Raw genomic sequence first — 55,666 nt, 5'->3', positions numbered from 1 at the left:
CTCGCCTATTGCCGCGGTGAAAGTGAATTATTGGAGAGAGCACGGCCCCTGACGAGAGACGTTCGGCGCGGTTTTATTCGTTTACCGTGTGCACGATCTCGCCTATTGCCGCGGTGAAAGCAAATTATTGGAGAGAGCACGGCCCCTGACGAGAGACGTTCGGCGCGGTTTTATTCGTTTACCGTGACCACGATCTCGCCTATTGCCGCGGTGAAAGTGAATTATTGGAGAGAGCACGGCCCCTGACGAGAGACGTTCGGCGCGGTTTTATTCGTTTACCGTGACCACGATCTCGCCTATTGCCGCGGTGAAAGTGAATTATTGGAGAGAGCACGGCCCCTGACGAGAGACGTTCGGCGCGGTTTTATTCGTTTACCGTGTGCACGATCTCGCCTATTGCCGCGGTGAAAGCGAATTATTGGAGAGAGCACGGCCCCTGACGAGACACGTTCGGCGCTGTTTTATTCGTTTACCGTGTGCACGATCTCGCCTATTGCCGCGGTGAAAGTGAATTATTGGAGAGAGCACGGCCCCTGACGAGAGACGTTCGGCGCGGTTTTATTCGTTTACCGTGTGCACGATCTTGCCTATTGCCGCGGTGAAAGCGAATTATTGGAGAGAGCACGGCCCCTGACGAGAGACGTTCGGCGCGGTTTTATTCGTTTACCGTGTGCACGATCTCGCCTATTGCCGCGGTGAAAGCGAATTATTGGAGAGAGCACGGCCCCTGACGAGAGACGTTCGGCGCGGTTTTATTCGTTTACCGTGTGCACGATCTCGCCTATTGCCGCGGTGAAAGTGAATTATTGGAGAGAGCACGGGCCCCTGACGAGAGACGTTCGGTGCGGTTTTATTCGTTTACCGTGTGCACGATCTCGCCTATTGCCGCGGTGGAAAGTGAATTATTGGAGAGAGCACGGCCCCTGACGAGAGACGTTCGGCGCGGTTTTATTCGTTTACCATGTGCACGATCTCGCCTATTGCCGCGGTGAAAGCGAATTATTGGAGGAGAGCACGGCCCCTGACGAGAGACGTTCGGCGCGGTTTTATTCGTTTACCGTGTGCACGATCTCGCCTATTGCCGCGGTGAAAGCGAATTATTGGAGAGAGCACGGCCCCTGACGAGAGACGTTCGGCGCGGTTTTATTCGTTTACCGTGTGCACGATCTCGCCTATTGCCGCGGTGAAAGTGAATTATTGGAGAGAGCACGGCCCCTGACGAGAGACGTTCGGCGCGGTTTTATTCGTTTACCGTGTGCACGATCTCGCCTATTGCCGCGGTGAAAGCGAATTATTGGAGAGAGCACGGCCCCTGACGAGAGACGTTCGGCGCGGTTTTATTCGTTTACCGTGTGCACGATCTCGCCTATTGCTGCGGTGAAAGTGAATTATTGGAGAGAGCACGGCCCCTGACGAGAGACGTTCGGCGCGGTTTTATTCGTTTACCGTGTGCACGATCTCGCCAATTGCCGCGGTGAAAGCGAATTATTGGAGAGAGCACGGCCTCTGACGAGAGACGTTCGGCGCGGTTTTATTCGTTTACCGTGTGCACGATCTCGCCTATTGCCGCGGTGAAAGTGAATTATTGGAGAGAGCACGGCCCCTGACGAGAGACGTTCGGCGCGGTTTTATTCGTTTACCTTGTGCACGATCTCGCCTATTGCCGCGGTGAAAGCGAATTATTGGAGAGAGCACGGCCCCTGACGAGAGACGTTCGGCGCGGTTATATTCGTTTACCGTGTGCACGATCTCGCCTATTGCCGCGGTGAAAGTGAATTATTGGAGAGAGCACGGCCCCTGACGAGAGACGTTCGGCGCGGTTTTATTCGTTTACCGTGTGCACGATCTCGCCTATTGCCGCGGTGAAAGTGAATTATTGGAGAGAGCACGGCCCCTGACGAGAGACGTTCGGCGCGGTTTTATTCGTTTACCGTGTGCACGATCTCGCCTATTGCCGCGGTGAAAGCGAATTATTGGAGAGAGCACGGCCCCTGACGAGAGACGTTCGGCGCGGTTTTATTCGTTTACCGTGTGCACGATCTCGCCTATTGCCGCGGTGAAAGCAAATTATTGGAGAGAGCAAGGCCCCTGACGAGAGACGTTCGGCGCGGTTTTATTCGTTCACCGTGACCACGATCTCGCCTATTGCCGCGGTGAAAGTGAATTATTGGAGAGAGCACGGCCCCTGACGAGAGACGTTCGGCGCGGTTTTATTCGTTTACCGTGTGCACGATCTCGCCTATTGCCGCGGTGAAAGCAAATTATTGGAGAGAGCAAGGCCCCTGACGAGAGACGTTCGGCGCGGTTTTATTCGTTTACCGTGTGCACGATCTCGCCTATTGCCGCGGTGAAAGCGAATTATTGGAGAGAGCACGGCCCCTGACGAGAGACGTTCGGCGCGGTTTTATTCGTTTACCGTGTGCACGATCTCGCCTATTGCCGCGGTGAAAGCAAATTATTGGAGAGAGCAAGGCCCCTGACGAGAGACGTTCGGCGCGGTTTTATTCGTTCACCGTGACCACGATCTCGCCTATTGCCGCGGTGAAAGTGAATTATTGGAGAGAGCACGGCCCCTGACGAGAGACGTTCGGCGCGGTTTTATTCGTTTACCATGTGCACGATCTCGCCTATTGCCGCGGTGAAAGCGAATTATTGGAGAGAGCACGGCCCCTGACGAGAGACGTTCGGCGCGGTTTTATTCGTTTACCGTGTGCACGATCTCGCTATTGCCGCGGTGAAAGTGAATTATTGGAGAGAGCACGGCCCCTGACGTGAGACGTTCGGCGCGGTTTTATTCGTTTACCGTGTGCACGATCTCGCCTATTGCCGCGGTGAAAGCGAATTATTGGAGAGAGCACGGCCCCTGACGAGAGACGTTCGGCGCGGTTTTATTCGTTTACCGTGTGCACGATCTCGCCTATTGCCGCGGTGAAAGTGAATTATTGGAGAGAGCACGGGCCCCTGGCGAGAGACGTTCGGCGCGGTTTTATTCGTTTACCGTGTGCACGATCTCGCCTATTGCCGCGGTGAAAGTGAATTATTGGAGAGAGCACGGCCCCTGACGAGAGACGTTCGGCGCGGTTTTATTCGTTTACCGTGTGCACGATCTCGCCTATTGCCGCGGTGAAAGCGAATTATTGGAGAGAGCACGGCCCCTGACTAGAGACATTCGGCGCGGTTTTATTCGTTTACCGTGTGCACGATCTCGCCTATTGCCGCGGTGAAAGCGAATTATTGGAGAGAGCACGGCCCCTGACGAGAGACGTTCGGCGCGGTTTTATTCGTTTACCGTGTGCACGATCTCGCCTATTGCCGCGGTGAAAGTGAATTATTGGAGAGAGCACGGCCCCTGACGAGAGACGTTCGGCGCGGTTTTATTCGTTTACCGTGTGCACGATCTCGCCTATTGCCGCGGTGAAAGCGAATTATTGGAGAGAGCACGGCCCCTGACGAGAGACGTTCGGCGCGGTTTTATTCGTTTACCGTGTGCACGATCTCGCCTATTGCCGCGGTGAAAGTGAATTATTGGAGAGAGCACGGCCCCTGACGAGAGACGTTCGGCGCGGTTTTATTCGTTTACCGTGTGCACGATCTCGCCTATTGCCGCGGTGAAAGTGAATTATTGGAGAGAGCACGGCCCTTGACGAGAGACGTTCGGCGCGGTATTATTCGTTTACCGTGTGCACGATCTCGCCTATTGCCGCGGTGAAAGCGAATTATTGGAGAGAGCACGGCCCCTGACGAGAGACGTTCGGCGCGGTTTTATTCGTTTACCGTGTGCACAATCTCGCCTATTGCCGCGGTGGAAGCGAATTATAGGAGAGAGCACGGCCCCTGACGAGAGACGTTCGGCGCGGTTTTATTCGTTTACCGTGTGCACGATCTCGCCTATTGCCGCGGTGAAAGCAAATTATTGGAGAGAGCACGGCCCCTGACGAGAGACGTTCGGCGCGGTTTTATTCGTTCACCGTGACCACAATCTCGCCTATTGCCGCGGTGAAAGCGAATTATTGGAGAGAGCACGGCCCCTGACGAGAGACGTTCGGCGCGGTTTTATTCGTTTACCATGTGCACGATCTCGCCTATTGCCGCGGTGAAAGCGAATTATTGGAGAGAGCACGGCCCCTGACGAGAGACGTTCGGCGCGGTTTTATTCGTTTACCGTGTGCACGATCTCGCCTATTGCCGCGGTGAAAGTGAATTATTGGAGAGAGCACGGCCCCTGACGTGAGACGTTCGGCGCGGTTTTATTCGTTTACCGTGTGCACGATCTCGCCTATTGCCGCGGTGAAAGTGAATTATTGGAGAGAGCACGGCCCCTGACGAGAGACGTTCGGCACGGTTTTATTCGTTTACCGTGTGCACGATCTCGCCTATTCCCGCGGTGAAAGCGAATTATTGGAGAGAGCACGGCCCCTGACGTGAGACGTTCGGCGCGGTTTTATTCGTTTACCGTGTGCACGATCTCGCCTATTGCCGCGGTGAAAGTGAATTATTGGAGAGAGCACGGCCCTGACGAGAGTCGTTCGGCGCGGTTTTATTCGTTTACCGTGTGCACGATCTCGCCTATTGCCGCGGTGAAAGTGAATTATTGGAGAGAGCACGGCCCCTGACGAGAGACGTTCGGCGCGGTTTTATTCGTTTATTGTGTGCACGATCTCGCCTTTTGCCGCGGTGAAAGCGAATTATTGGAGAGAGCACGGCCCCTGACGAGAGACGTTCGGCGCGGTTTTATTCGTTTACCGTGTGCACGATCTCGCCTATTGCCGCGGTGAAAGTGAATTATTGGAGAGAGCACGGCGCCTGACGAGAGAGTTGTATATAAAACCGTCAGTTGTGAGTTAGCGCCTGTCCTGTCCACTTCTTCGTCTGTCCTCGTCCTAGCGCTATTTGTAATTTAATTTAGTTACTGCGGAATACCAAAAGTCTGCCTTTTGTCTCCGAGGGACGTCCACTTTGCACAGCCAGGATAACGCTGTCCGCAGTCGTGCTGGGACGTCCTTGCTACGGCTTGGCCGACACATTTGTTTTCTCGGCTTCCGTACTTTCCCACGTCGGCTTGTTTCAAGTCCAGCTACAGCATTCTTGTCGAATGGTACCTGTGAATTCTGAAGGCTTGATGTCGACCTGTATTCTCTGCACAGCCCCCTACGGGGTTCTGCAGAAACCCCCGTCTTAGTAAATCACGTAGGTTTTCAATGAAGTGTGTCTCCACATCTTACGGGGGTGGGCAAGCAACACCGAGGACACAGTCTTCTTGTCTGCAGTGCCTCTTTATTCTCAGACACTACAAAACCCCACGCCACTGTTCAAAGGCTCGAAAAATCAGGACTACCTTCAGCTTTTGCGTTCGTACATAAACTTTGACACCAGCTGTGTTAACCAACCTGGGCTCGTTCATTACAGGAGGAAAACAAAGCACTCGTATCAAAAATGAATCGTCGCTCTAGCACTCTTAGTTTCCTAGACATGAGCAGTACATAAAAAACAGCCGACTCTCTTATTAGGCCAACATTAATGTGCTTTTCTGGTTCAATTATGAAATAATCGCAATAGAACCATTTGTATTTACTGTGCAGGCCGTTTCTTTAATGCAACTTCTCAATTACCTAAAAGAAATGGTAATCTGAAGAGTCATCTTTTTTCACTAAAAAAAAACAACAAAAAAAAACAGAAAAAACACCAGAAATGAGCCGAGTTCTCCGAGCGGTTTTATTAGGTCGATAAAACAACTTTTGCGTTTGCTATCTCGAAGAAATTTGACACACAAACACTCCTACCTGGTGCGACACCCTTTCCCGACAATCGGATAGCTTAATGGTTTTCTAATTCCGAGCGAGCGGCAGCTCTTTGAAGTATATCCATCCACTTGTGCTCGGGACACCCTCCCTGTTGATCGATGAGTCTCGATTGAGATGAGCTGACACGGTTTCACTGCACACACATGTTCCTATGATGTTGTTTTCACGACCACAATCGATGAATGCACTCCAGCGGTCTTGAATATCCACAGGCGAACGATTGAACTTGGTCGGGCTTGTTAATTTCCGAGCAGAGTCCCAAAACCTGTTTTCGCGAATATAACAAGTTCTAGACTAGCTGGAGCGATGAAATTTTAACCGTGCGTCTAAATTTAAAGCGCGATCATTCGCTGCAAATTAGAACCTTCTAGCTATTGTAGTTTCTTTTATACGAGCATATGTGAAATCAAAACATCGTACAGTGAAAGCCTTACTTACACGTAAACTTCTGTTGATAACTTTCTTTTTAGAATACCTACATCAATGAGACGCGCCTCGAATGTTCCTCGGAACATAATCTTACTCCCTGGTTAAAATAAATGTCCTAGCTAGCCTACTTTCCGAGCTTCGTGCGATTGAATCACTTCCGGTTGCGAGCAAAACACGCGGCAGCCATTTGCTTTTTTTGCAAAAACCAAACCAGAACCACGAATGGGCGGTAAATTTCTAAATACTTCACCTAAATAATTTAAACTTGTTGTGGAACACGGGTCTCGACGACGTCGTTTTGGAAAATAAGACGATTCCCGTAATTCTAAGTTTGGTTTTATTAAACCAGGGCTGTGTTTCAAATCTCACCCTAATAAACCCGAGTTACTCGGGCGGATCGTGTCACGTGACAGCAGAAATGAAAGAACGCTGGACGCAGGCAGGTTTCAAAACGCCAGGTGTACAGAAGCTTTACCTCGCAGTATGATTTCGTTAATTTTAAAACACGGCCAGGAATTACATTTTTTATGAATGAATAGATAGATGACCCGTTTCGAATGAATGGATCCATGAGTGCGGCTGAGCAATTCCGACCGGTCGGTAAATCCCGCCACCTGGTGCCTTTTGTTTTACCATTGAAAATATTGAATTTCTGAAATCTATATTACGACCTTGAATTTACGATATCAAATGGGGGACACTTGTTCCCAGCCGCCCCTGGACTGGACAGAGACCGATTTCTTTTCTTGTGTGATGCGAGTTTCGCGAAATAAACGGTGTTTGAAAGTTTTCACATCGAAGCCAGCCATTTGCTTTCCTCACTTTAGGCACCGATCCTTTCTTCGATCTCGCTTCATTAATACTGGTCGTATCTCGTCACCGCTAGCACCGAAGTGTTCCTTGGTCTTTCTAGACTCTACGGACACCACTTTGAACGTGTGTAATAAAAGGTTTCGCGATGCTACGACGCTTTTACCGTGGGCATGGTCATGGCGGCCAATTGTACTTTCCGAGCCTGTGTTCGGACCTCCGAGGCTGAATTTTCGTTTCCGAGCCGCGATGTTGGTGTCAAACGCGAGCACGCGTTCCGTAGAAGACCCGACGACTGTAGTTTACCTCGGATCGAGTCGATGGTTTACTCTACGAGCACTGATGCGACTTCCCGCACGAAAGCAGTCATTTTCAGGTTCGATATTGCTCACCGCTTCATCATTTGCTACCACAATTTGCTTTTTTGTTCTGAAGCGCTCCCTCGGGTAAAAGGAACGTTCGCTATGCGCGCGAGATTATTTTAATTCATTCATCTCGTGCGGCGCGCGCTCGGCGGAGCGGCTAGTCGTTTGAAGGCTCACCAGAGCCCGAGCAAGACTTCAAAGAGCTGCCGCTCGCTCGTAATTAGAAAACCATTATAGGTACGTACAACTATCAAATTGTTGGGGAAGGGTCTCGCACCAGGTAGGACTGTTTGTGTGTCAAAAGGGTACTAATAAGGAAGTGTGTTTTTACATTGAGACAGCTCGTCTGAAAAATTGTATTCTTGGCCTAATAAAGTCTGAGGTCTCAAAAAGAAATGAGCTGATTCTTGTTTTTCTGGCGCAGTGAAGAGTCGTTAAATGAGCCACTTCTTTTTTATTTATGTCTTCAGGCCCCTGCTGTCCACCACGGGAAAAGGTTTGTTCCTGCAGAGCTTTTTGTATACATGCCCCTAGAGTACAACTGGCCCCACACTCTTTATTTTCCCCCCTTGTGCTTTTTCTGGTGCAAGATGAGCTCGACTGAAGCATGAGTAACCTTCTAGCTTGCTATCTGTTCAGTTTGAACCCTCAAGCTAAGTCCGTTTTCACTTGACGGCCAACATCTGAACGCAGGCGCTGTTTCTGCGCCAAACCAAAAGTGTGCCTTTCGTCTCCGAGGGACGTTCATTCTGAGTGATGGTCGTCTTTTCCAGAGACGGTGAGGACAAATGCACATCTGTGCTGCAAGAGGGCCTCCACGCAACCCTACAGAGCTTTTTGTAGACATGCCCCTACAGTACAACTGGCCCGACACTTTCTATTTTGTCCCCTTGTGCACTTTCTGGCGCAAGATGAGCTAAACTGAAGCACGAGTAACCTTCTAGGTTGCTATCTGTTCAGTTTGAACCCTCAAGCTACGTCCCTTTTCCCTTGACGGCCAAAATTTGAACGCAGGCATGGTTACTGCGGAATACAAAAAGTCTGCCTTTTGTCTCCGAGGGACGTTCATTCTGTGTTATGGTCGTCTTTTCCAGAGACGGTGAGGACAAATACACATATGTGCTGCAAGAGGGCCTCCACACAACCCTACAGAGCTTTTTGTAGACATGCCCCTACAGTACAACTGGCCCGGCACTTTCTATTTTGTCCCCTTCTGCACTTTCTGGCGCAAGATGAGCTAAACTGAAGCACGACTAACCTTCTAGGTTGCTATCTGTTCAGTTTGAACCCTCAAGCTACGTCCCTTTTCCCTTGACGGCCAAAATTTGAACGCAGGCATGGTTACTGCGGAATACAAAAAGTCTGCCTTCCCATTGGACCACAGATGTTCGGTGGACATCCGCTGGACATCCGCCAACAGACATTTGGACGTCCGTAGGAGATCCACGAACATCCCGGGGACGTACTAGGGACATCCGTAGGATGGTCCCGTGCAAAGAAATCGATGTACCAACAAAAATCCCACGGACGTCGAAACCGGATTTTCGGACGTCCTTCGGACATCCGATTTTTCTGTTCAGATGTCCAGGGGATGCCTGTGGGACATCCTGTTTATTTTCAGGGGAGCTGACCTGGGCTACTGGTCAGGCTGCTGATCAATGCATTCCAGTGATCAAAGCGACCGAGATGCTGCTACTAAGAATTTGGAGTGTGCATTCTATTCTGGAAATGCACCAATTCATGTGTCTCTTCACTCGGATATTGCGTAGTGTGTTTGCATTCAAGTATCGTTTCTTCAGTAGGCTAGGCTGCACCTTTGGATTTCTATACATCACTATAGCAGCAATATATGCCAGACTTCTACGACACCACTTTACGGTGGTAGGGTGCCTGTCGTCGGTAACTAATTTTCAGTGATATCACAGCCCTAATGTATTAACATCAAAGCAGCTGGCAGTTCGCTGCAATGTCAATATATTAAGATTGTGAACCTGTCGTGGGTAACTAATTTTCAGTGATATCACAGCCCTAATGTATTAACATCAAAGCAGCTGGCAGTTCGCTTCAATGTCAATATATTAAGATGGTGATATCACACTGAAAAAGAAGTAATCCAAAACAGCCTGCCACCACAGTGTAGTGTCGTTAAAACCTGGAATATATTAGTGTCACCGTGATGTTCAGAAATTCAATCTGCAGCCTCCAACCAACAATGAAAGAAGGAAACATGAGTACAAACACAATGCACAATTCCACAGTAAAGTGCCATACATGAATAAATACATTTCTAGAATAGAATTCCCAGCCCAAATGTTTAGTGGCATACAGTCACTTTGATTACTGGAAAGCATTAGCACAGGAAATATATAATGCATTTTTGGTGAAGAGCTCTTCCTGAAAGATAAAAATGTGGCCTTATCAAAGCCTCAGATACATATGAAAAGAAAGTCTTTGGGTGATGCAAGGAATAACATTTTATTCAGACTAGCAGGGGAACATCATATCATAGATACTTCTTGTACCTGACGGAACCCTGGTAAAAATAAGGTAAGCAGGTATCCACGCAAGTTGACACAAAACAATTGAAATGCAGCCCGTGCAGATATCACAGTTTAAAATGAATCACAAGAGTAGGAACAATAACGCTTCACCGTTGTGCCACATTCTCAAGCAGTGTCACTAGTTTTCAACCTTTAATTTTATAACACTAAAGTATATGCGAATTCCGTCATAAAAAGCAGAAAAAAAGTTTCACAACACTCAGAATCGCATGTAGGCAAGTACAAAACGGTATAAACATAGCAGAACACAAAACATGGGTTCACAAAGAGCATGGAGGAAATAACTCGCAAACCACGGGGCAAAGTCTAACACACTAAACAAAATGTTCTCAATAAATTGTAAAGAAAGGTAGTAAATTTGATTAAAAAAAAAGCTTCATTCAGATGAAAGCAGTAAACTTCCCATAGACTTATCTCGTTAAGCTTCCTTCACCTAGGAGAAATAAATGTTGCTTGGTGTCATTTATATACTATTCAGAAAACAGAAGTGAAATGAAATGAAAAGCACATTTTCCCCGCCCTTCCCTAGAAGACTAGAATGCTCAACACTGTCAGAGTTCAAACACTTTGTCACATCCTAAAATGAACAGAGGCGGGCGCTACAAGCCGCCGAAGACAATCTAGCTTGGAGAAATTGACACAAAAGGCCCGGTCACACTTTTGCAACCAAGTACGACCGAGAGAGACAAGACCGGTTTTTAAGCCTCTTACGACGTCTTAGGACCAGCTCCGCAGCAGCGCATCCGGTCCTAAAACGTTGTAAGAGGCTTAAAAATCGGTCTTGTCTTTCTTGGACTTACTCGGTCGCAAGAGTGTGAACGGGCCTTTACAAGCGCCACATAATCTGGCGTTCAACTGCAAGTTTATATGTCACGCCTCTGCAACTAGATTGGTGCGATGGCTTAAAGCGTCTGCTGCGGTCCACTTTAGATGGAGACAAACTATGGGCCACCTGGCAGTGTTGGACGCTGTTATGCTCAGCCTCCTTTGCTGGCATATCGGGAGGTAAAAGGTCCAAGAAAATTAGACAACCAAACTACAAACAAGCTGTGAATGACTAAAAGGTGCACTTAGATAACAAAGAAGTGGCCTCTCCAATGAATAAAACAACAAAAACCATTGTCACTACTTCAAAATAAAAATAAAAAGACAAGTAAATGCCTTGGTGCGGCTTGCTGCAGTCGTCGGACGGTGTTGCAGATCCGGTTGCTGGCTCCGTTTACTCGGAATCTGGAAATTCAAAGAAAAAAGTCACTAGAGTTTATTTTGGTGTTTCTTGCATACTAGCCCTTCTAACTGAGGTTAAGTGAGTATAAATAACTATGGTGTGCTCCATAAAAGTGAGAAAATGACCAGTCAACAGAAGAACTTCAGCTGCTATGCATTGAACTAAAAGGCTGAAGAGGCCATGCTAAACAAGCACGATGGTGGCTTATAGATGGCGATCTGAGGAATGACAAGTGTCTTAACCAGGCGACACACAAAAAGGTTTGCACAAACAAGAATGTGCTCAAAAAATTCAATGTGGTGTTTTAGGTCCTATATGACAGTCATACAAGTCCCTTCTTACTCTTCCACTACCAACTTATTTCTGAAAAACACACATCAAAATTTCTATATAATTTTCGATACAAACATTTTTGAAATTTTTATTTTGATCCGAACAATGTATTGCTTGCACGTTTGGCTCATGAATACAAACAGAATAGTATAGTATTATAGAAAAAGTTGTGTTTGAGAGAAGCGTTCCCTGAACACGAGGACAGATTGTGAATATAGAAAGTTTGAAATAACATATTAATAACCAAATGCACTGAGATCAAATTCCAAGCACACAGGCATCATTTGGTCCTAGCATGGACTTGTTTACTATCCACCGACTTCCATGAACTAGATTGCGAACTATGTGTATGAAGAGAAGTGCTGGACCCCATTGAACAAGATAGGATCGTTGGAAACCAAAACATAGGCTGGCACCTTGCAACAGGGCCAATAAGACAACTACTAACCGTGAGTAGTACAAGTGCGCACCTTGTAATAGGACTGCCTTTATTCTACATTTCCATGTGTATGCAATTTTCTAACTGTAAGGCTACTCTGCCAAAAAGTGGACTAGCAATAAATGGTTTATTGCAAGTGTATTATACATCAAGATGAAAAATTAAATATGATCATGACTCGGCACAGCTATGAGGTATAGGAAATGTCACGGTGGCACGCTCTAGATATTCCTAGGCATCTGAGGATCTCCCCTCATGAAAATGCAGTTGCCTTGGCAGGGAATTCAGCACACAATCTCCAGCCATTCTGAAACGGCGTAGCTACTGCCCCAACTGGGGGATGCCCAACATTCTACTGTATTAAAGAAATACTGTGGCAGTTATATGAATGATTAATTACAATAATTTATTGAAGGAAGCACTGCCCATGAAATAATGACGACCTCGCATGCTGTAGCCCATAGGCATCTATAGCGACAAAGCTTTGGAAGCCTTACACTACAGACTGGCAGGAAGCATACCGTCAGCTTGGTCGACTTCTCTTCGGTTTTCTTTTTTTCCGGCCATGCGCTCAGGTGCGTGACGGAGCCACGACTTGATGGCTTCTTCTATGGCATCCTTTCCTCCCGGCAGCTGCCTTCCAGCAGCTGAAATTAATAAGTGTGTATGAATAACATAATACCTGTGATGCCTCACACAATGAATGTGAGTGTTCCCATTGAATACTGCGTCGTCAATAGATCAACCCAATGTCTGGACTTTCGACAGCCAGTTTGATAACAATTGGAGAAATAGATGCATTTTTGCTTATTATTATAAACACAATTTTTGTAAAGAAGGTCCACCAACAGATAAAAAAGACCGTTGGAGTCTTGAGGTTAAACCCCAGCACAGAACAAATGTTTAGTTTTTCTAAGCATTCGGGCCAGATGGGTCACATGCACTTCCCTCCCTATTGATTGCCTTAGATGACACAGCTGTAGAACATCCACTGACCATCTGCATCCTTTTCAGATAAAGGGTGGACAAATTTATTTCGAAGCAGTGAAAGCTATGTTGGGATAAAGCTGACAAAGACCATAACAAGCATAAAACTTAATGAATATAATTATTAGGGATGCTGAACAGAAATACTGATATCACAAAACTAGGTGGGACGCTACAAACCATTATTCGTGAATCATACAGCAAATGGGTGGCTAAATTCATGTAGCAATTAGGCGTGCGACGATGCATTCCTTGCTTCTTTTTTTTTTTTTTTTGGAAGGGGGGGGGGGGGGGGGCTTTACCTCCCTGCTGCACAAGCGAGCCTGCTTCCTATCCTCCAAACTTTTTTAGCTAGAAATGTGACGTCACGCGCCCCTAAAAAATACGGCCATTCGCTTGAGATATTGCTGCACAAGTAATGTTTCGGGGGGTTCGCAGTGTCCTGTCTGACGGTTTTACTGCCCTGGTTTCTAAAATACAAATTTCAGTCCAGCACCCCTTTAACCTCGCAAGCCTAATTATGGACAGGCCCAGATTACAGACAACCTTTCTGGGGGGGCTGATATCAAAAAGATGCTGGGCCAGGCTCGGATTAATTGGAGGGGCATGCATGTTTCGCCACTGGCCTGAGTAATAGAAAAGAAAGTGTAGATATATTAACTTACCCACAATTGCAGTGGCAGTCCTCAAGGACGAGAAGTTCTGTTTGCCTTTCCGGCCCACCCACGAAAACTGTGCAGCTAGTTGGTCGCCGAGCAGGTGCGCTAGCATGCTCTTTGTCGCCTTGCTGGCCGTTTTCCCTCCGAGTTCCCTGAATTCTTGGACCTGCATAAAATGCATGACAGTGTTTATGTTTGGACTGAATAATCTTAGTTAGGTGGGGTAGAACAGAGATAACATCACAGCACGCTAGCAAATAGCCACGTGAGATTTTTTAAGAATCTCGTGCGCCTTCATTAGAGCTTAATATAATTAGACACACAAAGGCCATCCTCATGGAAACAACCTGATTAGGAGTATCTCAGCATGCTCTACAATGTTTATATTGGGGGTTTGCACCCAAATATATATTTAAAAAGTTATTTATGAACCGCGGTGTCTAGCAAAATATTTTCTTTAAATCCCCGACTTTTCCAGGTTTTCCCTGACTATTTCGATCAAATTCCCCGACCGTTACAGAAGTGTTGAAATATTACAACTGCTATTAAACACATAATATATGAATAAGCTCACAATTTAAAATAATGTAATGAAATTTGTCCTTATGTTGCTATAAAAAAGGTCATGTTTAACAAAGTTCCTGGCAATGTTATTTAGCGCAGCCACGTCAATGCACGACTCTTGGGCTTCATTGCACACCACCGCATCACTCGCACTGGCCTTTTTCTCTGATTTGGCCAGAGTCTTGACGATTTCCCTGACAATTCTTACTTTCCCAGATGATCCAAAATTCCTTGACAATTCCAGGTTTTCCGGTCGCATCGCAAAAAATATTATGACTCGGCCTGTAGGACCGTGAACAATACTGTGCTGGTTCAACAGGCTTAGCATGCACCAGCGTTTTTGTTTTGTTTTTTTTACTCTTGGCACAAGTTAGCTGAAACACCTTGTATAAGACATGAAGATATTGCTGAAAAGCAATATGTTGCATAGTTCCTTTTATGGTGGAACCATGCAGCAAAAAGATGCATGACAGAGTTGCCATGCATTCAGATATTACAGCCATATGCAACTGTTGCATCACAATGCCATGCAGATGTAGAACCCAAAGCACAGCCAGACTTTTAAAAGGCAATTTACGAAGTTGCCAAATTTTGGCACTTCTACTCGGGTTCATTTAGAGAGAATCTCATCACGTGTAGGTAGACATTCATTGAACTGCCCTGCAGTGTATAGCACCTTCTTTTAGAAAATGCAGCATTGTTGACTCTGTGTAGCTGTATTAAAGTGCTCACAAGCATCGCCGCCTTTTCGTTCACCAACGTCTTGTCAAAGGCAAAGAGGTCGTCTAGCTTGTTGAACGGTTGTTCGACGAGACGGGGGCGTACGACGACTGCATGGCTTGGAAGGACCTCACAGAGCTTGTTCAGCATTTCCCCATGTTGCTGGACCGTGAAACGGACAATGTTGAGGAGCCTCAAGACGTGCTGCTTGAACCCTTGTTCTATAAAGGAAACAATTAATTAAAACATAATTTACATGATCATTCATATTAGGCATTGCATGATTCACCAATGAACATAAAAATATATAGAGGCTGAATTCAAAATTGAACGACGACAAACTACAAAATATTTTGTCACATGCTAAGAATTCATTATGTTAATATGTAGCAAGGGCCAAGGGAATCTAACCCACATTAAAAAAGTTGTCATAATCACACTGAGGCGTGACATGAATCACTGTGAGAACAGCGGAAATGCAATAGAACGTTTAGGAATGTTATGCAATTACCTCGTATATGCGTCGTGCATCATTGAGAAGACCGCCACGCAATGCAACACAATGGAAGTTAGAATGAGCATGCAACATACCCAGGCAAACCGGAAAACTAGCGAGGAAGGGGGCGCTGCCATTGTATGCTGGAACTAGAGTGTAGAGTGATGGAACCCGTAATGCAATCTAGAAGACGGCTGCAGAACTGCACTTGTTTTTTGCGTAGATCCAGCGGGACCATAGCACCATCTAGGAGGCCATCACAGAACCACGATTGTTTTGCGATAGGCGTAGGGAGGATTTTATTGGAAGGCTCCCAATAACTGCTATCGCAGTAAAATATAAAAATCAGTCTCTCATCCTGTGATAGTCTAATTTACTACAAGGGTCCACCTAGGTAATACATTTTTTTTACGCAGTGTCTAGCGTTACGTCTGACATAACTTTACGTCATGGTTTTGAGTTACGTCTGACGTAACCCAATATGAAGATTAAAGTTACGTCCGACGGAACTCCAAATAAAAATTAAAGTTACGTCCGACGTAACTTTACCCTAAGGTTTCGAGTTACGTCCGACGGAAATAAGTTACGGCCTGTGTAACCTACGGAACCTTATTGAAGGTTACGCTTTGTGGCCGAAACACGACGTAAACATAAAAATATATATAATTACTTCTACATGACGTCCAATGCAGCGTTGATAAATTGGTCAAAATCGCGGCTCTATTTGTATCTCCAGATTTGTCGAGGGGGTTGGAGTGTGTTCCTCGTATGTAGAGGCTGCGTAGGCCCGACGGGTTCGATACCCGTTACATACACTTTTTTTTTCTCGTTTTTTCATTTCCTTTCTGCGAATTTTGTCTCCTTTAAAGGACACATGAAAAGAAAAAAAAATTTTTTTAAACGGCTTAGATGGAAAAAGGATGTCATAAAACGATTTTACAACGAAGAAAAAAAATTTTTAGAGCTATATTTACGGCGTATTACGAATTTGTAGTTGGCGCCCGCGGGCCCCGCGGAAAAGTTGCCCATATTTATCACGTGACTGGCCCTTATTTATCACGTGGTGCTTCAGCTCTTTCGAAAGCTTTCTATGGTCTTTGAAAGTTATTTATTTTCTTTATTTTTTTGTTGCACTTATTTTGTAACAAAATATTTTGACTTTTGAGAAACTTTAAGTATAAGAAAATCATCACTTCCGTTTTGACGCTTACGAAACTAAACAAAGACCGCCATTTTTTCTCCGAAGGGGCGCGGAGCACGGTCGGCGCGGTGTTGTTTTTGACATGCCGGTTCAACGAAAGCGACGCCGCTGCTCGACGAAAGGCTGCAGTTCTCGTGATCGTGACCAGGAGGATTTCAGTAAACATGCGGTACCGGCAGACGAGCATTTGCGTGTCTTCGAGTCTACTCGAAGACTCGGGCGGGAGCCGCGACCCGCCGGCAACGCTGTCCGCAGGCGTATCGCTGGCCTCCAAACTTTCCGCAGGGGGGTTCCCTGGTCTGCGAGGCGTGTTCTCGTAGGGGCGAAGCCCTAGCTGCCCGAGCCGGTCGAGGAGTCTGCGCTTCAACTCGGGATCCATCGTAAAAGACGCGGAGCAGACTACCACCGCTTCCACCACCAGCACACAAACCCAACAACACAGTGCGCGCCGAAGTTGAAAGGAAGTGGCACGTTTTCTAGCCGAGCAGCCAAGCCAATCCAAGCGGCTTACCTCGCCTCCCCGCGGACACACAGGCGCGAGAGAGAAAAGTGGAAAGGAGGAGCGTTACACCGCGCTTGACAAAAAATCATCTCGCGCCGTAAATATAGCTCTAAAATTTTTTTTTCTTCGTTGTAAAATCGTTTTATGAGATCCTTTTTCCATCTAAGCCGTTTAAAAAAAAATTTTTTTCTTTTCATGTGCCCTTTAAGAGGAATTTTCTTTTTTTTCGATTTGCTTTTAGATATGAACCCACTTCCTCCTAGGTGCGACACGCAAAAGAAAAGAAAAACATTAAAAATGGAAACCGCAGCACGCGTGCTGCGAGCCTGAGAAGCTGTAGATGAGAAAGTTGCAGTACAACCGCTAACCAGTGGTAATTACATGAAGGCGTGCCGGTACCACGACCGCCACGACCTACGCCAGTACGAAACTCATCCAGGTCGAAACGGGCAGAGGGTGGGGGTAACTTTATTTTTTATTTCGAGTTCCGTCGGAAGTAACTTTAATTTTCACATTGGGTTCCGTCGGACGTAACTCGAAACCTTGAGGTAAAGTTGCGTCGGACGTAACTTTATTATCTATTTGGAGTTCCGTCGGACGTAGCTTTAATTTACATATTGGGTTACGTCGGACGTAACTCGAATCCTTACGTAAAGTTACGTCGGACGTAACTTTAATTTTTATTTCGGGTTCCGTCGGACGTAACGCTAGACACTGCGTTTTTTTTTATTGTGGAAAAAAAACTGTTATCAGTAAAAAGTTATTAATAAAAACTACATTTTTTTATGGACATACATGGGTTTAGGCCTATTCCGGATCGGAACTTGAAAACGTTGTTGCAGGCCATTGGGGCGTTTTAGGAAGCTAACACAGGTAGTGTAGGAAAGGAGACCATTGTCACTTTGCTTTCGTCACCCAGTTCATCTGATAAATGCCCCACAACAATGTTTTTAAGCTCCGGTCTGGAATAGGCTTAACTCCATGCTAGACGATAGGATATTTATTATTTTTATTTGCAACTTACTGAGGAAAGCTTTTTCTTCAAAATGTTTATAAAACAAATTCACTGCCTAGCTGAACACATGTTGTAAATTACAGTGTCTATAAATGTGAAACTGATTTTTGTGATTTTCTTAAAGTGGGTTAGATTTCTTTGGCCCTCTTTGTATAGTTAAAGAAGAAACAAATAGTGTGAAAGGTACAAAGGACGCAAGAGTTATATACCAATGAAAAATTTCAGCCTTATTTGCTTAACTATCCGATCATGACAAAATTTATATCGGACTTTCTCTCTATCAACTGGCCTAGGTGTGTAGAAAGAATGCCTTGTGCCAAGCTTTCACTGTCTGATACATTTATATGAACTTAGGATCTAATGCAGAAAAGGTCCACTGGATGCAACTGTTTCAGTATAAATGCTAAAAGCAGTTACCCTGGTCTTGTGGATCCTCTCTCCCTCTTGCCTGATGCCCTAGAAATTCACAAGTATCAATAACACTCAGGATATTTGTGTATCATTGCTATACGCATATAGGTCAATATTGTTTCGTTGGCACCACAATATAAAATTATGAGGCAACCTATAATGAATTGTATCCAATGAAATTAAACCTATAATAGCAAAATTTCCGCGGGACCATGAAACAGAGGTGTTCAACCGCGTCGGCCACTTCTCAGGGTATGCCTGTTCAAGACAGTGAAAGTTCACCCTACAACATTGGTGCAAAGCAGTGAAGCTTGACATAAGTGCCAGAGCTTAAAATATGGATGCCAACCTATCTTTGAATATTTCAATTATTCTCGGAGAGCTTTCTCATATGTAGCATTTAGAAAAGCCTATGTATATTTTTGACACATTGTCAGTAAGACACCAATTTTTACAAAAATTGTCAACTGCAGAGTGTGATGAAGTTTGAACGGGACAATTGCCAGTAGATCAACCTGCTCAACTGACATTAAATTCAAGTTAACGATTAATCACTTGAGACTTAGTGAGCCATTAATGTATTAAATTAATTTCCCAGCCCCAACGTTAACTACTCAGAGAGGGCTTGAAGATTTAACAATACCTTCATTAAAAGAGACTGATTCTTGTGAGCCCCCAATGTCTGTAACTGAAAAAAAAACAAAAAAAAAACTGTTACTTGCCTGAAACTTGCTTATAAGTTGCAGATAGTATAGGATGAAAAATGAAATAAACTGTATTGTTGAATACAAGAGCAAAACACTCGCTTGATTTCATATCTTGTGCCACCTTTATATATGTTTTACACTGCATACAGTAAATATAATTTAATTACTTTTAAATTAATTTCTTACAAGCAAAGCAGGCTTTGCTAGTAGCAGTGGGTTTTTGCAAAAGAATGGACATAAATTTAGAAACCTGGGAACATAGGTATATGCTCATGTTCTCAGATAGTCCGCACAGTGTAAAATATGAGCTTTCTAGGCATGTATAGTCCACAGACTACGGTCCGGAAAAAGTGGCATGCTATTTTAAATGCTTACCTATGTCTGTAAGGTTGGAGTCATCGAAGGCTTCAAAAGAGGATGCTCGTGATTGTTTGTCACCTGTAGAGCGCACAAACGCAGTGGGAATTAATGCTCTGCTGAAAGCTGTCCATATCTGCACTAAGAACTTGATAGTGAATATTTCTCCTTGGATTAGAAACAGGCGAGAGGGAACCTTTAATTGCAACCTAAGTGATAAGGATTTTTATTTTTGAAAAATTCAAAACTAGACAGTACAAAAGGCTCTTACCGTGCACACAGGGGTCATCAGAACTGCTCCCTGGGTGATCAGGCAGGTTGCCTGCATCTAAAGCGTAACGAAAACAAAGAAAAAAAGAAAAGACTTGGCTATTGATGGCCATCAGATTATGCAAACATTGCATGATCTGGAGTACAGCACCAAATTAACAAGAGAAAATTATATATAAAATTTAGGGACACAAACTTTGCTAATACTGTCATAACACAGAGATAAAAATAGAGCAGCCTATCTCCTCCCCGAGGGTAGGTATGAGCATGAAATGCTTTGCATGGAAGCCGACGCTAGGCCATCTGTGGCACTAGCGTCGGCTAGTGACATCTGCATTGCCCTAGGTACATACCTAGCTTTGTCAGGACCTCATATACACAAAACCACAGTCAAGCTTCTATCAAATATCACAAATTTGAATAGGAAAGCATAGCATTAATGGCACGAGAGACGCTATGAAAGACACACTAAAGTTGAGGTGTGCTTACTTTCACTCCCCGTAGAGCTGCTACTCTGCATTTGAACAGAAGAGACCATGGCTGGAAAATAAGTGTCTTGGGTTGCACCTCGGTTGCAGCAGACTATGCTTATTTATGACATTGTCATTCAACAGCATCAGACAGGAGTCAGATCCTGGTCAAATTACCTTGGGGAAAATCACTTGGAACTGTGGGAACTCTCCGTTGAACTTTCTTAGTCGGCCTTGCTGGTGCTGGGTCAGCATCAGACTCTGACCATTGGGGAGGCGGCCTTCTCACTCTCTTGCCTGGGGGCATTTCGTTGTCGCTGCTCAGGTCTGAGGTGTACTGGCTGCGTTCAAGTTTTTTTCGTGCTTGTTCGTATGTTGCTAAAAGTAAGAGTTGGTTGTGTCAGCTTTCTTATATCATATCAGGTTCCAAGGAAGGCTCCCATGCTCCTTGAAATAGTACATACCAAACAGCCCTTTGACGGACACATCAAACTGCTGCCACAATGCATCTGGCGGTGCTGCCTTCCTCACCATTGCTGTCACTTTATCTCCTTTGATATGCTTCGGCCATGCACAGCGGTCATCGTCGACCCACAAGGCTGGTACGACCTCAACCTGCTCAAGGCCCAAGAACTCAACAATGGCATATCGCATCTGTAAAAAAAAAAAAAAAAGAAACTTTTGGTTACTGACAATTGGAGAATAGCACATAGAAAATGTCAGATATTTTCATTAGGAAGCAGGCGGTCTACATACGATGGAAACAAGTCATCTAAATTTAAACATTGAACGGAAAGTTTCAGAAAGTTTAGCTCTTGCATTAACACTAACCTAAATGCACGAAACAGATGTTGTTTGCACTTGCTGTCTAGGCCAGGCCGCAAAGTCCGCATGATGTAACAAATTCAGGGACGTTAACCAGTGTGCAGTTCTGGCAAAGTAACAAACTTGCTGTCCCAAGGCAACTTCACCATTTTTTGGATGTTACGCAAAGGCCATGGCTTTAGCTCAGACAGGTGTGAAACAACAGAAATGCCAAGCCTTGAGGATTCAAAGGGTGCAGAGTACAGTTCTTCTTTGACAAGAAACTCCTGGCCAATTATGCATGGCTCGTTTGAGCCTTTCATGTGGGCTATGTTCCTGGCAATGACTACATGGCCATCTTGCAAGAAACAATTGTCCCGTTCACTTAGAGAAATTCTAAAGTTCCCACATGTTAGCATCCGGTACTCAGGAGGGCAACATTCCGACAACAGCAGCCCTCCGCAGTGAGGATGACTGAGGTCCACAAGTTTCCCACCATCAGAGGACTTTCTGCACGTCTTTGTCCGTGCCTCTGCAATTCGATTGCACAGCTGCTCCAAAGGTTTCCCATGCTTGCGAAGCTGCTTCTTCAACACTTGCATGTTGCTTTCGAAGGGAAATGCACTGAAGGAATCAAGCTCCCCCATCCTTTGAACATCAGAGGCAAGGTGTATGAGGCAATGTACGTTGAAAGATACATGGTGATCTCCGTACAACTCAGCAAAATCAAAAACGAAACACCTCAGGAGTTCACCAGCATAGTTGGCATGCTGTTGACAAAGCTGTCGGTTGGCAAGTATTGAGAGAGAAGCATGGAGGAGCAAAAAATGCTGATAGAGGCGATCTGTCAGGCACAGCTTCAGAAGCAAAGGTCCAGTGTAGAAAAGAACAAGCCTAAATTCAACTGCCTTCCAGCGGTCTATTTCATCTCGTCCTCGAGACTTTCGCGGGAATTCGCTTGGAATGTGAGGACGCAGCTGCTTGCTTTTCTCGTTAAAAGCATGCCGCTCTAGCGGCCCCCAGCGAACAGCGAGTGGTCCTGAAGTCCACAATGAAAGCAGTTTTTTCATGACCCCAAGCAGCACAAGATGCATATAGTCCAAGGGCAAATCGTGCACACTGTTGATAGGCAGGTTCAACAGGATGGACTCTCCTTTGTGATGTTCTGCATCATGCTGCTGCCTGAAACTTAAGTCTGTGCGTAATGGGCAGTCCATGTCAAGGAACACTACTCTTCCATCCAAGTACAAGCCCTCGACCGTGCACGTTGGGCAACCACTGTAGCCTCCATGACCCTTCGTCATTGTTATGAAGGCTCGTGCAGGAGCATCACAAATGATGGACCTCACCTTGACTTGCACGAGACTGCCATTGACAGTGACACCTTGTGAAAGCAGTGCCTGCAGCTCTTCAACGAAAGTAACTAAGAAATCGTTTGAAGACATTGGCTTCGAGTGCCCTGCAAATGCACCAACAAGGAATGGTGCTACATCATCAATCCCACCAACCAAGCACTGAATAGGCCAGAGTTGCATTTTGGAGCTCTTGGACAAGGGCAAGCCGTCTATGTTAAAAGTGAGGGAAAGTACAGCTGGCAACTTCTCCACATGACACAATGCATGTTGCAACCCAGCAGCGAGTCCAAAATGGCAGTATTTCCCTGGTTCCACAGTTCTGATGGGGAATTGCTCATGTGGTCTGCGAGGTGTCTGTAACAACGTGCGTCCATCATTCGGTAGGTCGGGCATTCCACCCCGACTTCTTAAAAGCTTGAGGAGAGCTGTCAGTGGCCTTCTCTTAATTCCATGATCTATTGCCCACTCTCGCAACGAGTCTTGGAACCCGGCCGGCGTGCCTGTACCTTCTTCAGCCTCGCTGCACTCGGAAGCACCCAGACCTGGCAGGCCGCCTTCAACAAACTCACCGAACGAACAAGCCTTATCGCAATCTTCTTCGCGCCTGGACTCTTGGCGGCAGTGCTCGCTGGTATCTTCAACGGCGGCGGATCTCGGAGGTAGCTCGGGAGAATTTTGAACACCCTCATGTTCTGTCTCCTGTGCGTCGTCGTCGCCAGCGTACCCAAGAAGTTCAAGAGTTCTTCTTGTTTCTCGAGCAGCTTTTTCACAAGCGTATGCGCCTAGCGAGCGCGGCATGATACATGAAACCAGCAGATCCAATACGGACAAGAACCACACTTCGCCACACTTACATACAAAATGGCGGTATATCCGAATTCGTACATAAACAGTACATCAACCGGCTAAAATGAACACAACTTGGCATACTCACTTTGCCGCGGACGACGACGTGGTGGTAAACGATAACTGTAAAAAAAAAAGCGCGCGAACCTGGGAGCGCCGACTGTACGAGGCGAGTGAGCGAGAACAAAGGAGTCGTGACGACGATGGCGATCTTGCGGCTACTACTTCAATAGGGAGTTTTAGAATAGCGCACGCTAAACTTTGCGTACGCAAAGGATAGCGTCGTCGGCACTGCGCATGCGTCGAACGCAAACCACGTTTTGCGCTTTGCGTGCGCTATTTTAGCGCACGCTATTTCTCAGAAATTTCGTGCGTACGCAAAGGGTCTTTGTGCTCCTCCAAGGAGGATTTGTGATGAGAAGTCGGCTGAAGCCAAGACGAGCACAGTTAAAAAAAATGGCGGCCCCCAGGATCGTGGCTGGGGCCGCTTTGGCGGCGTCGTGAGTGCGACCTCGGCGGCATCCTCGCGACTGCGATTTTCAATACGGGACGACATTGCACTCGGTTCGGAAAACCCATCAAGGTGGGCAACGATCACCGACAACTTGATGCTTGCGACGAGCGAACATTTATCGGCGAAGGTCAGTGCACTCTTGCCGAGGTGACGCATGCGGACACGACCGGTCGACAGCTCGCGTCGGATTCTCACGTTTAAACAAATGTAAAATTGTTACTCCGGACCAAAAAGCTTGTTTTTTCTCAAGTTACAGCTTTTAGTGTGTGAAATAAAAATCGTGACTGTATCTTGGTGGCGTTGCAAGCGCGAGATGCTTGGGCTTTTGCGTCGCGACGGAGAAACGCTATTCTAAAACTCTCTTGCGTCGCGTGAGCTAACGCAAGCGCTAAATTTAGCTCTAGCGTGCGCTAAAGTTACGAACGTTATTCTAAAAAAAAAACAAGACAATCGCTGAATGGAGTAAACAAAAACAAACGGAAAAAACAACAAGCACACTTATAAAGTAATAGAAAAAATATAAACTATTATTTTCAACACTTTGTGACTCGCGTCGGGTGCTCGGGGGTCAGGGCGGACGCCGGGGCTCGGGACAGCTCCAGCCTCTGTAGGACAGCTGCGGCGAGGAGGATATGGCTGGGCCCAGGGACTCCGGAACCCGGGGGTATGGGGGGCGGTAGGAGCAGTCGCCCTCACAGGTTCTATACCAGTGGGAACATGCCTGGCATGCCTCCACATGCAAAACAGTACCGACCGGCTGCCCTCTGCCCCCCTCCCCCCCCCCCTCTCCTTCCGTCCCACTACCATGAGGCTGTTGCATGTTAAAGTTGCACTCCATAGGCGACAAGGCGTCACAGGCTAATCCGACGCGAAAGACAAACCATGTGCGGAAAGTGCCAACAGCAGGCTATACCGCGTTGGAGCCTCCGCTCGTTGGAGCCTCCGATATCAGACTACAGCCTTCATTTCTCTGCACAGCACTTCGTCAGTGGTCCATATACATATATATATATAACTGAGAGAAAAAAAACCTTAGTGAAAACAGCAACAACGGACGATTTATTCCTCGACGTTTCGGCCAGAGTCCGGCCTTCATCAGGAAGGCCAGACTCCGGCCGAAACGTTGAAAAATAAATCGTCCGTTGTTGCTGTTTTCACTAAGGTTTTTTTTTCTCTCAGTTATATACCCACGCCTACGGCCTCCCGCCACCATGCCCGTTATATATATATATCAGGCACGTAGCCAGGGGGGAGGCCCATGGGGCCCGGGCCCCCCCCCCCCCCCCCGAAATCTTTCATTTTGCTGGGACCTCCTCTCCCCCCTCCCCCTCATACAGCATTTTGTCATGGCCTGAACCAAAATCCTGGCTACGTGCCTGATATATATATATATATATATATATATATACACCCTCACTGCGGGGCCGGCAACTTCAACAGCCTCTCTCGCTGTGTGTGTGTGTGTGTGTGTGCGTGTGTGTGTGTGTGTACACACACACACACACACACAGCGAGAGAGAGGTGAACTACATGATGTGACATGAGCCCCCAGACGTCGCTCCCACACATCAGATATACCTCTGGAGCCCCTGGCTGGGCCATATAATATCCATCTTGTAGACGTGCAATGCCGAAATAATGCATTGGTAAAACGGGCGTCCCAAAAATATCACGCACGGGACCTATCCGACAAATCCATGAGTGGACATTTGCAGGACGTCCAACGGAGTAGAGAAATTGGACTTCGGTGATAGCCAAAAAAAGGCATCTTATGTTTGTCCCTCGGACATCCAGTTTGGGACCCGGACGTTGGGATCTAAACAGGATGTCCGTGGGACATTTGTGGTCCAATGGGTTTTGTCTCCGAGGGACGTTCATACTGTGTTATGGTCGTCTTTTCCAGAGACGGTGAGGACAAATACACATATGTGCTGCAAGAGGGCCTCCACACAACCCTACAGAGCTTTTTGTAGACATGCCCCTACAGTACAACTGGCCCGACACTTTCTATTTTGTCCCCTTGTGCACTTTCTGGCGCAAGATGAGCTAAACTGAAGCTAGGTTGCTATCTGTTCAGTTTGAACCCTCAAGCTACGTCCCTTTTCTCTTGACGGCCAAAATTTGAACGCAGGCATGGTTACTGCGGAATACCAAAAGTCTGCCATTCGTCTCCGAGGGACGTCCATTCTGAGTTATGGTCCTCTTTTCCAGAGACGGTGAGGACAAATGCACATCTGTGCTGCAAGAGGGCCTCCACACAACCCTACAGAGCTTTTTGTAGACATGCCCCTACAGTACAACTGGCCCGACACTTTCTATTTTGTCCCCTTGTGCACTTTCTGGCGCAAGATGAGCTAAACTGAAGCACGAGTAACCTTCTAGGTTGCTATCTGTTCAGTTTGAACCCTCAAGCTACGTCCCTTTTCCCTTGACGGCCAAAATTTGAACGCAGGCATGGTTACTGCGGAATACAAAAAGTCTGCCTTTTGTCTCCGAGGGACGTTCATTCTGTGTTATGGTCGTCTTCTCCAGAGACGGTGAGGACAAATACACATATGTGCTGCAAGAGGGCCTCCACACAACCCTACAGAGCTTTTTGTAGACATGCCCCTACAGTACAACTGGCCCGACACTTTCTATTTTGTCCCCTTGTGCACTTTCTGGCGCAAGATGAGCTAAACTGAAGCACGACTAACCTTCTAGGTTGCTATCTGTTCAGTTTGAACCCTCAAGCTACGTCCCTTTTCCCTTGACGGCCAAAATTTGAACGCAGGCATGGTTACTGCGGAATACAAAAAGTCTGCCTTTTGTCTCCGAGGGACGTTCATTCTGTGTTATGGTCGTCTTTTCCAGAGACGGTGAGGACAAATACACATATGTGCTGCAAGAGGGCCTCCACACAACCCTACAGAGCTTTTTGTAGACATGCCCCTACAGTACAACTGGCCCGGCACTTTCTATTTTGTCCCCTTCTGCACTTTCTGGCGCAAGATGAGCTAAACTGAAGCACGACTAACCTTCTAGGTTGCTATCTGTTCAGTTTGAACCCTCAAGCTACGTCCCTTTTCCCTTGACGGCCAAAATTTGAACGCAGCCCACGTAGCACGAAAACGTTCTGAGAACATTGCGGGAATGTTCAAAATAACATAGACAACATTCTTGGAATGTTGAAGATTTACGTAAGAACATTCTATCAACGTTGTCAGAATGTGGCGCAGGCACTTATCGCTACATTCGGGGAATGTCTTCAAAGGGATATTCTTAGAACGTTCTGAGAACGACATAGAACATTACCAGGTCATTCAATCAACATTGAAACATCCTAACAAGGTTCTAAGAACATTCTCAGAACATCCAAAGAACTTCTGCAACATTCTCTGAATGTTGCAAATTTACGTAAGAACATTCTATCGAAGTTGTCAGAATGTGGCGCAGGCACTTATCGCTACATTCGGGGAATGTTTTCTAGGTGATATTTTTAGAACATTCTAAGCACGAAAAAACCTAACAAGGTTTTCAGAACGTTCCCAAAACATCCAAAGGACGTCCGCAACATTCTCTGAAAAATGTTTAGAAAGATTCCACAATTATAGCTTGCTTACCTTACAGCCCCACTGAGCCGTACTACATATATTGATATATTAAATCTCGAAAAGCGATCGATATTTTTTAATCGAAATATACTTTTTCTAGGCCTAGCACAACCTAGACGGCTTTACCAGCGCATTAGCCACAGCCTGTACTATAACGGCAGTTTACTCCTACTTATCAAAACGTGCGGCATACATAACCGATTACTCACGCGGAGCATAAGAACAGATACCTACGGCATTTAGAATAGTTTATTGACAATCAGTTCCTCGATTCAGCAGGTGCTACGGGACTGATACAACCACAAGGTTCAGGTCAATTGGAATCCACCAATATACATAAAATGGTTCATCAAAACGACAACCGCCCCTGGAGTTGCCACCAAAATTATACAATCCTACTGGCCACTCCCAGACCTCCGTGACCCTGTGCACTCTTGATAGCCTTGTGTGACTCGCGCTCTATCATATTTCTCGCCTTGCCAATAACCAGATCTCCCGGAAACCTCAATTTATTTTCCCTGGTCTTTCTGAGCCCATGGCGTTGGTTGTCTTGGCAGCGTGTCTTTCGACTTCATTCGATCTATACCCATTCTAACGGCGGGAAGAGACAATGTAATCGATCATCGACCACCCGCACCAGGCGACTGCACCACCTTCTTTCAAAAATCTCGCGATTTTGGACTGCGAATTCCTCTTCCAGAAATGAGCGGAGTTTCCACCTCATGCGTAATAAAATGGGCCACATTGCTCTCTGCCGTCTTTGTTGTACCGACGCCTGGCATCTGTTCTTCCACAGTGCCCATTCTCCAACCGTGACTACGAGTCTTGCCCACGGCTTCTTGGGGGGGCTATTTTGAGTTACATATTTGCGTATGTCCAGCCCAAATCCTCGTGTTAGCCGCGCCCACAATTGCTGGGCGACCACGCACTCTGCAACGACATGTGTTGTTGTTTCCATTTGACCGCAGTTTATGCACAATGGGCTGGGCGATCCGCGTGCGCCCCATCTGTATGTTTGGGTGTTGGTCCGAAGAACATTCCATCCCCTTTTCCATTCAAACTCACGGACATCGACCGGTATTGTGGCGGCTGTGAGTGCTGTCCAGTGGAACGCGTTGATGCTTGCCTGTCGGTTTGGTGCTATTTCCTGGCACGTGAGGATTTCTGCGACACGGGTCGGCGGGACGTTCCGAACCTCGACCTCCGGGGCTTGTTCTGATATAAGCCGGTGCATCGTGATTATATCTTTGTAGAATTTAGTCGGCTTGGTCGCGCTTGGACTACAGTTGTCCCGATCGTTCCTGCAAAGAGACCGTCGGGCCGTCCCCAAGAAGTATCGGGCTAGAGGGCGTGCTGGGCTTTCCTCGTCGTCTAATATTTGCAGTACGCCCTTTACTGCCAGCACTCTTGCTTGGGTGCGTATACGTGGGTAGCTAACTCCTCCTTGGTCTCGTGCGAGGCTCAGGACAGGCGCCGCAACCAGCGCGGTCTTGTGGTTCCAGAAGAACTCCGTTAAGAGACGTTGCAACCTCAAGGCCGTCTTACGTGGCGGGGGGATTGTTCGGGCAACATACCATGCGGGTCCGCACAACACACTGTGGGCGAAGTGGCGTCGCTCAAATAGCGGTACCTGGAACCGTTCTAGCTTTTCGACTTCCGCTTCCATAGCATGATATATGTTTGACCACGTTTTCCGGGACGCACCGTTTGCATTGAACCATACGCCGAGAATCTTGACTGTGGGTTTTCGTGTGATCTCCGAGGGCCACAATGCGAGCTGTCCCAGCGATATGCCATGACACTTGTTAAAATTCAGGGCTGCACCCGAGATCGCGGCGTAAGCGTCGAAAATCCTCCACACTCTTCGAAGGCTGTCACAGTCCTGCACGTAGACGGTGATATCGTCGGCGTATGCGTTCACAACTGCTGACGCCGATCCCGGCAGAGGGAGGCCACGGATTAGCGTATCCCGCCTAACCTGCTGCAAGAAAGGTTCCAAGGAGAGTACAAAAAGCACCGGGGAAAGCGGGCATCCCTGTCTGACGCCCTGGGAAATCTCTGTTCTAGTTACTATTTTACCGTTGACGACTAACTCGCTCTCTATATTTGTGTATAAGCCCTTTACGAGATTGATCACCTGCAGAGGAAAACCAAAAGCTTCTAGGGCTGCGAATATATATGAGTGCCGCACTCGATCATAAGCTTTTTCCTGGTCGAGGGACACGATGATCCCCGCTGCCTTGCGGTGATTCGTATATTCTATAATGTCCCGTGTAAAAGCTGTAATTGTGTGGGTTGTCCGTCCCGGTATAGCACAGGTTTGTCCCGGTTGGATGATTTCTGGTAACACTGTTTGGAAGCGGCGGCTTAAGGTGGCAGTGATTATCTTGTAGGATGTGTTTAGCAGTGTTATGGGACGCCATGCACTAGGATTTTCAGGGTCTCCTTGTTCCTTAGGCAACAAGATAATTCGGCCGGTGGTAATCGACTCTGGAAGTACGCCCTCACGAAAGGCGTCCTGGACTGCCTTAGTCACAAAAGGACCAACTGCTGGCCAAAAAGCCTGAAAGAACTCCGCGGGGAGGCCATCCGGTCCAGGCGCTTTGCCTTTACTCATGTTTTCTAATACCCATCGAATTTCCTCACTGTTGGGCAGCTTGTAAAGATCCATTCCCATTCCGGTATGCACTTGTGGAAGTCCGACAAAAAAAGTGTGTTGTGCTGTGACATCGTGCGTGTCTTCGTGTGGTGGGTTGTACAGACTGGTGAAATGGTTCGCAAATCGTGTTAGACGCGTTGCCTCATTTTCTGTGTTCCCGGCCGCACTGGGACTCCCTTCGGAGACATTAGGTGGTGCTCGATCCGTTACCCATGTTTGGTGAGCCCATCTAACCATTTCCGGTGTCACTGGACCTCCATAGCGAGCACGGTGTGCGGTTGAGGCCGCTGACTCATCAAGCAACAGGCGATGGTAGCGCGTCTGAAGACTGGCGAGGCATTCACGCATTAGCTGGGTGGTTATTCCCCCTCGTAGTACTATCCGTATTTGCAAGAGAGTCTCCCACAGCTGTGTGTTCCGAGCATGTCTTCGGCGCAGGCCGGCTTCTCTACACAGGTTCTGCCAGAGCGCCAGTATTTCGTCCCAGGTAACAGCATCAGGGGGCATGCGTCGTGCGAGGTCGTGCAGTTGTTTCGAGAGCCATTCTTTTGTTTCTTTGTCGTATAGCACACGGGTGTCAAATTTCCACGAAGGACGGGATACAGGCTCGTTGCAAAGAATCTTCAATACAATTTCCAATGGGTGGTGATCGGAGATATAAACTGGCGTCGCTATCATATGCCTTGTACCGCAGCTCTGAACGGCTGGCTTGAGGTGGGGCGAAACATAGATACGATCTATGCGCGACCCGCGGCTATCAGTGCCCCACGTAGGCTGGAACCTATCGTTGTGAAGTAACAGCCATGCGTCCGATAAGCTAAAGGTGCTTGTCATCCTGGCGCATTCCGCCGCATACGCAACTGACTGGCCCTGTGACCTCCCGCGGATATCTCGCTGCGAATCTAACACGCAGTTAAAATCCCCAAGCACTATTAAGGGTTGCGTTGTTAAAAGAAAGCCATCCAGCCTACGAAAGAAGTCCGGCAGTAATTTATGTCGGGCAGGGGCGTAGATATTTACGAGCCTATGCCTGCGCCCTGCATACCTAAAGTCAAACGAAATCACTCTGCCCTCAGTGTCATATGAGCTGAAGCTGCCGTTCAACAATGTCTGATTTAAAACTATAATTCCCACTCCCCCTCCGCAAACTGTAGTGGCAAGGGCGAAGCGACCGTGCACACCGAAACGGGTCAGGAAGGTCTGAACGTCACGTTGTGTAGAAAAATTAGTTTCCTGGAGGCATGCAATGTCGTATCTGTTTTGTCGCAAAAACTGCATCACTTCAATTTGCTTGTTGACATTCTTAAAGCCTTGTACATTAAATGAGGCTATACGTAAAAGTGTAGCCATCAAATAGACTACAAAAATTTGACACATACCGTGTTTCAGTTGTTCGAACTTTCCACCGAGCTAGTACCAGTGTCCTTCGTGTCTCCCGGAATCACTTTTCTGGGCTTTTTGGTAGGTAGGCGACTCACCGCACGGCCACTGCTGTCACCGCTGTCAGGTCTCCCTCTTTTAGTGTCCTGGGCGGCAGGCTTTTTCGTCGTCTCGGAAGTTTCAGGCATTTCTTCATCCGTGTGGGAGTCGGAGCTAACCGTCGAGGAGAAACTAGAAGATTCCAGAAAAGTCTTCCGGTCCTCCGGCTCCCCCTCGTCGATCACCAGCGCCTCACTGTCTGTTGAAACTCCGTCTTTTTCTTCGCCAGCAGTGCTCCATGGTCCGTACCCTAGTCCTTCGAGGGTGGCCCGTGAGGGGGTGACTGCTTGTGTCGGTGCTTGGTCCGGCTCGCTCGCTGAGGTAGTCGCCGATGATGCCTTCTCGGTGGGTGGCGGCCTCGGTGCGCCTGATGAGTCGCCTTCATGTCCTTCCTGACACATGCTGCTTGAAGACGGCCTCGTTGCTAGTGGTGGAAAGTCCATTATTGTTTCTTGGGTCACGGATGCATAGCTTCGACGACTCGTACAGTCAACCGTGGCGTGTCCCGCACCACAACGCCGACAGGATTCGGTGCAGGTTGAGCCGTTGTGTCCGAAGATGGCGCACCGTGAGCAGAATTCCGCCGTACATTGTGCTTTAAAATGTCCTTCCTTTTTGCACCGCCGGCACACCCGAACCAGGCCTCTGTAGTCAAAAGTGACACGGTAACCGGCTATGCGGGCGAAATTGGGGACTGGGTTGTCTTCTTTCATCTTCATCTTCAGGTAGCGGGTTCCGGTCTTGACGCTGGGATTGTCTTTGTACACACCATGGGTAATTTCGAGGACCTGCCCATAGGGTTCTAGGCTCTTCTTCAAGGTTTCGTCCGAGACGAACAATGGGAGGAACATGCATGTTATCGATGTAATCACCGGGCCGACTGGGGTCAACGGGATTGCTTGGTCAGCAATATAACTTCTCTGGCTGCGCCGAGTGAGGCAGCAGCTTGACGTGAGTTCACTACCACTTGGAAGGTGGGGCCTCCCAGGTGTTGGACCGCATAAACTTCAGGCAAGCTTACGATGGCCGCAGCTGCGGCGATGATGGCGTCCACGGGTGTTCCAGCAGGAACCGTGACGTCGAAGGCGTGCGACTTCGGCGGGGCCATCGTGTTGCCACGGGGACCCGCCGCTGCTGCTGCTGCTGACGCTGGACGGACTTCTACGACGACGGGCAGAAAGTTCCCACACTCAAGCGGGACATACCTTCTTCAAGGCATTAAATCCGAGATGCTAAAAATCGGGTCTATTCAAAACTGCCCCTCTACATACGCAGTGAGTGCCAAACTCATTATCAAATTTTGAAGACCACTGCTTTTCTCCTACACCTTATCTCACATTCCTCGGTACACTCGTACAAGATAAAACTGATCCCTTATGCTAAGTTTCCAAAACCTCCACTTAATTTGCATATTTTTGGCACAAAGTGGCATATAGTGGATGGTGTTTCGAAACACAGGTTGCTTGAAAGCTCCGTAAAGTTGGCTTCACCTGCGAAAATTCGAGAAATGTTCGGAAGCGAACGTTATAAGAATGTTGCGCATATGAATGTTCAAAGGGGAACGTTCCGAGAACATTGTGCATACGAATGTTCGCCAACAAACGTTTTTAGAATGTTGAGCAGCATACCTTGTAAGGAATGTTCACATACGAACGTTCCTAGAACGTTCCGAGTGGTGTTTAACGTTCCTTCAACATTCAGAACACCCAGGGAATGTTCGCACGACATTGGATGCTACGTGGGAGGCATGGTTACTGCGGAATACAAAAAGTCTGCCTTTTGTCTCCGAGGGACGTTCATTCTGTGTTATGGTCGTCTTTTCCAGAGACGGTGAGGACAAATACACATATGTGCTGCAAGAGGGCCTCCACACAACCCTACAGAGCTTTTTGTAGACATGCCCCTACAGTACAACTGGCCCGACACTTTCTATTTTGTCCCCTTGTGCACTTTCTGGCGCAAGATGAGCTAAACTGAAGCACGAGTAACCTTCTAGGTTGCTATCTGTTCAGTTTGAACCCTCAAGCTACGTCCCTTTTCCCTTGACGGCCAAAATTTGAACGCAGGCATGGTTACTGCGGAATACCGAAAGTCTGCCATTCGTCTCCGAGGGACGTCCATTCTGAGTTATGGTCGTCTTTTCCAGAGATGGTGAGGACAAATGCACATCTGTGCTGCAAGAGGGACTCCACACAACCCTACAGAGCCCACACCCCGTAACATGTGGAGACACACTTTAATCAAAACAAACGTGATTTACTAAGACAGGCCTGCATTCAAATTTTGGCCGTCAGAGGAAAACGTATGCATCCAGAGGGTTGAAACTTCACAGGTAGCAAGGTACCAGAGGCCTCAAATTTCAGTAGGCATACCTTTACGAAAGGAGGTTCCAAAGCTTAGAAAAAAATCTTTCGGCTACAGGACGCAGGTGTGTCTTTATTTAAAATCCAGAGCAGATAAAGTTTTCTAATAACTTTCGAAAGGTGCACTGGCCGTTGCTAAACAAGAAACAAAAACAGTTTTCTCAAGAAAACGTACGACAGAGGAGCGCCGAGCAATATCGAACCCGAAAATTAGTGCTTTCCTGTGGAAAGTCGCATCAGTGCTCCTACAGTAAAATATCCACTCGATCAGAGGTAAAGTACAGTCGTCGGGTGTTCTACGAAACGCTTGCTCACGTTTGACACCAACATCGCGTCTCGGAAACGAAAATTCAGCCTCGGAGGTCCGAACAAAGGTTTCTAAAAGTAGAAATGGCCGCCATGACCATGCCCACGGTAAAAGCGTCGTAGCATCGCGAAAACTTTTATTTCACACGTTCAAAGTGGTGTCCATTGAGTCTAGAAAGACCAAGGAACACATCGGTGCTAGCGGTGATGAGATACGACCAGTATTAATGAAGGGAGATCAACGAGAATGCTTCCCTTAATAAATAGTGCAAAAAATAAACAAAATAATAAAGAAAAAAATACCCGATGCGAGTGGTGTGTCTGCCCTCCACCAGGCGGCGCGATCCCCTTCCCGACTTTTTTCCTTCTCTTTCCCTCTCCTCCTCGCTCATCCTCCTCCGCTTTCCTTTGTTCCCAGAGGCCGGCCCACAGTGGAATCATAACCAGTGGTCCCACTCAAGGCCACTTCCGGTAATCGCGCATACACAGCGCTCCTCAAGCCGGATGGCGACAACTGAAGTTGTCAAACAAAAACAAACAAAAAAACAGGGTCAAAAAGAATCGCAATTGACTAAATTGAGTGCGTTAATGTTATTATTTTTAGAAAACATAATAAGCTAGGTAATAATGATAAAACAACATGGAAAGAAAAAATCGAGCAGTTATGGTTAGCTTCAAAAAGTTCATTGCCCTAACCGAAGCCATGTCGCCGGTCGCGTTGTCGGTGTTGCTGTTCTGCGAATTTCTCTTTCCTAGCACATTTCCCTTTCGGTTGGATCCTCGCTTGGCGTTTTAATGTCACGTGAGTTACCGAATCGCGCTATGAATGTGTTCTAAATGGGCCTGCTCAGGCAAGAAGCCAAAAACCCGGGGACTCACTTCGCCGTTCGAGATTCTGGGATTCCGCTTCAAGTTCGTTGCTGGTGAGTGCAAACATTTTAAAGTGCTCGTGCTGTCTTTCGCGTCAGGCCATGGCACGATCGTCTTTTCTCCAACGCAGTGTATGTGACTCGATTAATTTCTTAGTCGTATGTACGTCGGACGTGACTTGTAAAACGGTCGAACGTAATGAATTGCTTGTTCACGCGCAACCTCCACGTATCGAAATTTTCACGCCACTTTACTGGAAAAATATAAATATCGTGGCCAATGACGCGGATCAGGACCGAACCTTGGATTTGCTAATGTGTAAAATCATAAAAGAGAAGTTGGCATCGTAGCATAAGATATAAAAAACAAAACAAAAAAACACGAAACATTATAAAAAAGTGAATTTACCACTTGTTATATATTTGCATTTGGCTAAGCATGTTGACTGGGTACATTGAACATAATTCTGAATTAACTAGTCAGATGGATGTCCCTTGAAGGGAATTAACGGGAAGGCACCTCCAAAAAAAGTGTTGCTCAAACATGCCGATTTCCTGGACTCACACCTGTCTTCTCTCTCTCATCAGGATACCCTGTGGGTATGGCAGCATCTGGCACCTGTCGTCCAGCATGTGTCGAGACCCCTGCTCCCCCCGTCAAGCTCCAGACATTATTTATCTCCGCTTGGCACGTCATGCAGTAAGACCCACAGTACTTATCTAATTTAGAAGTATAAGCAGGGACAGATCCAAGGGGGGGGCGACGGGGGTGGCCCCCCCCCCCCCACACACAAACAAAGTCGACCCCCCCCCCCCTCCCCCCATCTCGGAGGGCAATTTGACATGGTTTGACATGGCTGGACCCCCCGGTGCACACGAAAGAAGGGGAGAATAGCACCCTTACAAACTTTCTGCCCCCCTTCCCTCCCCAAACGGAGTTCTGGATCTGCCCCTGAGTATAAGGTGTGTCTCGCTTCGTCCATTCACTGTATACTGTTACTTTCTTGTTCCAGTACGATGGTTCCTCGGAGAATCACAGAGAATACCACGAGGGCGACAAACGTGTGGAGGCAAGCTGCAAGGGCCGGACACCAGAGACAAGGACCATCAGTAACCAGGGGGATGAAGTGAGGAAACTCAAGAGGCAGCTCATCATCTGGGCCACAAGAAGAAAATCGGAGACCGTACGCTGGGAAATTTGTCGACCCTCATCCTTGGGTGGCATGAGCATTTTCTGGTCATATTCGTACGTGAGGTGAACTGTTACTGGAACTAGGTTGACTCATCCTTCTGCAGCTTACAGGGCATTACCAAAGCTACGGCACCAACGAGACAACCGGAACATTTGGCTGAGGGACGGGACAACATATTGTGGGAGTATACACCTCCTACGGAGAGCTCTCACAAAACTTGCTTCGTTGCTCTGATTAGCTCCAAAGGGCGGCAGTGCTTTTCTTTGTAAAATTAGGCTGAAACAGATTATAGCTGTAATAGGGCCACCGAAATTGACATTGCGGCATAACATTCCTCATGAGGGTTCTGGCATCTATTCTATGATCTCTTATGCAATTATGAATGTCGTAGCCACAAGTGGTTACTTGACAATAATCTGCAACTCGTCATATAACAAACTGTGTAAATGGTTGGGTAAGTGCACTAAAGGTAGTTCTGCATATCTGGGAAAAAACAGTGGCTGGGAGGGCTCTAGCTCTTACTAAAGTGGCGAAGCGGGCGAGTTGGTTCATGATATAAAATTTAAAAGCGCTAAATGTTCAGTTGAGAGTAAGCGCTCGTCCTGTTCGCCTTCCTTTTTGTCCTCGTCTTTGTTAGCGCTTTTAAATTTTATCTCTAGCTCTTCCTCATCACGATCTGTCTTAGGGATCAGCACGACAACCACAGCTGGTTGTCGTGCTGTGGTTGTCGTGCACAGTAGACCTCGTTCTGGAGTCACCGGAAGAAAACAACAATAACCGGTTGCTGCCACCATGTTGTGTTAGCCAGTGGTCAAGAACAAGATTTTTTCTCTTGAGCTTGGACAAAGTGTTCTTCAATTAGTTTTCTCAAAGCCCCTTTGACACACAATGGCACACATAACCTAGCTCAGTGGACACCCTACCTGTTAGTAGTAGTATTTCCAGTTTGTGCTAAATCACGAAAAGAGCCCTTGAAGAATAAGGTAGTGTGAAAAAGTAAATTTTTAATTCCTCATGCCGGAGATTCCCATCTGTTGGAGTTTGGATAGAAACAAGCTGTGGTCTGCACTGTTAAAAGCCTTTCTGAAGTCTAACTGGACGATCTCGCACGGAGTTCGGTTGTTGAGGCTGGTGCTGAGTGCATAAATGAAAGCTGCAAGGGCCGATTCGCAGCTCCTGCCGGGCGGAAACCATATTGGCGGGGGCTCCATTGTTTGGTTTAGCCATTGCAAGCCTTCGGACGGAGAACGTTGTAGCAGTTGTCTGTGTCGCGAACTCAAGCCGAGTTTAGATAAAGTTATATGTGCCGGAACTAGTCCTGGGTACTGCCTCTCCTCAACGTCGGGCCCCGACGTTGAGGATAGACAGTACCCAGGACTAGTTCGCGACACAGACAACTGCTACAACGTTCTCCGTCCGAAGGCTTGCGATGGCTAAACTGCCCTTTTTTTGCGGTCCCTCTTCTTTGTCCTCTTTTCTTCCCCTGGCCGCGAAGCGAGGATTGTAGAAGAGTAGTAAGTTGGGCGAGTTGGTAAACGTTGAACGTGCGCGCCTGTCTGTGTTCTGTGTTCCTTCCCCGTTTGTCCTCGTCTCTTTGTGCGCGATTTTAACCATGTTCAGCGAGGATTCTTTGTAATCTGGCACGAACGCCACGGTGGGACACACACACACACACGTGCCCGCACACACAGCACCGAATGAGTCGGTAATACACTCCGTCACTAGTGGATGTTAGACTTGAGGGAGCACCGTGTCCCTTTTTGAGAGGCGTTACTGACTCAACTTTCCAGGATTTAGGAACAGAGCTGTGGGAGAGAAAATCGTTGAAGAGGCGAGTGAGGACGGGGGAGATACAGCCAGCACAGGATTTAAGCAATGCAGGGTGGAGGCTGTCTGATCCAGGGCATTGAGAGGAGTTGTCACAGGCGAGGGCTTCGTAGGTTTCACTTTGAAGAATGACCATGGAAGAGAGCGTGATTGCTGGTGTGGCCTTGATTGGCTGAGTTGTGTGTTGGGTGGGACAAAGGTTAGGTGCGGTAGAATCAAGTAATGCTACAGCCCGAGAAATGTGGTAAGAGAAGAGCTGTGCTATGTCGTCGAGATTAGAATAGGGCCTGTCGTGATGTGTGAGGACTGGCGCGTGGAACATTTTTTTTTATAATGAAAACATGCCCAAGAGTTTGGGCTGGCAGGTTGCTTTTGCTCTTAGTTGGTAGGTAATCGTTATGGGAGATATGAATGAGATGCTTGACTTCGGTACGTGCCTGGTGGGCTTGGTAAAGATGAGTGGGATTTAGAGGCACTTTTTTTAATAGTCAGTGTCTACGTCTGATTAAGACTGCAATCTCCATTGTCATCTATGGAAGGCTGCCGTGCCTCCTATTGATCCTTAGGGTGAACACATTTGTGCTGAATTGCTGATATGCTGAGTGAGAGGTTGTCGGCCTCGTCAGCCGATGGGTGATCAAACACGATGAACCAGGAAGCGAGGTGGATGAGCTGATTGAGATGAGGGAAATCGTTTTTTTAGAACTACTGGAACTTCTTGGCTTGATGACGTCGCTTAGGGCAATGAATATTGGTGAGGAGAGCACTGCGATCACTGCCTGGTAGGCTGGATTTCACTGTGCAGCGGTAGGATAAGGTGGGATTATTGGTGCAGACGAAGTCGAGGAATGTAGCGTTGCTGTTTTGAGAAATGTAGAATGAGGCGTCATGAAGTTGGGTGAGGCCAGCACTTTCCAATACGTCTTACAGCATGTCATCAAGTGGATCAGATGAACAGTGCAGAGAACTTGCTGGGGTCGACGCGCTGTTGGCTCTTTTGGAGGAGGGCGTACGATTGTTCACGGAGGGAGGGTGGGCAGTAGGTAGACACCAGAAGAAGCTTTCCATGTTTACAAAATGCCTCGACAAAGATGGCTTCTAGACCCGAAGGGGTGAGGTGGTCGAGACGTTGGCAGGGCAGGTGTTATGGCATGGCGAGGACGGACTCCTTCGCCCCAAGGAGGGACAGTTTTCCTGGAATAAAGAGAATTGTGCGAGATTGATCAATTCCCCATTACACTCTAAAAAAAAAGGGTGTAGTACTTACACCGAGAGGGGTGTATGTGACTTGTCCCATATACGACACCCCCATGGGTATATATGCGACACCCCAAAAAGGGGTGCACACATGCACCTCATTTTGAGGTGCACATGTGCACCTCAGCGGGTGTATAAGACACACCCCACCCCGGGGTGTATATATATTCCCTCTCTCACTTACTGGGAATACCGATACACCCCATTCTTGGGTGTACATATATTCCGTTTCTCACTTACTGGGAATACCGATACACCCCATTCTTGGGTGTACATATATTCCGTTTCTCACTTACTGGGAATACTGATACACCCCATTCTTAGGTGTACATATATTCCGTTTCTCACTTACCCGGAATACCGATACACCCCATTCTTAGGTGTATATATATTCCGTTTCTCACTTACCCGGAATACCGATACACCCCATTCTTAGGTGTACATATATTCCGTTTCTCACTTACCCGGAATACCGATACACCCCATTCTTAGGTGTACATATATTCCGTTTCTCATTTACTGGGGATACTGATACACCCCATTCTTAGGTGTATATATATTCCGTTTCTCACTTACCCGGAATACCGATACACCCCATTCTTAGGTGTACATATATTCCGTTTCTCACTTACTGGGAATACTGATACACCCCGTGCTTAGGTGTACATGTATTCCGTTTTCCACGCCCTCCGCACCTACTGGGAATACCAATACACCCCATTCTTAGGTGTACATACATCCTTTTCCCCACACCCTATTCACTTTTTGGGAATATGGATACACCCCTTCCTTAGGTGCTTGAATACTCCCACTCATACACTCCCACTATGAAATAGGGGCACAGATACATCCCAATCCACGGTGTCAAAATGTTCCCAATCCTACACCTCCATCCTCAGTGAGAATATATACACATATTATCACTTGCACACTCATACCATGAAACCGATGGAGGCGCACCCCATTCCATGGCGTAAAGACATTCCCAGTTCTGTACCTGCATCACTTGTCGGGATACGTAAACACACCATTGCATAGTGCCAACAGTCCCTTTCTTACAGCCTCATCAGTTATGGAGAACGGAGCTGCACCCCTTTTAAACTGCCTGTGCCTTGAAATTTCATTGTTCATACAATAATTATTTTGCAAACTAGAAAAATCAATGAATTACCTTTGAAATGCATTTTATTGCTTTCAATGATCTTTCAACCGATGCACATTCAACGCTGAACATGCATCAGTTGTGCAACAACCGTAAGTCCCATGGGCGTGAGAGGCGAGAACTCAATGCCGATGAGCCGCTCGATGACAGCGAAGGACCTCAGACTCCCTGGAGCGTACTTGATGTTAAAAGCCCAGTACATTGAGAGCACCAACGACACTGAGCTCAGAACATCAAGTGCGTTCAGGGCGAGGTCCTCAACTGCCACCTGAAAGCCATCGGCACAATATGCTGTTCTTCCCGTGTAGTTCACAGTCGGGAACATGTGCACCTTGCCTGGATCCTGAAAAAGAAAAGATGGCTGTCAGTACAAGCAAACAGATGCCACAAACGATTCATAGACAAATATGTTTACAAGCAAACCAGCACGCCTCTAGCACGGGGGCACCGCCGCTTAGGGTGCGCCACGCATATGCTTAGGGGTATGGGCAAAAAGTGATGCGCCCCACATCAGCAAACCATCGGGACATGTTGTCGGCTTCGGTTAGGGTTGCCTCATTCTGTTCTGCTTTGGTATTGATGGTTCAACATCTTTCTTACAATACCCGACTACCATGGAGCCTCCACAAAATGGATGAGGCACTTCTACCGTGAAATTAAATGTAAATGGTGTGCACGGCTACACAGAATGTGTAGATGCCAATGAATGGAGCAGTGCATCGCCTCCGCAAGTAAGCGCTGGGGACAGGTGCAGTTTCGAATCGGATGTTTCGAAGAACGATGAGATGTGCATTATATTTGATGGGTCTTTACGCGTCGGAGCAACTAACCCAGCAATTGATCTAAGTATACGTCAAAGTAGCTAACCTAGCAATCGATCTAAGTATGTGTCAAAGTTACTAACTCAGCAATTATCTAAGCTGCAGTACTCAAAATCCTTTACATGCATTGATGTTTTTACATACAATGTGTGTTACAATAAGTTTGCTCACTCCTGAATAGTTTTTTTTATGCTTCCTCTAGACGGATAGGTAGCTATGTTTTGTCCCAGTCCTTTGTTCCTTTACTGTTACTGTTACCACTAATCTTGGCATCTGATAAAAGTGAGAGCTTTGCTTAATACCGCGAGAATGTGACGTTCATGTTCAAGCGGTGGACGTCCAAGAACGCCCACCCAGCTTTCTGTTGGGTGGCTTTCTACTAGGTGGGTGTTCTTGACCACTAAGAGCTTCTTTTCGATGCTGACGACTCTCTACAGAGCGTTATTTTCCTGACAACATTCCACCAACTGAAGGAGATGGAGTCCTTGCGGCCAGGTATGTGCTTGCTCCGAGCGCTCACTTGTTTTTTTTTTTTTTTCCTTTATTTGTTTCGCGGAAAAATCCGCGTGGGGGGCAGAGATAAAGGCCTGGTGCCTGACAGAGCCTCTGCCCCCCCCCGTACAGTTCAGCAGTGCAATACAAAAAAAAACACGGTGGAAAATGCATCAGAAAAACAAAACAAAATGCGCCATTTGCCAAAACCGATATAAAAATAGAGAGAAGCATTTGTGCAACATTATAAAAATATATAACAAAATTAGCCTTTCTTATACCATGAAAAATAAAAAAAATAATAAAAAGACACTGATCATTGAAAATGACCAGGAACAAAGACATGCTTCCGTTGTAGACTGCAAAAAAATACAAGTATACAATACATCACATTAAAATTTGCCACAGCACAGTGGTATTAATAAAAAATCAATAAAAGGTTTTTCTCTCATACTTAAACATCAAGAAACAAGGAATGGAAATATGCACAAAAATTAAAGACATTTATAACACTCATGAAGTTTACGGCACTAACAAAGATGAAAAAGCAATTTCACTTGTCACGAGCATCCTTCTACAAGAACATTTAAAGCTATTAAAGGGTTGGTGGAAATCCAGAGACATATCTTTTCTATTCAAAGTTTTATTTATCTGGAAATTCAGCCTTTGTCGGCCATAGTTAGTTCTTATTGCCGGCATCTTCCTTATTGGGTCTCGAATATTGTACGTGCTCAGATTGTATGTTGGCGTAGTGTGGAGCTTATTTCTGTGTATGAATTGTAATAATTTGAAATAAAATACTTGATCTGCTTTTAGCATATTATATTTATTAAAAAGTGGTTGCGTGCTTAAATTTCTTCTGTCTCCTTTATAATTTTCATACATACGCAAGATTTTTTTCTGCAAGATAATTAGTTTGTTGTAATTAGTTTCTGTCGTAGTTCCCCACACCAAGATGCCATAGCTCATTTTTGAGTAAAATAGAGAGTAGTATAATGTTTGTTTAAGCCAAGTCGGTAGTAAGCTGTGCACTTTGTATATGCTTCCAGTAACTCGGGACAGTTCAGCCTTGAGCATTTTAACATGGGTTGACCAAGAGAGGTCCTCAGTAAACCACACCCCCAAAAATTTTTGCTCTGTAGCTTGCTCGAGCAACGTACCTTCAAATGTTATGTTGATAGTACTGTGATCGCGTTTGTTTATCGGCTTAAAAATAACATATTTTGTTTTACTGGTATTTAAAGCTAAGCGATTTGTTTCTAACCATTTTGAGAGTTTTAATAGATAATCATTGGCTAATTTTTCTACGACCTGTTTCGTCTCACCAGCAAAAAATACATTTGTGTCGTCGGCGTACATTATTAACTGAGGGGAGCCGGGTATTTCCGTTATATCGTTTATGTAGACAAGGAATAGCAGAGGCCCTAGTATAGAGCCTTGGGGAACGCCATGTTTTATTTTCATTTTGCTGGATGATCCATTATTTAGGCATACATATTGGTAGCGTTCATTTAGATAGCTTTTAATTAATTTTAGCGCTATTCCTCGTATACCATATACATTAAGTTTTGTAAGTAAAATATCATGTTGCACAGTGTCGAACGCCTTTTTTAAATCCAAAAACAATCCCAGTGTGACCAATTTGTTTTCAATGTTTTCCGCAATTTTATCTTTTATGTCGATTAGCGCTGATTCTGCAGACTTTTCCTTCTGAAAACCATACTGAGCAGGAGTTATATGATATTTTTTAAAAAAAGCTGTTATCCTGTCGTTGATTACACGCTCGAAAACCTTGGAAAAAACCGGGAGTACTGAAATGGGCCTATAATTATTAATCAAGGTCTCTCCACCACCCTTGTAGACAGGAGTCACTTTCGCGATTTTTAATTCATCAGGAAAATTACCGCATTCAAGCATCATATTTATTATGTGGGATAATATAGGACCTATTATGTTCGCGGTGTACTTAATTGGTAGCACTTTTATTTCATCGTCCCCAGCTGCAACATCATTTTTTAGACTACATATTATCTTATCAATCTCAGTTGGTGTCGTTGGAAAAAGCATGATAGATTCCATTTGATTTCCTGCCAGCATGGAGTTATCTGAGTTTGCATATTTTCCAGTGCACGTGCCTATGCTAGTAAAGTGCCGATTCATTTCGTCAGCAAGTTCTGTACCGACAATAGTTTTGTTATTTATCAACATTTCCTTCACGCTGCTGCGTGTTTGCTTTCTGCTCGTTAGATAGTTAATCGTCTCCCACACTTTCTTGTGGTCATTGTGAATATGCAGAAATTTATTTTGATAATAATCACACTTTGCTTTTTTGAGGTCGGAATTCAATTTGTTTCTAAACTTTTTGAAGTCATCCAATAGAGCGGGATCACGATTTTTTACAAAAACATGATACATGCAGTTTTTTTTTCGTATTCTTTTATACAGTTTGCCAGTTATCCACGGTTTTCTAATTTTTCTAGGCCCTTGCTTACTTTCCCGAAGAGGAAAAGCAGAATCATAACAGTGTTTAAATTTCGTCAAGAAGCTTTTATAGGCAACTGCAGGATTGCGTTCTCTAAAGACGTCGACCCAACTTTCCCGCTCTATTAGGCAGCCAAAAGTACTAAGCGTTTCTTCGTTTATTATGCGGTACCAAAACTTGTCCATACAACGATTTTGTTTCCAATTTGTAAAAGACCTTATGCAGAATATGGGTAGATGGTCACTGATATCGTATAAAATAGCACCGGCCGTAACATGATTTATATCTACGTTTGTGAGGCAGATGTCAAGGGCCGTTGCAGTGTCTGGAGTGACTCTGGTTGGTACTGTTATTATATTGCTACATGCATACTGATGAATAACGTCTCGGAATTCTCTCGCGTGGTGATCGTCCGATAGCGTGTTAATATTTATGTCCCCGAGAATTATAAATGAGGCGGATACAGATCCCAAAAAACACAGCATGATTTCAATAAAAGCCATAAATTCATACACATTTCCCGACGGTGGCCTGTACAAAGCACCAACTATGGTGTTTGAGACTTCAACAATTAAGCTTTCTATATCTTCATTTATTTTCGTTAGATTGTCCATAACCTGGTACCGCAAGTTATCTTTGAGGTAGATAGCTATACCGCCACCCCTCTTGTTTTCTCGGCACACACTTTCACACTTGTATCCGTGTAGGTATGGTGGTTTGTCATCTTTCGTTAACCAGGTTTCTGTTAGTACAATAACACTAAATTCCACACTCAGAGACTGCAAAAATATTTCGAGATTGTCAACCTTATTTTTAATACTTCTCACGTTTAGATGTATTGTTGAAAACTGTCCATCCGCTCCTTTATACTTTTTATTGAATGCTTGACAGTCAAAGTAGTCACACTCTGGATGAAATTCTTCCATCATCATGTCTTTGTGTGTTATCCGAGGGATTCATCGGCGAATGTCAGTTTGAATGTGGCAAACAAATTTAAACTTACAAACACCAGTTGTATTTTTTTGTGAAAGAGCAGAACTTTGTAATCTAAGCTCATATTTGATCACTTCGCCCACAAGATTTAATTCATATCAGAAATTTCCCCTTTCTTCAGCTCTGCTATCAGATGATTTCAGTGTAACTTTAAATCTCGCTTTCACGCAAGCCGAAATTGGGTCCCGGAACGACAGACTCGGCCACTTTGGTGATATTTCGTCAGTTGTCAATCGAACGCGAACTTCGAAGATGCTTCAGATGTGATAGAGATAGCACACAAACACTCCAGATCCTTTGAAAGTACTCCTCCCTTCAATGTAAAATACTGAAAATAATTCCAACAAGTCACCGCGAGCACGACGAAGTGGATTCTCGCATTAACGGTAGTGGTCCGACCGATGTCCAGTTTACTTTTCTTACATGTCATTTAGATTCTACATCGAACGGCAGGCACGACACACATTAAAACTGATCTTGATGCCTTTCCTAGTTTGTTTCATGTGGTCCCAGCCTCCACCACTGTCACATTTTGACTGGATGGCGCGTTTCTATGAAAACACCATGCAATGCCTGGCCTACTAGATCTTCTTGTCCACACTCCTAGACCAGAAATGCGCTCGAAGCACCACCACCATGCCTTAAAGACCGGAGTTGATGTTTAAACAATTTGACGTCAAGAAGCACTTTTTGGGGAATATGGGGCAGACCACTGCATAGAATCTGGCATGCCCAGAGGGGCTTTTAGACTCCCTGGGCATCTTTATACGACATTACACGTTGCCTTCTCCACATTAAGGGTTGAATGATACGGCCACTCTGGGGCACACTTCACCAACAGACCACCGAAGCAGCTCAAGGACATTAGATATTTTGTCACATGTCACTTGTACAGTGCTCAGTTTATTCTTGCTATCACTTATCATAAGGCCCAGCACTTACCAGTTTCTGCAGATAGATGCCGGCATCCTCCTTGAGCAAGTGTGGCAAGAGCAGCAAAATGCCTGTTGCGAAGCACCCTGGGAAAGAAATCATACTATTATTTCAACTTAGATATGGTCAAACTATACTGCCTGTAATGCATTTTCGACTCGTGTTTATCAGATTCTTGTTTTTCGGATCACTACAGTTAAGGTAGTACGGTGGCACTGCAGCAGAGATGGTGCTGTATTTTGTGCTACACAACAGTAACATTCATTGGCCTGCTCCGAGTCACTTCCATATCAAAATGCCAGGATCATGATAACCAGGGTTCAGAAATGGAAGCATGAGAGCGGCAAATTGCGAGCGCTGAAATCGGTGGTCGTAATAAACACATGCGAAAAAGAGTGAACGAACCAGAGAATGAATACAAACGCAAGGTGAGGCATGTTTGTTTTGCTGTGATCCACTGCCTTTGTTCAGCTGCTTGTCAGCTTTAGTTTTGGATAAATGCATTTCACTGAGATAAGCATTAATGCGCAGGCAAGCTATCATAATTAAAACAGCCCCGAGACAAGGGGAAAAAAAAAAAAGCGGGGGGGGGGGGGACGACAAGCATAATGACACCTCAAACTAAGGCTTCATTGCACTTGTTTATAATGCAATTATATATTAAATTGCAAGCTTCACCCTTGTTGGTTTAGACTGGTGGCGGTTGATAAAACCCGTTTGCTCTACTGACGTCTAACCCCTGGTTAACTCAGTTGGTAGAGCGCTCCACCTGTAATGGAGAGGTCCCGGGTTTGATACCCGGACCAGGCGGATTTTTTCGGTCGCGCACCAGTCACCTAGCTGTGTTTGGAGATTTCTGTTTGTCCTTTGCCCCTCTTGTTCCATCTCTCCAGGGATCATTTTCGTCATTGCACTTGTCTTTTTTTTTTTTTCATTTGCTGTTTCAGGGTTGTTTTAGTCAAGATCTTTCACCCGTGGCTTTTTTTACCAAAATAAGGAGAAAAACTAAATAAAGACCTTGCAAGTAATACTGTGCCAGCTTTTTGGATTTATGAAATAGCCACCTAAAATTCGGGATCACAGAGACCACCAATGTCTGCTTACATAGCTCACCGTTCTCAGGTTGCCGAAATGCATGGGGAGACGCTGGAGCTTTTCCTCTATATTATTTTATGATCTCTATGGACAGCAATCCTGGAAAATTCTGCTGATGTACTTTGTTATCCTTTCAAGCACAACTCAAGTCACGGGTTTTAGAGGATACTAAACATACCACTCAAATGCATTCTAACTTCCAGTCACAATATGAAGCTAAACAAAGCAGGAGTGAAGCTGCTTACCATCCCTCTCCACCTCCGGCAACGCGTCCAGACGCTCCTGCAGCTCATCAATGGCAGCTTTGTTGCTGCGCTTCCTGGCAGCAAGGGTGATCACCCCTTTTCCGAACTTTTTAACAGCTGCCTCCAGCTCGATCGAGGCCTCATGTTTTGTTAGGAGTTGAAACTCTTGATGGATCTGTATTAGTGTAAAACGAAAGAATAAAACATACAATCTGTGAGCTCCACAATTATATGTAGGCACAAGAAGAGCTGAAAAACAATACACAAATGGTGACCAAGAGAGCTAATGAACCAGCACAAAGAATACGAAGAGCTAGAGTCACTCAATCTTCCCCGAGTATCGGCAATAATAGGATTAGCATACTAAAAGTAGCTGGAAAAAAATTCAACCCTTATTGGCGGGGATCAGTAGAAGTTGGCCACTGTTGCACCTTGAATCTATACATACGCCTAGACCAACCTACAGATGGACGAGATAGAGCACTTAGAGCTCATCTACCTAAAGCCACCATTTTGAGCTGTCAACTGCGGCGCCGCGATGCGGCTCTCAAACAAAGCTTGGGAGTGCCAGAACTCTGGAAACATTCAGTAACTTTTCACCGGGAGGTGACAGTCCAAGCATGCACAGAACTCTTCTCAAAAAAGGTCCATTATTTTCCTGCAGTGCACCAACTCTTGGAAAGAAAAGCATACACCTTGTACACTAGGAATTAGATTATTGAATTCAACTATTCAAGACCTTGCTATAGACCCTTTCAGGCAACATTTCATGGGCGCCGCCATCTTGAGGTCAAGTGACACTGCCGCCATAGCCAACCTTTAGTTTTTCGCCGTTGCTCCGCATTGTGTGCTGCGCCGGCCACCACCGGAGCTTTGTTTTCGAGTTCTTTTACATTCTGCGTTGAAATCTTGTATATTCTTTAGGTCGCTTCAATATTTCGGGCATTCGTTTATTCATTTGATATCTATATTTCAACATAGCTCTTGTATTTTTTTTTTAATTATGGAATGGAATCGGAGAGCGAATGGATTGGCGATACAAGATTATGGCCTAGGCTTTAGAGACCATGTAAGTTCATCACATTCATTCGTTTTTGTCGCTAAAGAGGGCGGTCAACACCATTGCGACATATGGAAATTTCAACTGACGCAGTAAGGCTATCGGAGTCGTGCTTCTCGCTGTTTGTGCGCGCTTTAGAAATCGTTTCCGTAAGTAAAAGCCGAATGACAAGTAAGCGATTTAGCGAGTGACAGCGACGACAGTTAGCGACGAAGATTTCTTACTGTCGCCCTCGCATCACTCGGTTTTCGGATTTCTAGAAAACGTCACTTACCGTGTTTGCCGCTCGCTCCTGTCACTTCCATGCGGTTTGCCTTGTCACGCGACTGAATGAGTGACAGCAAAGCGGGTCGTGGTCACTTGTCTCGTTGCTCGCCAAATCGCTTGCATGCGGTTTATACTCGATATCGAGGTGCCAATGGTTCAGTGTTGTGTGCATGGAAATTAATTAAGCGTAAACCGCATGTAAGCGATTTGGCAAGCAACGAGACAAGTGACGACGATACGCTTCGCTCCCACTCAGTCAGTCACGCGATGAAGCGAACCGCACGGAAGCGACGGGAGCAAGCGACCAAGACGGTGAGCAACGTTTTCTAGAAATCGAATAACCGAGCGACGCCACGGGCGACAGTGAGAAATCTTCGTCGCTGACTCTCGTCGTTGTCGCCTTCGCTTGCTAAATCGCTTATGTGGGGTTTGGCTTTTACTCACGGAAACGATGTCTAAAGCGCGCAGACGCAGCGAGAACCACGACAGTGATAGCCTTACTGAGTCAGTTGAAATTTGCATTATGTCGCAATGGTGTTGACTGCCCTTTATTAGCGACAAAAACGAATGAATGTGATGAACTTACCTGGTCTCTGAAGCCTTGGCCATAATCTTGCATCGTCGATCCATTCGCTGCCCGATTCCATTCCATAAGTAAGAAAATACAAGAGCCATATAGAAATATAGATAACAAATGATTAAATGGAAGCCCTATATATCGAAAAGACCTAAAGAGAACACAACATTTCAACGCGAAACGTAAAGGAACACAAAAACAACGCTCCGGTGGTGGCCGGCGCAGCACACAACGCGGAAGTACGGCGAGAAACTGAAGGTCGGCTATGGCAGCCCAGAAAGCGCGCGGAGGGCACGCCGACTGGTGGCAGCTCGAGTAACTGACTCCCTGAAAGCATCTATATGATTCGTAGTCATATTTGAATATTTGCACAACACTGGTCAAATTCAATGCTAGTTGTTGCATATTCTGTGATAGACTGTCTGCAGCAGTAAAAAGTCTTTATGACGTGTGGGTGCTGCCTGGCTAACAGAGCTCCAAAGCACGGCAACAGACCTACCCCATAGTGCACCCACCACTTCCTTTATTTCCTGGTCCGACGTGACTATTTACCCTTGAAACCCTGCAGAAACTGAGGGTTGAGGCATTGGTATATGTTCCCCAATAATCCCAACCTTGCCCACTCCATTAAGTGTTTGGTACGCCCAAAGAAACCCTTAAAGGGTAACTGCAAAGAAAAAAACATTTTTTTTTAATCAGCCTAATTGGCACAAGCATGTCACAAAACAAATCTTCCACGAAAAAACAATTTTTTTTCTAGGAATATTTACGCCACAGGACGTAATTTAGTCGGTGTCACAACTTCTCCACATTTGAAACTCCCGCTCTTTTGACGCGCGCGGAGTGGCTGTTATACGTCACTCCATGACGTATATAGCAGCCACTACGTGACGTATAATACCAACCTTGTGGCGCGCGATTTAAAACGGACGAAATAGCCGCAAACTAAAATCAGTTTTGCGGAATAAATATTGCTGTAAAAAAATTTTGTTTTTGGCGGAAAAATTGTTTTGTGACATGCTTGTCTCAATTAGGCTGTTTAAAAGTACACTTTTTTTGCTTTGCAGTTGCCTTTTAAAGGGATACTACAACAAAATTGCGGCCCTTATTTCGTAGTCTATACATGTTCTAGGAAGCAGTATCACATCGGACACCAATCTCTTGTTGAAAACGACACAAAAAGATATTTTAAAAAGAGTTAAACGATTATCAACTAGCACCTGGTGAGTGTCCCTAAAGTTTCGTTTGGAATGCCCGTCTTAGAACATTGACAGGTAATGGCAATGCCTGTCTCGCCTAGAACAATGGGGCAGCCCCGCTCTTTGGAAGTATGGCTCACCATGCCTGTACTCTAATACTGAACGCGATTACCAAGCCCTCACGACGATGGACTTGCTGTGGTTAGTTGCGGTGGCCCGATCGCTGGCATGCTTTGGTTGCTTCAGTGGCTGGAATGGCTAAGGCATCCCGTCGACCAGTTTCATCTACACTTTGAAGACCTGCGCGTTTTAAATCCGAGATGCCACGCCATTCTGCGGCAGAGGACTGTGGCAACTTCGTCGCTGACACGCCATCACAACACAAAAGAGTATGCAGCTAAGACTAAAACTGACAACTCAAGTGAGGCCTTGCAACTGAAGTCACAGGGTTGACGGTGTGGCCGCGGTGGTGAGGGCGTTCAGTCCATGGGCACCTCAAACGGCTACATTATAACGTGATTAACACGTTGACGTCACTAAGTGATGAAGCTCATAATCATGTCAGCCTCACCGCAGCTTTGCTCGTCCCAAGACAAGCTGCGTCACGATTGCGCCGGACGTGACATGCTCTCCACTGGCCGCTCTCCGAACGCCTGCCAGAGTGGGCCGTTTAAAACGAAAAATACAGTCATCCACTCAAAATTCAAACATGCGATTTGCGGATATCGTAGATCATATTCACATAATCAGCCTATTTCTGAACACGAGGGGTATATTTAAAATTTTGTTGAAGTATCCCTTTAAGGGGCTGTCAATTTAGCATAAACCAAGAACTAAAAGTGGTGGTGTGTGCAAGTGCGAGGCTTGGTGCTCAGCTGAAAAGGTTTTTTCCTGGGCACATAAAACAGCCGTTGCAATGCTGAAATGCTGAAACAGGTGCAGCAAGGAGACTAGATTAAAAAAACTTATCCTAAGTTCTCTGCTCTTATTGAAATATGATTTATACAAACCCACATTTCAGATAACTATTAACCATTCTTCATATGATATTTGAGGGAGCTAAGGAACATAACAAATGTAATGATCCTGGATGTTGTCAGCCTAACAGACGATGTTGCTATACTTTGTGCTTCATGCACCCTGCACAGTTCCAATACAAATTATACTGGCTGTACAGAAGTTGTTTTAGTTGTTTAAACCATAGGTATCATAAGCACAAGTCAACAAAATATTCTAACAAAGAGATATTCAGTGCTTACGACTTGTGCGTGCCCGAGAGCAGGATACTTCGATGTCACGTCGGCCACGAGTGGCTGATTGGCAAACATCCAATGTCTCCGCTCATCGAATGTGCGCTCCATGGATACCGCAATCTGTTCCCAATTCGGGTCGGTTTTGCGCACTTCCTTGGCCATGAAAGCAAGGTGTGCAGCTACTGTCGCCTCATCTTCACCATCACCCCAGAAGGCGATGCCTTTGATCTGCAGAGATGTTGAGAGTAGTGATCACTATTAAACACTAAAGTGCAATAGACTTATTCCTGCCTACTCTGCTACATCCATGAAGTGGATTTATTTAACTTTAAATACAGCTTGAATATGCATCACAGCATAAACTGGGCTACGGTCATAGTCAATATGAAAAAGCACAAGCAAGCGTGTGGCGTTGAAGGTCACTATCTAATGGAAGAAAGCTGAGCTATCAGTGAGGCTACTGTGCACATGAGTGGCATCTGGAGTGGCTGTTTGATTTATGTCGTCACTCCACCCTTGGTCTGCAAATGATTGCTGTCAACAGCACTTTCAGATCTGTTTTTGGATCAAGGTTGCCACATGCAGCAGCATTCGGCCTTGCTGTACCAAGAGGTATTTCCAGTCTTCTTGTTCCCGTCAGATACCAATTATTATTTGGTTCTCTCCATGCGGATTGTATGGAGGCATTTTCGAAACTTTTAGTTGCATTAAAAGTGGCTGAATCAAAATGGGAATTGTGGACACTAACAAATAATAATGCTTGAGGGTACGGGTAAAAAAAAAAAAAGAGCAGGCCCAGCAAACCAACTAATGAAAAACCACGGGCTGCTGCCATAAACTGGCAACAACACTATGGGTGAATCAATTATTTGCATTGACAACACAGGCTTGCATAGTCTGGCACAAAGTAGATTATCTGCTCTGCAACAGTGTCGGAAACATGCAGCATGCAAAAAATAAGAAAAAATAAACGGAGAGTAACTAGACTAGTGTCACCTACTGACGAGTAGGGAAAATATATCCTGCCACAGAACAGCGTCGGAAACATGCAGCTCACAAAAAATCACAAGAAATAAAAGGAGAGTAACTAGACTTGCCACTTACTGACGAGTATGGAAAACATATCCTGCTACGGATTTGGGCATTTGCTTGCTGTTTCTAGGCACTCGGCCATTGATGCCATGCAACAAGGATTTTGTGCTTCTCACTGCTTACACTTTTTGGGTTATGCACCACAATGTTTAATGGGACCAAAGCCGTCATGAAAGGACATAGACCTTAAATGCAAAGCTTGCATATGTAGCTGTTTGAGGACACTGTGCTGTCTTCTTTCTACTGGTACACTGTCTCGAGACGCCCTGAAGGCTCTAAAGAGAGATGCAACCACTGCCTAACGTTAGTCAAGAGCGGAACAGCGATGGGGCCTGAAGCTTGTGGAGGCCTGAGAGACAAAGTGGTGAATTTCATCTTCGACAATGAAAGCGATGCATCTTTCTATGGTTTCAATGACGCCAAAGCCAAATACGAGAATAAACTCATTCATACACTTATCGAATTCAGCCATAATTTTCTCTGTTAGAGATCAGACCCGAAAAATTGTCTCATATCATATTTCTTACTTTAGAGCTGTGTACTTTACACTTTGTCTAATCATAAACCATGCAGCATGGCCAATGCTACAGCATTCGTAAGCCACCCAGAAGACCGGAATAAAGTCAGCTTAAACACCACTCTCCTGATTGGCTTAGGAGGGCTGCAGCTTTGACTGCACGGCAGTTTTGGCGAGGCAGGGTATAGCTGGACATTTTTTTGGGACTACATGCGTGTGAAGCAATGTTATCTCTTACTTTCTATTTATCATCCTCACTGTGTAAGCAGATTAGGCAAGGAAAAAACTGAGAACCGGATGATTGATGATGTAGGTCAAATATTTGGTCAAATTTCTGCAATAGGATACTGCAAAGACAATAAAACTCTTCTGCTATTACATGCAAATTTAAAATAATTTCTTTACTGAGAGCATAATAAGCAGTATACAGGGCATTTTGTTGCATAGGGCCCAAAATTGTATAAAAAAAGGAAACTTGAAATTAAGAAGTTATTGCTTCAGAATTACAATGTTAACCATAGCAGATCTAGGGCATTGCAATAGATACGAATTAGCTCACTAATTCACCATAATTCGTTAATAAACTTTTTAATTACTGACTTCATGGACCATATTGCAATCGCAAGTTTGAATCCGGCTGCCCTGAAAGACAACCAAGTCACAGAACTGAAGAAAAAAAGTGACCGGCTAAGACATATTCTTAGACAGAGTCAGCCCTTGCCACCAAGCATTCAAAATTTGATGCAAAAATGGGTGCAGCTTTATGACAAGGGCCAAACTCTGTACAAGAATATCCCCAAGCCGGTTGCCTTTGCTTTCCAGTTCAGCAAATTGGTTTAAGCTTGCACGGCAACTGGCTTCAAAATTGTGTCCGCAACATGGGCAGTAAAGCTAGTAGCTAAACTTGATTCACAATGTTTAATTAAAGGGGCAGTGCAACAATTTTCAGACTTTGGCCAATTAACTGCGGAAATTAATCTGCGTCACTTATAGAACGAAAAACCGAAAGCCGCATTTTCTTGCGAGCGCTAGTACTTATTTAAGGAAAAAATGAAACAAATAGAAGGTTGAAGTGCCTCTCAACTCTCCACGCCGACTTTCGAGTGACGTCTCTGGAGGTTCACGTGGTTTCCCCTTGGGCCCTCTCTTCAGAGACCCCAGCCGCTTCCTCCGCGATTGTTGACTTTCAAAGGATTAGCCTCGTCGAAGGTCGCGGCGAGCGATGGACACAAAGGACGGTTCGCCACGGGGCTGACGGCGAGTGTAGCAGTGGAGGGGGACAGGGTTTGTTGACTTCCGCGTATCCCCCAGAGACGCCGTCATTTTAGTTCCCGTAGCCACCACCGGAGGCTGCAGATCGGCAAATAATTCGTTTTTTGCCTAGCGATTACGTAGCAGAATAGCCGTTTTTGGGGAAAGGTGACGAGTTTTTGGTCACTTGGGCTTGTATGAACATATAAAAAATGCAAACTGGCAATTCTTTCAACATTAAAACCATTGCACTGCCCCTTTAATGAGCCAGTTTTCACAATCTCTTCCGTCTGCCACTGAAAAAGCTTCCTTATTTCAAGTTTCCTTTCTTTTTAAATTCTGGACCCTACAGAAAGAAAAACACCCTGTTTATCACATCTCCATACCCAAGAGATGCAGAAGAATATTGCATCGTCTTGGATACTCACCAGTCGGGAAATGTGCCTCACTGAGGCACCAGCATTGTTCTTTTTGGCCTCTTTTGCCTTCTGTTGCATCACCCTTGCTTCTCCAACCCCGGGCACGGTGCTTGCCATCGAGCGTCTGCTGTTCTTTGCTTTTACACGAAGGTGCCCTCGCCACACGTCCTGGGGCGAACCGGTAAGAGTGGTCACATCTCCAGTTTACGCAAGTTTCTAAGCAATGCACACTTACATATTTATTTTTCGAGCTGTCCTTCAAAGCAGGATACCTCGCCACAAGCTGGCTTGCTGCCTCAGTGTAGAGACATCCAGGGTAGCTGCAGAAAACCATGAACATTTTGTATGTTGCTTCGCAAAATAAAGCTGCTTTCGCAAAAATTAAAACATTCCGTAAAACAGACCTCACCCTCAAAGG

General features: G+C 45.9%; 1 protein-coding gene and 1 pseudogene across 1 annotated transcript; both read right to left on the bottom strand.

Annotated features, from left to right (window-relative positions):
* Positions 1-10,754: 10,754 nt before the first annotated feature.
* On the bottom strand, positions 10,755-23,598 carry LOC120845846. The gene is made up of 12 exons (XM_040217422.3): positions 23,054-23,598; positions 20,790-20,979; positions 20,503-20,703; positions 20,345-20,395; positions 19,839-19,913; positions 19,604-19,666; positions 19,165-19,209; positions 18,528-18,566; positions 14,909-15,117; positions 13,619-13,778; positions 12,488-12,613; positions 10,755-11,196 (listed from the first exon to the last, which is right to left on the bottom strand). Exons 1-12 carry the CDS (start codon positions 23,171-23,173, stop codon positions 11,186-11,188), a joined length of 1,290 nt encoding a protein of 429 aa, XP_040073356.1. The 5' UTR covers positions 23,174-23,598; the 3' UTR covers positions 10,755-11,185.
* Positions 23,599-30,348: 6,750 nt separating this feature from the next.
* LOC115327102 lies at positions 30,349-55,326 on the bottom strand (annotated as a pseudogene).
* Between the last annotated feature and the right edge of the window lie 340 nt (positions 55,327-55,666).

This window comes from Ixodes scapularis, unplaced genomic scaffold, assembly GCF_016920785.2.
Source record: "Ixodes scapularis isolate PalLabHiFi unplaced genomic scaffold, ASM1692078v2 PGA_scaffold20__3_contigs__length_1032517, whole genome shotgun sequence".
NCBI classification, from domain to species: Eukaryota; Metazoa; Arthropoda; class Arachnida; order Ixodida; family Ixodidae; genus Ixodes; species Ixodes scapularis.
The sequence above is the reverse complement of the archived record's forward strand: the minus strand, read 5'-3'. Positions and strand labels throughout refer to the sequence as shown.

What these genes read in the sequence shown, in the direction of transcription:
- LOC120845846 (XM_040217422.3), bottom strand. Translation starts at nt 23,173, where the DNA reads ATGAGGGTGTTCAAAATTCTCCCGAGCTACCTCCGAGATCCGCCGCCG. An exon ending in CAGCTCTACGGGGAGTGAAA is followed by an intron (nt 19,914 to 20,344) that starts GTAAGCACACCT and finishes GTTACGCTTTAG; the next exon opens with ATGCAGGCAACCTGCCTGAT. An exon ending in ATCAGTCTCTTTTAATGAAG is followed by an intron (nt 18,567 to 19,164) that starts GTATTGTTAAAT and finishes GTGAATTTCTAG; the next exon opens with GGCATCAGGCAAGAGGGAGA.